The sequence below is a fragment of the Gymnodraco acuticeps genome, unplaced genomic scaffold (assembly GCF_902827175.1).
Source record: "Gymnodraco acuticeps unplaced genomic scaffold, fGymAcu1.1, whole genome shotgun sequence".
Classification (NCBI taxonomy): Eukaryota; Metazoa; Chordata; class Actinopteri; order Perciformes; family Bathydraconidae; genus Gymnodraco; species Gymnodraco acuticeps.
The window spans coordinates 2,027,525-2,099,613 of record NW_022992081.1 but is presented as its reverse complement, the minus strand read 5'-3'; positions in this window follow the sequence as shown (position 1 = coordinate 2,099,613).

Here is a 72,089-nt window from a genome sequence, read left to right as displayed (position 1 = left end):
AAACCAACCAGCTTTTTGAACCCCTTCAGTCTGGTTTTCGTCCCCACCACAGCACAGAAACGGCCCTCATCAAAGTCCTCAATGACCTCCTCACCTCTGCTGACACCGGTTCCCTCAACATCCTCATGCAGAGAGTGCAGCCTTCGATACCGTGAGCCACACCATCCTGCTTACCCGACTCCAGGACATCGGTATCGAAGGTACTGCACTCAGGTGGCTCCAGTCCTACCTCTCCGACAGATCCCACTTCATCTCCCTCAACAACCACTCCTCTGCCACAGCTTCAGTCACCCAAGGTGTTCCCCAAGGTTCAGTACTCGACAATACAATCCTGGATGCAACACAACTTCCTCAAACTCAACAGCAATAAAACTGAACTCCTCCTCATCGGCTCCAAATCCACCCTCAGCAAAACCCCCAACCTGACAGTCACCATTGATGGCACCCCTGATTCCCGCTCCGCCCCGGCACGCAACCTTGGCGTTATATTTGACCTCACCCTCTCCCTCGAGCCCCACATCCGTCAAGTTGTAAAAACCTCATTTTTCCACCTCCGCAATATTGCCAAACTCCGTCCCTCTCTCACCCGCCCTGCAGCTGAGCGACTCATTCACGCCTTCATCTCCTCCCGACTTGACTATTACAACTCACTCCTCTACGGCATCAGCACTACATCCCTCAATAGACTCCAGCGTGTCCAGAACGCAGCCGCCAGACTCCTCACCCACACCAAATCATGGCATCACATCACCCCGGTCCTCAAAGAACTCCACTGGCTCCCCGTTTCACACCGCATCCACTACAAACTCCTGGTCCTCACTTTCAAAGCCCTCCACCATCTGGCCCCCCCCCTACCTCACTGACCTCCTCATCCTCTACCAACCACCCCGGTCCCTCAGATCCACCTCAGCCGGTTTGCTTTCCATCCCCAAGGCCAAACTCTGGAGCTTCGGGGACAGAGCCTTCTCTGTGGCAGCCCCGAAGCTCTGGAACTCCCTCCCCAAATACCTCCGTGAGTCTGAGTCCCTCACCCTGTTCCAGTCCCGCCTCAAAACCCACCTTTTCAACTCTGTATCCATAAGCCCCCCCCCCCCCCTCTCAATCAACTTCCTCCTGACTGCTTTTCTGTTTTGTTTTGTTTCTTTTTGGCTTTGTCTTTGTTTTTGTTTTTGTTTTGTTGTCTACCCTCCCTCCCAAATGTAAAGCGTCTTTGGGTTCAAGAAAAGCGCTATAGAAATAAAATATATTATTATTAAGTAGGAAACAGAGGTGCAGAGGCACACACAGGGAAAAAGGTCCCCATTGGAACCTGAATTTGTCAGAGGTAGGAGTAGGTCTGTGTCTACGTTCCACACTCCCCGGCCGGGCTAGGCGTTCTCTGCAACCTGTTACCCTCTAATAAACCTCGAGAGGTCATAGAGGGGAAAGGTTTGGATAAAGTTTTAAATATAAGATCTAAGTTTTTAGGATTTAAGTGAAAGAGTAAGAACTAAAATGTATAGGTGAAGAGGCACAACGTATCTACGTCAATGCACTCTTATTAGATTATTTTATTTGATCACTATAAGCTTTATCAAAAAGGAAGGTCTTAAGCATACTCTTAAAAACGGATAGGCTGTCTGCCGCCCGAACACAAACTGGAAGCTGATTCCACAAATGTAGAGCTTGATAAGAAAAGGCTCTGGCTCCCATTGTACTTTTAGAGATTCTATGAACAACCAACAACCCTGCATTCTTGGAACGCAATGCCCTAGTAGGACAGTAGGGTATAATGAGTTATTTAAGGTAAGATGGCGCCTGCCCATTAAGGGCTTTGTAGGCGAGAAGAAGACTTTTAAATTCTATCCTGTGTTCTATAGGGAGCCAGTGTAAGGCAGCCAGAACAGGAGTAATGTGGTCCCTTTTCCTAACTCTGGTTAGTACACGAGCTGCAGCATTTTGAATCAGCTGAAGCGACTTGACTGACTTCTTGGTACTCCCTGATAATAAAGAGTTACAATAATCCAGCCTTGAAGTAACAAATGCATGGACTAGTTTCTCTACATCATTTTGAGGCAAGATATGCCTAATTTTGGCAATATTGCGTAGATGGAAGTAGGTGGTCCTTGAGATTGATTTTATGTGGGCGTTAAAGGATAAATCCTGATCAAATATAACACCAAGATTCCTTACAGTCTCACTGGAGGCCAAATTAATGCCATCGATAACTAGTATATCTTTACTGTAGATAGTTTGTTTTGTAGATTCTTTGAATTATCATGAAAATATAGTTAAAGTACCAAAAGTAAAAGTAGTCATTGTGCAGATTGGTCCATTTCAGAATAATATATATGATATGTTTTGTAATGATTGATCATTAAAGTGTTCTCAAAGCTGGTAAAGGTGCAGCTAATTTTACAAATTAGATTAAAGTCAAGTAAAGTACAAATATCTCAAAATTGTACTTAAGTACAGTACTTGAATAAGTGTACTTAGTAACTTCCCACATCTGAAATCAGATATGACTTCAAGTCATGCAATCATTTCTTAGTATTTGATCCTCAAACTTGGCCTCAGGAAATTCAAGGACTTCACAGTTTTTGCAACAAGTTTTGGAGAAAGCAAATCAGAGGCTTAAAAAGAGACAGGGAGGTGCATCTTCATCATCTAGCATGCAAGAAGTGTAATTGAGGACAGTGAAGGAGACACTGAGGAGGACCACGCTTCGTGTGGGGTGAGTACCAAACGCTGTCTCCTGCACTCATCTGAGTAACTCACTCAAAAAGTTATGTGCACCCCTGGATATAACGTCAAAAGTACTCAATGTACACAATTATATACACCCTAATTTATTGCACAATGATATATTAGCTTTGATGCTTTTTTGTTTTGTACTATAAATAAATACAATAGTACGGCGCCGGAGCCTCTCTGGTGGTTGACTAATCAGAACAGAGTGGCCGAGCTGACCAATCGGAGCACACTGGGCTACCAGGGAGAGGGAGGCAGGAGCTCCAACAAGCCGTTTAGGACAGAGTGAATACACATACTATACAGAGATGCTGTATGAGAAACCAATGTGAGTTTGGAAAATTGCACAATATAAATCTATTTTAATATACCTCAACAATGGAATTATGATCAGTAGAAATGGCCATGACATAGGACCTTTAACCTTGTTTGCCACTCTGTTCAAGGACAGTGTCTCTCTGTGTTCACTTGCCTTTTTTCTACACACATGTCAAAGCATTGATTCATTGTTCTTACAAACCTGTATCAGTAGGCCTATGTTGTTAGTTCGGTATCATTTTGAAACGTGTATTACAATTAAATCACAGTAAAATATGTCCATTTTGTTGTACATGGTATCTACCATAGTATATACATGGAGATAAGCCCCGCCCCCTTGCCAGTCCGTCTTGTTTGAATGAAGTGATTAAACCAACACATCCTTACTCCCAGGTCGGCCTATGTTGACGTTATGTCAAGTCCCCTGTGTCGGCTTTTTCCAACGCAAGGGGAATGTAAAGTATATTCATTACTCGTTATTCTCTACTAATAGTTAATTAAAGACTGTATATAATAACTATAATAACGATTTTCTAAGGTTTATTGACATGTCATATAGGCCCACACAACTATGGTGTAGTTATGCATTGAATGAAAAACTTGGGTCGCAGGTTCCTCAATAGTGCATTACAAGACATCTATCAATATTTGTGCATACCTCCAGCAATGTTAACTATGTTGAAGCACTTCTTTTAACTGATATTATACATAATGTATTATACTCTTATAAGATGTATGTAGATATTTCATCTCCGGCCTTGTCAGGTATTGAACAATCAATAAATAAAGAACACAGAATTGTTGAATATAAAACACAGAATTTGTGTGATTATACTAAATGACGCGGTGGACCCGTTCAAATCCAGTTTTGGACAGTCTGCCGTGGTTCCATCCCATTTCAAGTGCTGTTCGAGGCTCGGCGTAACCCTCGGAGCACTCTCCAATCACAGAGCTTGAGGACTATCACAGGGTTTGTCAAACAGAGCACATGGTGTAGTCCAAACGATAGCTGGGGATTCTGGGTAGTGTAGTGTCTTCTGCCATCCTTTACTCCGAAAAAATATTTGTTTCTCCGAATCGAAGGGGAAAAATACAAAAGTATTGCACACAATTTAAACCAATCAATGTTGTGTAATTAACAAGGATAATCTGGTGTTTTTTAGTCGATGAGTAGTGCAGATAACACTGTAAAATCAATCGACAGTAAGGGGAATACTTACTTCCGGGTGTACAATTCTCCGTTATCCAATGAGAATGGACGCTCACATTGCCTTTAAGGGCAGTCGACACAAACGAACGCCGTGCTTCCATGAGCGTCCATAGAAGCATATGGACATCCCGGAAAGCTGAAAATGGACGCTAAGGGCCCCCCCCTTGCGTTGGAAAAAGCCGACACAGGGGACTTGACATAACGTCAACATAGGCCGACCTGGGAGTGAGGATGTGTTGATTAAACACAACGGAGCCGCGGTGAGACTCGAGCGATTGGAGCGATGCGATGCGAAAAGTTTAATATTTGTCTGCTCAAAACAGCAACTGTATCTTAGCAACTGTTGCTAAACTAAGCTTGTCTTCGCAAACACAAACTGATTACACTGTATCTCTGTGGATCATTGATGTTTTAATGTCCTAGTTTGTTCTTTCATGTCTCTCCCTCAGGCGTGAAAGCTTATAGCATCGTTGCTTACTTCCGCACATGCATGGAGATTCATAATCTCTCACTGCAGCATCACATTTACTTTGTTCCACCTTAAATTGCAGTTAGCCTCACACTGGACGTCATTGCTACTATAACTTAGGTGCATTTCTTTTGTTTTCATGCTGCTGCTACATATTCATGGCACTGCAATGCTACTGAGTGGAAAGAGTAGCCTAAGTGTACCGCTCCCCACTCTGACCTTGTAATGACACCATCAATCTAATGCTGCACAACCACACTGGTCATTTCCCTTTGTTTTTCTCATATGCTGGGAAATGCTCCCATGCCAGATCAATATAATAGCCTACTGTTAAGTTATTGTATTGACTAGTTTTTTATTTTCATTGTGAGAGACATACACTTTGTTGTATTTCATTTTATTGAATTTGTATCCCCAGCAGTTTATTTGGTTTGTGGTATTTCTAATCTTTGAAACAAATCTATTTTATAGAATGAAATGTTCTATATATTTTTTCGGTTTCTCATTATTTTATATTCTATGTACTTTTATTTTAATACTAATTTCATTGTTTCTGATGGAATGATTATCCCTTATTGCTGTTAATTTACTGATTCGTAATCCTTATCTTAAAATGTAAAGTGTCTTAAGAAAGTGCTTTACATATAAAGTGCTCTTTAAAGTTCTATCCATCAAGTCCCGGTCAAAACGTTGTGCTGGCGTAGATACGCACTTTACTCAGTGCACTTTATTTCGAGGACTATGAGGGAATCTTGAATGTCAGAACATGCTGACAAATCAGAGGGAGCCTGAAAAGGTCTCAGACGGTGTCTGTCTGAGTTTAACCAGCCTTGACGTTTGAGGCTGATTATAATTGATTCTGCTATTTAGAAGTTTTCTTTTAAGCTAGCTTCTTTATGTTTCAGTTGCAGCCACTGACAGGACGTGATGTATTTGAGAGTTGGGTTTTAGTGTTTATCTTTGAGAATGAAAAGCAGGATGTGTGTGGTGTACAAAATAAATACACTCAGTTAGAAACTGCTTTTGGGATCAACATTGTGTCACACTGTTGTATACACAGCAGGCTAAAGTAGATCTGAGTGTTTTAATTCAGCTGAGAAGTGATATAGTCATCCTGTTAAGCCCCAAAGCCCCCCTCGGCGGGGGCTTTCTTTTTCTTTTTCACGACACTGTGTCTCAGGGCATCTTAATATTTAAGAACCTATTAATGTGTTATACCAGATTAACGGGAAGAATCTCAGCAAACTGACGATGCAAACCATTTTTACCAAAACAAAACACAAGTCTCATAAGAAGCATCTAAATGACCCCTGAGCGAAAAATGCTAACGCACATTGGCACAGAACTCAAGATAAAAGATACCCTTATTACTTATCGTAGCTGCACATACAAGATATCCGATTAAAGCTGAGGTTCCACAGATTATTTAGAACTCGCGACAGCGGAAGCAAACACAGACATCACAACACGTACCTTTACGTAGCTTTTACGGGAGATCGTCTCACCGTAGCTGTCAATCTGATCAAAAAACTTGTTCAATGGCATTAAAACGAGAAAAAACGCGGATGAATCGGTTAATCCATAGGTTGATAATGTTTCTGTGGAATAATATTTTTTAATTTATAATCCATAATTCCATTTTTATTTAAAAATCGGAGAGTAAAAGTTAGCTGCTAATGGTAGCCACCAGAGTTATTGCAGCTTCCGGTTTTGGCTATGCGTCAGTCTCACACACTCACATTACCAAATAAGGAGTATGTGGGAGTTCCCCTCGATTCCATTGGCTCTGACGGTTAGAAAGAGATGTCAATCAGCAAAATCGAGCAAGGGGGGCCAGAGGTAAAATCCACCCAAATGACCCCAGAAGTGTTTTTTTTGTTGCTAAATCTCTCTAAAAGGTCAAATTTCACTTGTTTTGCATCAATCTTGATACAAGGTACTTATTGTATGTTGTAGTTTGGATTCCTAAATCTTTTAGTCTACCATCCCATCATTTAGTCTACCATCCCATCAACATATCTTGGCTTTTGGTTGGACAGTAATCTGAACTTCAAATACCATATTGAAGTTCTATCAAATAAATTGAAATTCACTCGTGGCTTCCTTTACAGACTTAAATGTTGTTTTTCAACTTCATCCTGTAAAAGTTTGGTCTCTGGCTTATTCCTGTCCCAGCTGGACTACGGTGATACCATTTATAGATTTGCCTGTCCCACTGTTTTGGCCAAACTTGACCCACTCTACCATGCTGCACTGCGTTATATATCAAATGCATCCTTTTAAATCCAGGCTGAAGACTTTTCTTTTTGTCGCTGCTTTTAATTGAACTATTCATATCTTAGACTGCACTGTAACTTTTATCCATGTACTTTTTTCTTTTAATGTTTAATTGACTGCACTGTAACTTTTATCCATGTATTTTTTCTTTTAATGTTTATTTTATTAGCTTTTCTTTTTAATGACTGATTTTAAATGCCATTTTCTTAATGTCTTTCATTTTTTGTAAAGCACTTTGAATTGCCTTGTGTTGAAAAGTGCTATATAAATAAACTTGCCTTGCCTTGCCTTGCCTATAGGACTCATCATTGCAAACTGTATAGCCTAACTGGATGGTCCTCACTTAGTATGCGTATAGATGCAGGATTGTTTTTTATTAATGTATAAAGCCATTTTAGGTAAGCTTCCACTGTACATATGTGCCAGATTTGCTCCAGTTTGTGACTCTTACAACCTCAGATCCAGTGCCTGGATACGGTTCCAGGTACCTGCTGGAAAAGGAGTCTTTTTTATTATGGTCCTTGATCTTGGAATGACCTTCAATCACGCCTCAAACTGACGGCACTTGTCTCAATAGCATGTTTTAAATTGAAGTTGTCTGAGGTCCTTACCACCATGCTCTTGCAGTAATAAGTAGTGCACCTTTCTTACTGTCCTAATGTGCACAATGTAGTGACTGCTTTTTCGTCTTTTGTTTTCTTAGATATGTTCTCTGTATTTTATATGTTTGTGTTATGTGTAACGTTGCTGCCTTCTTGGCCAGGTCAGCATTGCAAATGAGATTTTATCTCAATGCTTTTTATCTGGTTAAATAAAGGTTAAAAAAAAAAAATTCAAGGGTGGTTTTCACTTTTTTTAATGTGTTCAATCTGAATTTACTTTAAAATAAAAACATCTATATTGATTCTGACACTTCTACATCCAACTCACAGGTGTAACCTTGCTTTGAGAAAAAAGATTATTGTAATTTAACCCTTTTTTAGAAGGGAAGATATGGTCATTTGTTCTGGGAATGTCATTTTCGAGCCTGAGACCTGAAAAACAGGCTCGGGGCTTAACAGGTTACAGAAATTGCAAAACATTTTAGGACTGACAAAATAGATCCCATGTGCAGCTTTTAAATGGAATCAGCTGCTGGGGAAATCTGTCATGTTGAGCTCATATCTCTGTTTGGGTTAAACATGCAGACTGACACATTGGCAGATTCAAACCTCATATCCCTAATAATAGTCCAGACCTAGAAATAGCTGCTTCTATTAAGTAAACGCTAGTTTTCAGGACAGACAGTACACTTACAATAGATTCATGGTTTATAACAGTGAATACATTGTTTTCAAAGCTCACTCAACATATTCCCAGTCAATGCATGATTTGAAAAGACGGATTTTCTCTCTACAGTTAATATCTTCCCTATTATCTTATGGATGAACCAATAGACTGATGGTGGAAATGTTACAAATGTTAATGCGAGGCAGGGAGAGGGCAGTGTTCATCTTTATGCTTCCTTATTAGCCTAATGGACACCTCCACATACAGTAAGCACACACGATTCAGCTCACGTTCTCTACTTGGGAATATCTTTTTATATAAAACGACAGGAGCGAGCGGCTCTAAAGGGTGTAATTAACAAGTGTTTAAACAGCACCGTACTTCCACTGCAGTGTGGTGTGCAGAACACAAGTGTGTACAAGCAGTATGCGTGGTTGAGTTTGCAGGTGGTGTTCTTGAGATATTCATTATCTGTTGGCTCTTTTGACAGATCTGAAATTCTAGTTTAACTTCCAACCCCACTGTAAAACTAGAAACGTGAAGTCTGCATTATTTTATTAAATATGCAAAATTGAAACCGTGACATGAATGCAAACTTGGGGTAACTCAGTCTTCATTTTTAGGATGGCCTCTCCCTGCTTGAGGAAACCAATAACTCATGTCCACAGAAATCTATTGTGGTTATGTTTTTAAGCTTAAAAAACATAACATTTCCCTTACAATACAAATATATTTGGTGTTACATCCAAAATGTGAAACTAGGGAAAAACGGACACTATCACAATAAAGTTGAGGGAGTCAGAGTTGAAGTGAGCAAATTAATTTAGCGCCAACAAATCTCTAAGTGAGGCGGAGCAAGGACAATAATACAAATATATATATATAACAAAACAAGGACTGGCTTATTTATCCTATTAAACAAAGCACACAAATCCCATAATACCTGAACTAAAGTTGCAAACAAAACACATATGCATGACAAAAATTACTAGATCTAGTGTGTCCAAACACAGGTTAACAATGTGCTGCAATGTAAAGGTTACCCAAAACTGACCCATAGGTCTTAACCTCCACTTCACAGATATTTGCTATATCACAAGAGGCAGCTGAAATGCTGAAGACTCTGGGTGTTGAGGGACTGTCATGGTTGACACGTCTCATCAACGTTGCGTGGAAGTCGGAAACAGTACCGAAGGAGTGGCAGACCGGGGTGGTGGTTCCCCTTTTTAAAAAGGGGGATCAGAGGGTGTGTGCCAATTACAGAGGCATCACACTACTCAGCCTCCCCGGGAAAGTTTACTCTAAGGTACTCGAAAGGATTCCGTCCTGGTCGTGGAACGACGGATCAGCTTTTTACTCTCGCAAGGATCCTGGAGGGGGCCTGGGAGTACGCTTATCCGGTCTACATGTGTTTTGTAGACTTGGAGAAGGCGTATGACCGAGTTCCCAGGGAGTTACTGTGGGAGGTGCTGCGGGAGTATGGGGTGAGGGGGTCTCTACTCAGGGCCATCCAATCTCTGTACTCCCAAAGCGAGAGCTGTGTCCGGGTCCTCGGCAGTAAGTCGGACCCATTTCCGGTGAGGGTTGGCCTCCGCCAGGGCTGTGCTTTGTCACCAATCCTGTTTGTAATATACATGGATCGGATTTCGAGGCGTAGTCATGGGGGAGGGGGTCTGCAGTTCGGTGGACTAAGGATTGCACCACTGCTTTTTGCAGATGATGTGGTTCTAATGGCTTCATCGGTCTGCGACCTTCAGCACTCACTGGATCGGTTCGCAACCGAGTGTGAAGCGGCTGGGATGAGGATCAGCACCTCCAAATCTGAGGCCATGGTTCTCAGCAGGAAACCGATGGACTGTCCACTCCAAGTAGGGAATGAGTCCTTACCCCAAGTGAAGGAGTTCAAGTATCTCGGGGTCTTGTTCTCGAGTGAGGGAACAATGGAGCGTGAGATGGGCTGGAGAATCGGAGCAGCGGGAGCGGTACTGCAGTCGCTTTACCGCACCGTTGTGACGAAAAGGGAGCTGAGCCAGAAGGCAAAGCTCTCTGTCTTCCGGGCCATTTTCGTTCCTACCCTCACATATGGTCATGAAGGATGGGTCATGACCGAAAGAACGAGATCGCGGATACAAGCGGCCGAGATGGGTTTTCTCCGCAGGGTGGCTGGTGTCTCCCTTAGGGATAAGGTGAGAAGTTCGGTCATCAGGGAGGGACTCGGAGTTGAGCCGCTCCTCCTTCGCGTCGAAAGGAGCCAGTTGAGGTGGTTCGGGCACCTAGTTAGGATGCCACCTGGGCGCCTCCCTAGGGAGGTGTTCCAGGCACGTCTAGCTGGGAAGAGACCAAGGGGTTGACCTAGGACCAGGTGGAGGGATTATATCTCTTCGCTGGCCTGGGAGCGCCTTGGGATCCCCCAGTCAGAGCTGGTTGATGTCGCCAGGGAAAAGAAAGTTTGGCGCTCTCTGCTGGAACTGCTACCCCCGCGACCCGACCACGGATAAGCGGGAGAAGATGGATGGATGGATGGACAAGAGGCAGCAGCAAACCATGATCTAAGAACCGAGAGAGAGGAATATTTTTTAAGTTCCTCCTTCGTAGTTGGCTCAGGCAGCTGATTGGCTGCTGATTGGATTCCTTCACCCCCAGCTGGCCTGTCTGTTCTGCACAGACATCAACTTATCAGCAGGTAATCACCTGGAGCTAAGAAAGGTGGAGGAAAGAAAAGAGCAGGAGGAGGGAAAAACAAAAACACAGCAAGAAGCCTGCCTGCCATGTAACAATTGGCAACAAAGGAAAAAAACATGGATAAAAAACACACACAGTCATTGAGGTATTCGAAGACATTACAATATTAATATTATACACAAAATACAGAATTCCATGGACCATTTGTTTGAGATTAATCAAATGGAAGGAACAAATAAAATGTCTCCGAGTATTATTGTTTGTGTAGCCAAAGCCTGATCTCATTCCTTTGTGCAATAGGGTTCCAAAACGATTCAGAATTGCATTAATAATCCACGCTGTTACAGTGACTGACAGGAAGGAGGAAGGAGTTATTTAGGGTTAATCCGACATACACCATCCTACTGCCATAAATGACTAAATAGACTGCCAATTCCAAGGCTGAAATGATCTCTAACACATTTCTAACACGGTCTTGTGACACATTTTAAAGATTTATAACTATTCAGGAGCGATAGATTGAGTGCCTGGAAAATTCAAAAAAGGACTGAGAGTTTTACTATGTATTTCCTCTTTTAACTCCAAAAGAGTCAAGACTTACCCTATTTACTGACTGAAGAACAATCCTCTCTTCGTCTTGCAAAGTGCTCCCTGAGCCCTGCCAAATGATCACTGTTAACTCCTCCAAGAAGACAGGGGGGGTCAAACAGTGGATTGGCTTTAATGTAATAGCTTCTAATAACCCAGCAGGGAACACACTTGAGACAAGATGAAGAGGAGTGAAAGGAAAAAGCACAAGTGGTATTGCTCAGTGTTTCCCTCCTTTTGTCTATAGCGGAAGGGTTGAGTATGTCTGCCGAAAGTTAATCAGTCTCGCATCGAGCAGCAGCAACGGCAACAGGTATCGGCCACACAGAGATTGCATGTCTCCTTGGGTGCCCTACTTACTGGGTTGTGTGTGTGTGTGTGTGTGTGTGTGTGTGTGTGTGTGTGTGTGTGTGTGTGTGTGTGTGTGTGTGTGTGTGTGTGTGTGTGTGTGTGTGTGTGTGTGTGTGTGTGTGTTGTGTGTGTGTGTTGTGTGTGTGTGTGTGTGTGTGTGTGTGTGTGTGTGTGTGTGTGTGTGTGTGTGTGTGTGTGTGTGTGTGTGTGTGTGTGTGTGTGGGCAAATGCAGTTCCTCTGTCCTTGCAACGGGGTTTTCTGAGTTCACTGGTGAATGATTACATTAAAGAGCAAAAGAGGAAAGGAAACGATGCCAACCAGAAGGAGACAGAGACGGGTTGGGGGGGAAGGGAAATCAGAGAATTGTCAACCATCCTTCTTATGAATATCACCTTAGGGAATATGTGACAGCAAGATGCACTCCACGCACACACAAGGCTCAACTTGAACAATGTTTTGATATTTAGTCCAGTCACATAATACAATAACAATTTCTGTAACCTGTCAGACCCTTGAGAGAAATTGTCCCACGTAGCCTTCCTTTTGTGTCGACTCTCACACAAAAGGCTACATAAAGGTTACCCTCCTGGCGACAGCTGCAACTGCTACAGTATCATCACATCCCTCTGCTGTTTGCCCTGGATGTTGTTGTGTTAGATGTCCACCTCATGTCGATATGACCCGATGATAAACTTTCATCTGTCAATTCAATTGTTCTTGTTGAGAAAATTATCTATATGTTATCCCAGCACATATTTTTTTTTGCAGTGAATTTTTTTACAAGGCTGTGCCTGCAGCCAAAATGAAACCTGAAAGCCAGACATGAAATGTGGTTTTGGCCAACCCTGATAATATCGATGAATATGTTTTTACACATCTTTCTTACTAAACTTTAACATGAGAACTATAGTATTATGGTTACGTACAGACTGTTAAAGCAATGCCAATGTCATGGTTAAAGACCAGATAGGAATTTCGGTAACACTACGATACATGAGAGAATTCATAGGAGTATGAATGTGTGGAAAAGATTTGTTGGGATATTTTAGTAAAAAATGTAAATCTCATGATGGCTTAAGAGGTAAAATCAAGGGGTTACTAAAATAAGTAATCCATTTAATAGTTTAATATTTTAGTTTGGCCCAAACGTATTGGCAATAACTGACCCAAATTCCTATCATTAAAGCCAAAAAGAAAAAGGATTGATTTGAACACCGCAGTTTGGTCAAAATTACAGGCTTTGTTAACAACTTAATGCAGCCAAAACCTTTTCAGGCTATCATAAAGACATGTTGTTTTAGACATTTGATCGATCAGCAATGTTGTAATTTCAAACTCTGGCCATCAATCTAGCTTTTTGTTGTTGTTATCTTAACTTCGGTTTCCAAACGGCAAAAGCATTTAAACGCAAAGCCCCATTATTCCAGGCAGAACATTTTCCTCAGGAATTTCAACACATTTCTCTACTGGTAAGACCATGTCATTATTTTATGAACGAAACCTTGCTTTTGTGTTTTCTTTAATATTTAGAGGTATTGTTGCATGTTCCAATAATAATCCTCTTAAGCAATATCTGTTTAGTTTTTCTTTAATTTATCTGTGTCTCTACCAGTGCCGGTGCCTCTGTTAGTGTCCCTGGCGCTGAATGCTTGTGAGAGCTGTGGATTCCTTGGATGTCTAAATCAGGTTCTGACCTGTGTGTGTTGTTTCTCAGCAGACCTTTGATTTGAAAAGATGGCCCTCCATGTGGGTGAATCAAATGTTTAGGGTTAATGACATCCACAGGATGTACCCTTGCACTCTCAGAGTAGACTTATCCATCAGCTCTTCCAGAATAAACCCCACTCACCTTGAGGAGTATACCATTGCAGATAATTCGGTTAGTATGCATTGTCCTGTATGTTCTTAGGTGTGTCCTCGAAGTCTCCTTCAGTGTGGGCAGATCAGGTCTGGAAAGATATTTGATGGCGTTACCAACCCCTCTGCGACAGCAGTGACAAAGCTGGACAGCTCGAGGACAATGAGCTTATAGGGCGTCTTTGCACACATAGGAACACAACACAAAATGAAGAACACACCACTCTGTGTTGACAGGGTTGTGACTGTTGTGTTGTGTTGAAGGTCAGCGTCATGCTGAGCAGTGCCATGTACAGGGGCGGACTGGGACACAAATTCAGCCCGGGACGTACAGACGCACCGGGACACACTGGGCCGCCGGCCACACATGCAGGCCACCCTTGTAGCCTACAGATAAATTATACATCTACTATGCTCATATACTGTATACTGTTATGGCTAGATTCCCCAGAGTCAAGCCATAACATAAAAGAGATGGACAACAGGAGTAAGGTGCAAAATGAAACCTTCCTTTAGTTAATGTTTCTTAAAAATGTCCATGTCATGTGTGAAGTGTGTCAAAGTGGCTGACTGTAGGAGTCAGTAACGTGAATGTACAATTGGGATTAAGGACAAAGTAGGCCTAATGGGTATAGTCAAAAATGGTTGCCTGTGCCTGGCTGTAAACAAAAAGAAGTGCCAATGCCCATGCAGCTCAGACATTCAATCAATGCCATGTGGTCTAACCAACAAATGATTCTAATAGTCATTATGAGAGCACTTGTCCAGTATTAAATAACCAACTTCAAGGAATACAATATCATGCACAGTAATGTCAATCACTAAAATGAATGCAATAGTGAATTGGCCACACATCTCTGTGTCCTTATTATTCAATATTAATATTATTGAATATTAATATTATTTCATATAATTATTTAAAATTATAATATTATATAATTTAACTTGGAATATCATGAGCATATGACTCTCCTAATGCAATATAATAGTCTGGCCAGCCCTGCAGCCCGTTCTAGGTTCTGATTGGCTCTCTAGGTTGGCATTCGAGCTTCTGACTGGCTGTCCAGGTTGTCAATCACAGCCGTGGACATATTAGCTTATCTGACATATAATTGGTAAAAAATGGTACATTATTCGTTAGCCTACGAGCTCCCCGTTTGAGCGAAGAACTATTCCTTCTCACTGTAGCATGACATTGGATATGCGCTGAAGTTGTCCTGGATTGGAATTTTTCCGATCATTCCCCTATGAGGAGTTTGCAGAAATGTCCTTAAAATGCATGAGAAACGCACATTTTTAAAAATGGCCGACTTTCTGGGGGGCGGGGCTAATGGAAGACAATTTGAAATATGTGTGCAATCATAATAGCAATATATATACAGCGTTTTGTGAATATTGGAAAAAGTATACGCGAGTAGTTTGGAGTCATTTGGAGTAATTTGTGACATGTAAATCGTAGAAAATGGTGTATTCGCTGTTAGCTTACGACCTCCACGATTGAGCTATCAAAAATGTTCTTTTCAATTTAGCATCATACTGGATGGGGGCTGAACTTGTGCTGGATTTTAATTTTTCCGATCATTCCCCTAGGAGGAGTTTGCAAGAATGTGCTTAAAATGCATGAAAAATGCACATTTTTCAAAATGGCCGACTTCCTGGGGAGCGGGGCTAATGGAAGGCAATTTGAAATATGTGTGCAATCATAATAGTAATGTGTATACAGCGTTTCGTGAATATCGGAAAAACTTTATGCGAGCAGTTTGGAGCCATTTGCGCCATGTAAATCATCAAAAATGGTGTATTCGCTGTTAGCTTACAACCTCCACGAGTGATTTGTCAAAAATGTGCTCCGCAATTAAGTATCATATTGGATAGGGGCTAAACCTGTCCTGCATTGGAATTTTTCCGATCATTCCCCTAGGAGGAGTGCGCAAGAACGTGCTTAAAATGGCTGAAAAACGCACATATTTCAAAATGGCCGACTTTTTGGGGGGCGGGGCTAATGGAAGGCAATTTGAAATATGTGTGCAATCATAATATCAATGTGTATACAGTGTTTCGTGAATATCGGAATAACTATATCCGAGTAGTTTGGACTAATTTGCGACATGTAAATCGTCAAAAATGGTGTATTCGCTGTTAGCTCTAGGGTAATGTGTCTGACCCTCCAACGATTCCGGGATACGAAGTTTGGTGTTGAAAAACTGAAAATTGAAATTTAAGTGAATATGTAACTGTTTTGAACATTATGCAAATTTAAATTTAAAAAAATGTAGGCGGAGCTTAGGGTTCCAAGAGGATTATTTGTAGAGCAGGTCCACCCGGATATGTGTGCGAAATTTCAGGTCATTCGGAGTTACGTTGCGACTTTATAAATGTATTCCAAAATGGGATTTTGATAGGTGGCGAGCAAGTTGGAATATATTAACCCATTGACTCCAGAATGTTGCAATTTTTACCGGTTCTGGCGTCCGTGCAAAATTATACAACTTTTGATGTATCCTAAAGGCCTCAAAAACAGGAAAGATGGCGACTAAAAATAATAATACCACCAATAACAATAGGTGCCTCGCACTTCGTGCTAGGACGCCGTCGGGTCCTAGCGCTCCGTGCTCGGGCCCTAATTAATTCGAGTAACTGTGATATTAATTTGGATGCCAATATTGGCAGTAAAACAAGAAATATAGGGCCTTTTTTCCCTAAACATCAAACAATAATACTTTACATCCTTTAGAGACAAGTCCTGCTGGAAATTAGAAACAATGCAGGTTTAAGGCACTTTATCATTGGCTTCCCTTCAGGTTGCCTTATGAGCTCTATTGAGCGTTTTAGAGTCTTTCAACTCATTATTTTGGTTTTATGGCCAACAACTTCAATGTTTCGATTCCTTCTCAAAGCATTGATTACCATAATTTACAGCTGCAGCAGACAGCTGTTATACAACTTTTTGTATGTACGATATGATGTGAATGGATGGGGCTGATCTGTTTGTGTGTGTATGTGTGCCAGCATCACTTAAAGCTTAGCTATGCAAAACAGGTTAATTGTTTTGTTAGTCAAGATAAAGGCTTCGCTTCAGAGCTTTTTAATCAACGGTTTCTAATTTCCTGTACTTCTTTCTCGCTGAACATGCACCTTGCCAATAACCTACAAACATGCACACACCCACACAATTTGATATGTGATCATAGTGTTATTTGCATACTTATTCATAAAACACACTTAGAAATGCTCCACACATATTAAGGGCTTTAATGAAATTGTGTCAAACACGTGCCTGTGGAAGTTTGTGTGTGTTTACATGGCTCCCTCCTGGGATATTTCAGATCGCTTCGATGCATTCGCTATTCTGAATGTATAAGTGTAATTCCATTAAAGCAAGATACAGAAGTGAACGAAAGGCCTGTAGTTTAATTGGTGTCAGCCGAACTAGCCTGCAGTGAAGCAGAGTGATACAGACCTAATGGAACTAATGACTTTTTAAAGTTACTTAAAGCAGAAACACCACTGTCGCTGTTAATTCAATGGCCATTTAAACAGCATTTTTTAAGAGCGGAACATAAAGAAAGGAATTAAAGTTTCTTAAGAGGATTTATAAGCAATAAAATGTGCTGTAGTGAGGTACAATGACACTTATCTTTCCATTGGTTAAGTGCTATTTACCCAGTGTCAGTTATTGCTGATTTTAATGACAGGAAAATAAAATGTAAATATTTCATAATTACTTTTATTCTCTTCTCCTACAAATTCCATAAAACACAACACAGTGCAGTAAAAACAGCTCAGTGAACAAGCTCATTACATTCTGCCAGTCAATAAGACGTGGGTGTCATTTCCTTTTTTTAGCTGGGTAATATTTCCGTTTGTGATGAAGCACTGTGAAACCTGAGTTGAAAGAGTTCGGCTGTTGGCAGGAGGGTGGCTCAGTGCTAATAACCAAGAGACATTCTAACTTTGGACCCAGAGTGCTATTGATCTAATCACTTGTAGAGCTGAAGAGGGAGGAAGGACACGTTACCTCTCCTCAACAAGAAAGTAATTGGCTGAACTGACCTTGCAGGACAGAAAGGGAGCCAGCAAGAGATTCACTCAGAAAGAGAGGTTAAGGAGCGTGGAAATATCTTAAGACAGAAAAGGAAAGGTTGATGCACAACTTCCCCTGTCATAATGAAATCAATATTCTCTAAAGCAGCAGTTTTCAAAGTGTGAGGCACGCCTCCCTGGGGGGGCACCAGAGAGCTTCAGGGGAGGCGCAGCGGGGGGAAAAAATAACGAGAAAAAGATGAGTAAAGTGTCACTTGCACACTTTTGGCTGTCTGGAGACCGAGTTCCCCCACCTCGCCATAAAGGCTGTAAAAGTGCTCATTCCCTTCACCTCCACCTGTGTGAGTGCGGGTTTTCCGCATTGACTTTGATCAAAAGCAAGTACCGGTCAAGGCTGCAGCCAGAGGATGATCTGCGTTTATTCCCGTCTACATTGCATCCCCGCCAGAGTCCTGCACGGTCTGATTTTCAAGACCCACTCCCGCCCCGTACCCGCGACGTGCAATACCGAACCCGCCCCGCCACCCGCACATAATCCCAATTAGTTCCGCAAACCGACCCGAATAGCATATCGGAGCTGAAAACATGCAATTACTAACACACGCAGTTGCGTATTTGGCTCAAAAAGCGTGGGATGTTGGTTATTTTCTCCATCTAGGATGACACCAAAAGCCTCCCAGACGTTGGATTTCGCTCTTGAGGAAGAGTTATTTGCAATGCTGTATTCTCCGTTAGAGAGCTTCACCTCAGCCATTTCGAATGTGGCGCGCTCAGCAGCAGATTGATGCGGTGCAGAGGTTATGATTATGCGCGGTCCCGCGGGGGAGAGGTCCACCTGATCTCACCAGAATGCGTGACTCCACCACGACTCCTTAACACCGCAGTGCGTGGTGGAGTCACGAACTCTGCTACATTTACGTGTCTACACCACGCAAACAACGCCAATGCAAAGTGAATGAGGCTCCTTTGTCGCGGTGCACACACACATTTCTACAACGTCCAGCAGTGAGCTTTTATTCTATAAAACGTTTTTAAAATCTACTTTATAGCTTGTATAACTTTTATATACTCATCAACTCACGGGAGGCTTCTTTTATTTTATTTGTATTCATAATCATTTTTATTTTTCGTCAGAATTTATAATTTATGGTAATTTAGTTATGAATTGTTCTTCTCAAAAAACAGTGCATTGTGTGTAATACAACTGTGATTTTTATTAAATTAGTTTTTAAGGAAGGCCAGAGTTTCAGCTGTGTCAAATAGATTGTTCCCTTTAGTTAACGTTATTTAAAAGATAATTATATTCCTATTTGATCATGTCCCCTTTATTGTATTACGGAGAGCAATGTGAGCGTCCATTCCCATTGGATAACGGAGGATTTTACACCTGGAAGTAAGTATTCTCTTTACTGTCGATTGATTTTATCGATTGATCTGCACTACTCATCAACTCAAAAACACCAGATTATCCTTGTTAATTACACAACATTGATTGGTTTAAATTGTGTGCAATGCTTTTGTATTTTCCCCCTTCGATTCGGAGACACAAATATTTGTTCAGAGTTTAGGATGGCAGAAGACACTACACTACCCAGAATCCTCAGCTATCATTTGGGATTACACCATGTGCTTTGCTTGACAAACCCCGTGATTTGTCCTCAAGCTCTGTGATTGGATGTTGGAGTGGCTGTGCGTGAAGTTTACGCCGAGCGTCAAACAGCATTTTGAAATGGAATGAAACCCATCGACGGCACACTATTCAAAACAGGAATCAAACGTGTCCTACCCCCCCACCCCACCCTCCCCCTTAGGTCACAGGCTCCTCCAACAGTGCAACACAATAAAACAGATAAACAGAACAAATAGTGCAAGTAAATACAAAAAGAAAAATAGTAAAAAGTGAAATAGTGCAATAAGAGTCAATACGTGATTGGAATATGATATATTAGATACATAATTTCTAAGTAGCAGCCAGATGAATGTCATGGATGTTGTTTCAAAGTTCAGGTGTTTCATAGTCTTATGGCCTGTGGGATGAAACTGTCCCTGAGTCTGGTGGTTTTAGTCCGGATGCTGCGGTAAGATAAGATGGTACTTTATTGATCCCAATTTGGGAAATAGTTTTTGTTGCAGCAGCATAACAGACAAGGCATTTTACAATAAAACAAAACTACAAATAAACAAGAATAGAAATAAAAGAAAATAGAAAATATACATGTTGAAATAGAAAATATACATGTAGATATTATGCAAATATTAAAAAATATATGACATATGGAATATGGAATATTAAATATTGAACAGATTATATATGTGTAAAATGTACAGCGAGGTTTTATTCCAAGATAAACTATGGAGCAGAGAGTTCTCTTCCAGCCAGAGGTGATTTATTGTACAGTATTATTGCAGTGAGCAGGAATGTGTTCCTGTATCGGTCCTTGAGACAGCGGAGCTGCAGCAGTCTGTTGGAGAAGGAGCTCCGTTGACTGTCCAGCTGCAGGTGGAGAGGATGGGTGGGGTTATCCATAATGGACAACAGCCTGTTCAGTGTCCTCCTCTCCACCACAGCTTCAAAGGGGTCCAGCTTGATGCCGATGACAGACCTAGCTTTCCTGATCAGTTTATTGATCCTGCTGGTGTCACCGGCTCTTATGCTGCCCCCCCAGCAGACCGCAGCAAATAATAATAATAATTCCTTACATTTATTATAGCGCTTTTCCAGATGCTCAAAGCGCTTTACAAATACACATTACACATATTTTGTATACATGCAATGGTCACTGTGGACAATACCCACAGGAGCAAGTTCAGGTGAAGTGTCCTGCCCAAGGACACAACGGCTTTACAGACGCAGCAGCGGCGGGTTTCACCCCTTGATCTGATGATCATTGCACAGCACACTGCGCCACACCGTCCATCTTCACGCCTCGAAGTCATCGACAAGTACACATTGATATTATACATGTACTGTGGACATTACCCACAGGAGCAAATCCGGGTGAAGTGTCTTGCCCAAGGACACAACGGCCTGATGCAGTGGCGGCAGGAGCGGGTTTCGAACTGGAGTTCCCCAGCACCCCCCTTGATCTGATGATCAGATGCACAGACCACTGCGCCACCCGTCCCTCAAAGAAGAGTGCACTGGCCACAACAGACCGGTAGAAGATCTCCAGCATCTTGCTGCACACGTGGAAGGATCTCAGCTTCCTCAGAAAATAGAGTCGGCTCATCCCCTTCTTGTACACAGCGTCAGTGTTGATCCTCCAGTTCAGCCCATTGTCTAAGTGCACTCCCAGGTACTTTTAGTCCTCCACAACAGCCACATCCTCTCCCAGAATGAGGCTGTTGTGCCAGACGGCAGCAGACAGAACAGTTTGTGGCTGGGGTGATGGGGGTCTTTTATAATCCTGAGGGCTTTCTTTAAGGTTAACCTGGTATTTTTAATCCACTACATTGATTTGAGTTACTTTACAGATTCTGATTAATGATGTGAAATATAAACAACCTTTAAATCAGACTTTAGTTACACCTGAGTAAAATTCAGGGAAGGTGATTGTCAAGTGCCAACAATCAGGAGAGATATTTGATAGTTGGTGCTTGAGAAGACTAAACATATATCTGCAGATCTCTATAAAGTATATTCATTACTCGTTATTCTCTACTAGTAGTTAATTAAATACTGTATATCATGGCTATTTTTGCACATCCCTTTCAAGATTTCAAGATTTTCAAAGGTTTATTGACATATCATATACACAACTACAGTGTAGTTATGCAATGAATGAAAAACTTGGGTCACAGGTTCCTCAACAGTGCATTACAAGACATCTATCAATATGTGTGTATACCTCCACCATTAAACATATTCTGCACATTTCTTATTCTATCTACATACATCTTATAAGAGTATATTTAATATGTATAATATTAAGTTAAAAATAAGTGCTTCAACATAGTTAACATTGCAGGAAAGTTGATTGTCAAGTTCCAAAACAAACCATGCAATATATTAGACATTTAGTACTTTGTCAAGCTTAATATTTATCTGTAGATACCCCCAAAGTTTTGTTCTTATTTAAGAGAAGACCTTAACCCAGGGGTACTCAAATACAAATCTTAAAGGTCCAAAATAAATGTTTCAATAAGACAAAGGTCCGTTTATTACGGTCATTCAAACTTTTAAACAATTGCAACAAGATTCTTAACACGAGGTTGCAAAAACAAAAATAATCTGTATGCAGCAGTTTTCATTGTTATTGTTTCTGTGCTTGACCCCTCAGAGTCGCAGTGTAAGAGCTGCACAGTTATGAATAAAGGCAGCTGCACCCTCTTTCATTCAGCATTCCCATTATTGCTTTATAAATGTATTCCCCCTTGTGTGTCCACTGAGGTTCGTCAGGCTCAACACATCTTCAACAAACTCCCCCTTTGCCTCATCATAAAAACTCACAAACACCAGCAACTGAGCATTGTCAGTGGTGTCAGTGGACTCACCCACAGCTAAGGAAATGCACTGTGCATTTTCTATTCCATCACAAAGCTGATTAATCAAATCACCAGCCAGTATTTATGTTCTTCTGGTTGCTGTGGAATCTGAGAGGGGGATTTGCTTGATTTGACCTGTTATTTCCTCTTTTTGTTTGCCTTCAACATGGTCTCCATCACTTCAGTCATGCATTCTTTTATACTGCAGTTATTATCCAGTGGAAAGTCCTTACCTACTGGCCTAGTTAAATCAAAGTGGTTACTTTTTTTTGGCTGGGCAGTGTAGTTTTACACACCGTCTTATTTGACTTTCTCAGGACTTAAAACAGTTTTTTGGGGGCAGACCCCCTCAAAGAAAACAATATATTTACACACGTAAGGTCATCATCTTAATAGTTGTGTATGCTCATCCGTGAGCAGAGCATCAAGTTGACATGTCTATTACAGCTGAATGCGGCGATTACCATCTTGTTCATCAAAACGCCTCACAAACGTATTAAGATCAACAGCTTTAGTGCGTTTTGATTCAATGCTGAGTACAGCCAAACTGACAGTCTCTTCTCTGTCAGTGTAGACCGCAAATACCTCATTCCTTCAGTGCTTGGGTCCGAATGCTTCTCGTTTTGCGCCGTCCAGTTCAAAATGAAATCGCCGCAAATCGTATGTCCACGCTCGCGCCAGGACCGGGGGAGGGGTTACATGACGTGCATCTTGTGCTGCATTCACTTGCACTCGGACATTAGAGACTTTCTCTCATAAATGTCCGATGAGCCACAACTTTTCTTTCAAAACAAAGCTGCCAACTGGGGTGGCAGCTGGGGTGGCAAGGCCTATTTTTAGGGTGGCAGTTGCCACCCTGGTAGGTGAAACTAGGCTACTAGCTACAGTACAGATGGAACTAGATGAGCTGTTAACTCTCGCTCTGAATTTTTTTTTTTTAATTCTCGCTCTGACTTAGACAGGTTGAAAGAGACACACACATTTTTCCCACCCGCATTCCGCGAAGACCCGCCCTACTGTGCCTCTGATTCGCAGATTGTTTGGGGGAAAAAAACGCTGACTGGATGCTGAATGTGATTGGACCAAAGCGTTGACACACACAGGTGGAACACAGTGGAACAGTCAGACATGCAGAGCGCTGTTTGCAGTGGACATAGCGGAGAATTTTGACTCGTTGCGAATGCGTTGTGGCGATGTCTCACATATAATACAGAGAGATCATACATATGAAAAGTATAATTTGCTCAGAGTCCGGAGACAGTGGTGGTTCGGTCCGGATCCGGACCGGAGTCCGTAGTTTGAGGATGCCTGCCTTAACCTAAAGTATTCTTTAATGTATAGATAAAGCCTTATTAGTTTGTCTGTTTTGCACATCCTCCTATCAGGCACTAAACTGTTTTGTTGTAGAGATCACTTACAGTGTCTTCTTGATATTTTCTATTCTATATTTATATCATTGACCTTCTACTTTCCCACTATTAGTACTCTTAATATTTAAATGTTTTCATCAAATATAACACATTCAAAAGTGCTTTACAAAAATGAAAGACATTAAGAAAAAGGCATTTTAAAACAGTCATTAAAAAGCAACACAATCTACCTGCATTGTAATTACTCTAAACGTGTAATAACGTGTTTTAACCAGTAGGAGGTGCAGGTTAAAAATATGTCAAGTTTACAGTGTTAACAAAATAAAATATACTGCTGTTTCTGGTTTAGTTTACGACGGATATATTCTGTTATCGTTTTGATATTTGTAACACAAAAGCGATGGAAAAAACCCACAGGAACACAGAAAAGATGGTCTTAACATGACCCAGCGGTCTAGTAGTTAATAAAAACCAATAATATCAAAACAAATGATTACTACTAACTTTATTGTGAAATTAAAACAGAACGGTAAAAGAATAATGTCCGGTCTATTCTGAGGCCCGATCTCTGTAGATAAATAAAGAACTACGATAGATGTGTAATATTTAATGCAGCCAAACCATTTATTACAATGCATTCATGTGATGACTTTCAAAGAGTAAAGCAAGCACTGCTGAATACAGTATGATTTTATCTTTTACGAAACGTTTTTTTTATATATGGAATGCAGTTGGAGGTCAACCAATCACAGAGCTTGAGGCAAAGCGGAACAATCGCTGAGGATTCGGGGTAGTGTAGTGTCTTCAGCCATCCTAAACTCTGAACAAATATTTGTTTCTCCGAATCAAAGAGGAAAGTTACAAAAGCATTGTACACAATTTAAACCAATCAATGTTGTGTAATTAACAAGGATAATCTGGTTTTTTTGAGTTGATGAGCAGTACAGATATCACTGTAAAATCAATCGACAGTAACGGCCAAACGGAGGGGCGTATGCAACATTCCATATTGGCTAAATACTGTATATGCCTGCTAGCTGTCCATTCAAACGAAGTACACTGGATATAAACTCCCCAAACAGGCGAAAACCTACCAGTTTCACCCACTGTCTCTGCCACCTCCCTCCATGCCTGGCTCCTCCGGTTTGTATCCCGGTAGGTAAACAGGGACTGATCATAAAGCACCGGGTGATACCGCAACGATTATTTTCTCCTCCATTTTTTGGCATATGAGGAAATGAACTGCGGTCTTGCTCTCCCAGCATACACGCGGTTTGATTGGCTAGCGCTTGTACTGGCAGATTTGCATAAACGGGATTTGATTGGCTGACGCCTCCGTCAAGGCTTCAAAAGTAGAACATTGCTCTACCTTTGCCGCGAGCACCGCAAGAAAAGCTACGCTTCGCTCCCACAATGCAGTTCGGCGAAACGTGACGTCACCCCATTCAAAGTGAAGGGGCAGAAGCGTTGAAGAGTGAACGCACGCCGCCGTGTGTAGGGGCCGTAAGGAGAATACTTACTTCCGGGTGTAAAATCCTCCGTTATCCAATGGGAATGGACGCTCACATTGCTCTCCGTAATACATTAAAGGGGACATGATCAAATAGGAATATAATTATAACTGCGGTCGCAGATGTGCGTGCAGTGATGAGCGGGCCCTCACGTCCGTGCGCCTGTCGGGGAGGGCAGCCGGTCGTCCCAGCGTCAAGCGAGTCCTGGGAAATGAGCCGTTTCTCATTTCTATAATTTTCGCGTCCTAGACTCCCAGGTCCTCCGGCAGCGATCCGGAAACGGATGTCGGCGCGCCGTCTCAAAGGAAAACAAATTTCTCGAAAGGGTCATCGAGGATCGATTATCTATATACACTGATTTAGAGGAGATCTTTGGAAAACGCACATATTTGAAAATTGCCGAGTTTTTGGGGGGCGGGGCTAATGGAAGGCAATTTGAAATATGTCCAGATTCATAAGAGCAATGCCTATACCGCATTTTGTGAATATTGGAAAACCTATATGCGAGTAGTTTGGAGTAATTTGGAGTAATTTGTGGCATGTAAATGGTCAAAAATTGTGTATTCGCTGTTAGCTTACGACCTCCACGATTGAGCTTTCAAAAATGTTCTTCGCAATTTAGCATCATATGGGATAGGGGCTGAACTTGTCCTGGATTGGAATTTTTCTGATCATTCCCCTAGGAGGAGTTTGCAAAAATGTGCTTAAAATGCATGAAAAACGCACATTGTTGAATATGGCCAACTTCCTGGGGGGCGGGGCTAATAAAAGCAAATTTGAAATATGTCCGCAATCACAAGAGAAATTTGTATACAGCGTTTCGTGAACATCGGAAAAACTTTATGCGAGTAGTTTGGAGTAATTTGGAGTAATTTGTGACGTGTAAATCGTCAAAAATGGAAAATTCTCTGTTCGCTCACGAGCTCATCGTTGGAACGATCAACTATTCCTTCGCAATTTAGCATCATATTGGATATGGGCTGAACTTCTCCTGGATTGGAATTTTTCCGATCATTCCCCTAGGAGGAGTTTGCAGAAATGTTCTTAAAATGCATGAAAAACGCACATTTTTCCAAAATGGCCGACTTTCTGGAGGGCGGGGCTAATAAAAGAACATTTGAAATATGTCCGCAATCATAATAGCAATGTGTATACAGCGTTTCGTGAATATCGGAAAAACTATATGCGAGTAGTTTGGAGTAATTTGCGACATGTAAATTGTCAAAAATGGTGTATTCGCTGTTAGCTTACGACCTCCACGATTGAGCTATCAAAAAATGTCTTCACAATTTAGCATCATATTGGATAGGGGCTGAACTTGCGCTGGATTAGAATTTTTCCGATCATTCCCCTAGGAGGAGTTCGCAAGAATGTGCTTAAAATGCATGAAAAACACAAATTTTTCAAAATGGCCGACTTCCTGGGAGACGGGGCTAATGAAAGCTATTTACAAATATTTCCGCAACTCCATGAGGAATGTCTGTGCCAAAATTCTTGAACTTCTGAGAAACTATATGTGACTACCACACAATAGGGGGCGCTACTGAGCTGTTTTAACAAAAAAAACAACATTTTTTTTACATTCTCGAAAAGATTACATTACATTACATTACATTGCATTTAGCTGACGCTTTTATCCAAAGCGACTTACAATAAGTACATTCGACCAGGAAGACACAACCTTGAAGAAAACAGAATCATATAAGTACATCAGGTTTCATAGAGCCAAACATTTCAAGTGCTACTCCACTGGCTTTAGGTAAGCCAGTCCTTTATTAGTATAAAAGTGCTTCGTTAATAGTTCTAACGCTCGAAGTGGAGTCGAAAGAGATGAGTTTTCAGTTTGCGCCGGAAGATGTGCAAGCTATCTGCCGTCCTGATGTCAATGGGGAGCTCATTCCACCATCTTGGAGCCAGGACAGCAAACCCACGTGTTTTCGCTGATGGGAACTTGGGTCCCCCTCGCAGCGAGGGCGCAACGAGTCGTTTGGCTGATGCAGAGCGTAGTGCACGCGCTGGGGTGTACGGTTTAACCATGTCCTGGATGTAGGAAGGGCCAGATCCATTCGCAGCATGGTAAGCAAGTACCAGTGTCTTGAAGTGGATTCTAGCAGTTACCGGAAGCCAGTGAAGGGAGCGGAGGAGCGGAGTGGTGTGGGAGAATTTAGGAAGGTTGAAGACCAGACGAGCCGCTGCATTCTGGATGAGCTGCAGAGGTCGGATGGCACATGCAGGTAGACCAGCCAGGAGGGAGTTGCAGTAGTCTAGGCGTGAGATGACGAGAGCCTGGACCAGAACCTGAGTCGCTTTCTGAGTCAGCTGGGGACGTATCTTCCTGATGTTGTAAAGCGTGTATCTGCAGCAACGGGTTGTAGCAGCGATGTTTGCAGTGAAGGACAGGTTGTTATCTAGGGTCACACCCAGATTCCTTGCAGTCTGAGTCGGGGAAACAACTGAGGTGCCGATGTTGATTGTTAGGTCAAGAGTGGGACAATCTTTTCCCGGGAGGAAGAGCAGCTCAGTCTTGTCAAGGTTGAGCTTGAGGTGGTGAGCAGACATCCACTGAGAGATGTCAGCTAGACAAGCAGAGATCGTAGGCTTTGACGTGTGTCCCAAGTTTTGCGTTCAGAAGCACATTTTAGCACATCGTCAAAAAAAAGTACAGGCCACGCCCACATTTTACATTCGTTGTGACACTTTAAATATAAGTTCATACTCATCCCCAGAGTATGTCTAAAAAAAAAAAAAAAGTATTTCGTCCATCAGTTCTTGAGTTATACATTTGTCATTTGTCATGTTTTTGGCTCCCCCTATAGTCCAAAATGAAAATTATTTTGTGTGCCTATTCCCCAATACAGATTGAACCTTACCACCAAAATGTGTGTTTTTTGGATACATTATTGATGAGTTATGAGCATTTCTATCTAAGCCCCGCCTTTTTGCGAACACGTTTAGAGTAATGACGGACATATTTATCGAATGAACACGCTCATTTCCTACGGTAATGTGTCTGACCCTCCACCGATGCTGTATACATACATGCAAATTAGTCGCCTCACGCTTTTTTAACGCTGATTTGGGTGACTTGGGTAATTCGTGGAGAACCGAAGAGTTTTTGTTTGGGGGGGGGACTTTTAGCCTATTAACGGCCGCCAAAGTATATTTTTGTATCCATCTGCGAACATGACTAGTGGACAAATGATCCCTCGCTCTACGCCTCCTGTACCTGTTCGCTCTGCTATCGCGTGAAGGGTCTGCTTGCTAACAAGCAACCAACAGAAGACAAACAGGAGTCACATGTTGTTGCACATCAGTCATGCGCAAATGCGGCGCACTTCTGCACCAGTCAGTTGCGCAACCACCGCATGTAAGTACATTTTTTGTACAATTGTATTGCATCAGCTAATTGTATTGCGTCAGCTAAATGAAATGTAATGTATTGTAGGCTATATAAGCTTTATTTGTACCTAAGGGTGATCGGCCCTCCGATTAAATTGGCCATTTCACTCCAAATGACTCCATTAATTATTAAGGTAAAATTCTAAACGTGTACACCCTTTTAATTTTAATTTGGCAAATACTCCGTTAGCTCAATGCTAACATATAAGAGCGATCGACGCGCTAAAATAAATTACCATTACGCACGCGGTAATTTTATACTTGAACTATATTTCTGTCAACCTGATCAACATAAACGACATGAGCTTAATACTTAGTCATATTTTTCCTGTGTTCTGTGGAAATGAACACATGACTGCTGTATAGTTTACTAGTTTGGTATTGAAGTAGCCTTTATATCTGATATTGAATACGATTTAGAGGCCTAGCCATGAGTCTAATGAGTGTTTAATAATGGGGAAACTTAACCTTAGTGACAACTCTAATTTGCATTCATTTTCAGAATGAAAGATTTTGAGGAAAGTGATGCACTTGTTGTGAAAGAGCTGGATGCAGGTTGCAAATCCAGCTGGAAGTGGTCATGGCTAAAGCTAGATGTCACAATTGAGGTGAAGTCAGTCAAACACACATTCCCACTGTCAGACTTTTTCAAAAAAGTTGACAAAAAAGGATGTGCTAGATGCACACTTTGCACAAAAGAAATTAATTATGGCAGCATGGCATGTTGGCACACTGTCAGACAGAAATTCACAAACATAAAGTGACCACAATCACAGAAACACAAAGTGTTGCACAGCTCCTCAGAAAGAGCCCATTCCCAGCAACCCCCAAAGCAGCAGCTTACAAGATCAGGGAAAGGATAGCGCCTAAACTACCAGTACCTATGTGTGATCGCATATCCAATGCAGAGGTGGGTACCTGTGTGTGTGTGTGTGTGTGTGTGTGTGTGTGTGTGTGTGTGTGTGTGTGTGTGTGTGTGTGTGTGTGTGTGTGTGTGTGTGTGTGTGTGTGTGTGTGTGTGTGTGTGTGTGTGTGTGTGTGTGTGTGTGTGTGTGTGTGTGTGTTAGGCTATGCTGTATGTGTAGCAAAGAGTAGCCAACACAACTGTCCTAATGCTTTTGTGCAATGTTGAGGGAGCTTTTTCAGAGCAAATGCTAAGTTAAAGGTGCTGTCAGTAGGAAGGTTCGTTGTAGCTAAATTAGATTTGTTTTCCTGAAATGAGTAACCTCATATATTTTAATCTGTTTTCTAGGCAATGGTCCTGGCTGTTATTGCTGAACATTCCCTACCTCTCTCAACTGCACATGTCCTAGTTGAATGTCTACAACTGGCTACAGACAAAATAGCACTTAGTAGGATGAAACTGTCACGAACCGCTGCCTCTTACAAGATGGTGCATGGGGCCACACATTCTCTGAGAGAACGCTCTCCAACTTAAGGAAGTATCCCTTTTCTCTTAATGTAGATGAGAGTACATCTAGCAGTAATAAAAAGGTGCTTGCAATGCTGTGAGCTACTTTGACCAAGAGCTGAAGGATGTTGTGGTGGAACATTTGGGTTCTCTGGAAGTTGTTACAGTCAATGCTGCCAGCTTGGAGGAGCTCATCTGCAACTTATTAAGGAAAAATATATTCCCTGGTCAAACCTGGTCAGCATAATGTTAGACTCATGCAATGTGATGCGAGGCAGCAAGTCAGGACTGGAGACAAGAATTAGATAGAACCATTGTAAAACGCTTCTTGATGTTGATGGTGATTCATGTCACCATGTGCACAATGCTGCAAAGAAGTTTGCAGAGCCCTTTGAGAACTACTTGGAGCAGCTGTTTACAGATCTCCATACTGACCACCTGTGGGCATCAGATCAGGTAACAGAATGTCAATTTTGATTTTAGCTTAAGTGATAGATTGAGTTTGTCTTCGTGTTTTCTCTAATGTGTTGAGTGGTGTGACACTTATGGCGCGTTTCCACTGCAGCGGGTAGCCCCGTTTAAGCGTCCTTAACCGTCCTCAAGCGGCCAGGCCGGTTTTTGGTGGCGTTTCCATATAGCCTAGTACCGGCCAGAGGGTACTTTTTCCCTCTTTTTCCGGCCTCATAAAATCGTGGTTCCCTCAGACCAGGGCCAGGGCTGAACTAGTGACGTCAACACTCTCGACTGCTGATTGGTCATAGAGAATCGTCACAAGATCGCGCGCGAGTTCATCCCTAGCGTCGCATATATATTTAGAAGCAAGCTTGCAGCATTTTTATAAACAGCATTTTGTAAACGGATGAGCTACAAAAATGGCTACGTCTAATAAGAAAAGCACACCGTGGTCGACCGAGGAGGTGACGACGTTCCTACATCTCATTGGGGATGATCAAATCCAGCGGGAGCTCGACGGAACAACTCGAAATGTGAACAAAGACAAAGCCGATCGCCCCGCCTACACTGCGTTGCTACCCCAGGTCCTAAACTGTAATGGAAATGCGCCACGGCCTGGGCCGGCCAGCGAGGCAGCCCGAGGCCAGAGCGAGGACGCTTAGGGACGCTTAAACGGGGCTACCCCGCTGCAGTGGAAACGCGCCATAAGTCATGTAAAATGACTTATGTCTTTATTTGCAGATCATGTACCTGAAAGAAATCGCTGAATACATACCTGCTACAAATCCCAAGAGGTTTGTCTCCCACAGTTGGTTGTCTGCGTATGACGTTGGGATGCAAACAAAAAGATTGCTGCCTGTGTACAAGGTCCTGTACTATGGTTTGATGGGGAAAGAGGACAAAGCTCTCTACCAGGATCCATTGCAGCAGCTATATGAAGACTACCATGTCAGCGAGAAAGCACAGCGAAGGATCACATTTGTGCACCAAGACCTCAGTAAGAAAGGTATGTATATTAGTTTAAACAAGGAACTCAAATTGTGAATGTCCTGTTTCTGATAAAGTTATTAATACTATAATAAAATGTGTTATCTTTGTTTTTCTTTTGGTAGGTATGACTGAATTGGGGAAGAAGAGGAAGAGCCGAGTGGTAAAGAAGATCTGGTTTGAGAACCAAAAAGTCGACCTGTATCTCAGTGTGTACCTCAGTGTACTGCCAATACTAAAAGAGTATGTGATGGTTTTCCAGGTGAGTGTTTTTTTTATATATACAGTGTATACACACCATATAGAAATAACATGCATATTGCAATTTTATAAACAAAAGATGGTTCAGTATTTACTGAAACGTGCCCTTTCTGTGCATTTAAGGAAAGTCAAACCTTGGTCGACAAGCTGCATGACAAGCAGCTTCAAGTGTTTGTCAACTTCCTGGCTTGCTTTATCAAACCAGAGCATCTGAAGATTTTGCCCAAAGCATTGTCAGAATTGGACTTGGCCAACCGGACATTCCCAGCTCTATATTGGTAAAGTGGCAGAAAACCTGGAAGCAGCCCGTCGAAAACACCCGGTTAGCAGTGGCGGCCGGCCCATAGGGGCGCCGCCCCCCCTCTTCCCGCATGTTTGATTGTCATTAAAAATGTAAAATAAATAAAACTATATATTTAAAAAAAATATTTATATTTTTATTTTTAATGAACAAGGTAAATATTATATAATTGGTATCAGTAAAATGTATAATACAATAAAATCTCGTTTGAAATTGTTTTACGATGTCTAAAGTTACTGATAAGTCACATGTTTCCTGCCTGGCCGCAGCGTGTATCATTACCCTCTCTTGTCCGGGCGGTAGAAAGGAGCCCTCAGCCAGAGCAGCAGCAGCCAACAAGCTGACTGTTGCTATCTGTAAACTATGCCGTCGAAACATAATTTCAGCCAATCAGCGTCGTCAGATCTGATGCTCAAAGGGCGCCGTGTCAGCGCCCTGGCCTGTGTGTCTGTGAGTTGTTTAGACTCGTATCCAAGGTGACGCTACAGTAGTTGTCTGCAGGTGGAGACTCCGGTGCTAGGATCGCCGGAGCTGTAGATTAACATTTACATGCTTATTGTAGTTGTAAGGGCAATGCCTGTGGCACCATGGAGCAAATGTGTGGGCTGGACCTGTATTTTACAGGAAAGGAGTGAGTAGAGGGTGGAGTTGTCGATTATTGTTCAGTTTTCATCTTCCTCACCCTCTCAGACTTTGAATTGCGCGCGCTGCTAAAGAGACGTGCTACCATGGAAACCAAACAAAGGTAGCTGTATTAAAGTCCGAGTGGAAACAGTCGTGAGTAAATCTGATTTTGTCAGAAATCGGGAGAAATGCGGGAGTTTCCCGCGAAAATCGGGAGGGTTGGCAAGTATCACACACACACACACACACACACACACACACACACACACACACACACAATGTTCGTATTTAGTCTCCTGATTTTAAATGGGAATTAAATAATTTGAGTGTTCCCAAAGCCATAGTCCCACCAAAAATATTTTCCACCAGCCGCCACTGCCGGTGTCAGTACCAGATATGTTCGGGCTACCAGATATGTTCGGGTGTATTTCCGTCGCATCCGTTATATTCGTCATATTTTACGGCAACTCAAGAGGGCCATCACGGGCAAATTCCGAACATTTAAACATAGCCGACACTTCATTCTTTACTTTGTCCGTTATTATATGTAGAAGATATTAATTTGTTCTCCGTCATGTTGTTTCCATAGCAACAACTTCAAACAATAACAACTAACCGCTAGCCGCAAAGCTAGCATCACAGCCACTGCTCCGTTTTCGGAGACTTTGAACACGTTTTTCACACACATTTTCACACGCTAGGAGTACTTCCACTAGCTTCGTCTTGATCTGTAGATGTGATTTGATGTGTCGTGTGTCCCCCAACTCCTCTCCAAAGTTCAGATATTTAATAAAATACTCAGGGGAGTTTCCTGAATTTTCATGCCCAAAGCCTGGGTAAATTAAGAGGCTGATCTCGGGCACTTTTGTCCACTTTCCCTGGTGGTCGAAACTCAAGCCAGACATCCCTGGAATCGTCTCAGACAGTAGATGATCAGTGGGGCCTTGTTTTTACTGAATGATGTGTTTTTTTATGGGGAATTCAAATATGAGCTTATTTTTAGGATTTTCGGAGACTTTGCACACGTTTTCACAAACATTCTCACGCTAGGAGTATGGGAGTACTTCCGTTTGCTTCGCCTTGATATGTAGATGTGATTTGATGTGTCGTGTGTCTCCCAACTCCTCTCCAAAGTTCAGATACTATATAAAAATACTAAAAGGTAAATAAAACATTAAACATAATGACAAAATAACAACCTGAAATATATGTATTCTATCTACACATTTCGTAATTATCTAATCTAGTGGCCTTATAAAAGTGTTGGCTAAAGTAACGCAGAATATATATATTTTTTCATTGTAAATAATTAGAAACATTATTTATGTGCACAAGTACATGGGACCCCACCATAGCACCCCACACATAACAAGCTGTCCCGAGTTCCTCCGGCTGCAGTTCCGCAGACGGCCGGTGTGTGGCAGCAGAGCGCTGGGAGCATAGGGAGGTGAGTATATGACGGATATGACGGATGACGGATGCGACGGAAATACACACGAACATATCTGGTAGCCCGAACATATCTGGTACTGACACCGGTTAGTGTGTGAAATAGGCTAGATTAGTTAGTATTTAGGTAATATTATATTAAAGTAAAAAAGAGTGCCATCTACTGGTGGAAAGAGGCCAGGTTAACCCAAAGGCAGCACACCTCTTACTATTTCACATACATTTGAATATTATTCTTACACCAAATCTCGGGTTTTACCATAGTCATTTTTGTATGAATAATTGTTGCATGCCTTATTTAAACATTGTTTTGCTTGATGTTGACTAGTACAGGCCATAATTTCACTGATAGCTTTAGTATTGAGAAACGTAGCACTGTGCTGTATGAAACGTAGGATATTCATCAAAGTGTTTCTTGTTTTTGTTTTGTATTTGTGTTAGGATTTCTTTGAGAAGGTGACCAAGGCATATGTGACTTGTGGCAAGTACATGCAGGTCAAATTGCCACTTAAAAGTAAGACCCTACAAGCCTTGTCCTCTATTGATCCTGTTGTGAGGGGCCATTCAGAAGCAGGGACTCAACTGATGAAGCTGGCAGGAATCTTGCAACACCTAGTTCCTCCAGAGAGTGACATCACCCAGGAAATAATCAGATACAACGTTGACTTAACACTGGCACAGTATTACGAGGGAGACAACATGGTCATGTGGTGGGCTCATGTTATGAGCACAGGGAAATATCCAGCTCTCAGTGGGGTTATCAGAGGTGCTCTTTCTATCTTCCATGGGCCCATGGTGGAGTCCTCATTTAACTTAATGGGAGATATTCTTGACCCTAAAAGCTCAAGAATGAACATTGCCACTCTCGATGCAATTCAGACAGTCTGAATGAAGTCTAGGGACATGACTGCCACCATGATGTTTAAGAGAGAAGACGAAAAGTTTGGACCAGTTGACAGAACACTGTGCCGCAACATGAGGTCTGCTGCAAGAAGGGATAAAGCACAGAGAGAGGAGAGGCTTATGGAGAAAGGGAGGAGACAGGTGGAGTAAAAAAACATGTGCAAGTGCCCAAGAGAGCAAGAGGACAGCACAGCAAGAGGAGAAAGAAGCAAGGTTGAGACATGCAGCTAAGCAATGGAATGCGGCTAGACGTAAAGCAGTAGAAACTCTTGTGCAAGCAAAGAAGAAGAAGAAAAACCCTTAAAGTCAAAAGTGTATAATATCCACCTGTAAATAATAGGGATGGGTATCGTTAAGGTTTTAACGGTACTACTACTTGTATCCAGTGGCGGCCGGCCCATAGGGGCGCCACCCACCCTCTTCCCATATGTTTGATTGTCATTAAAAATAAATAACAAAATATATTAAAAAAAATATTTTTTTTTTTTATTTTTTATTTGTAATGAACAAGGTAAATATTATATAATTGGTATCAGTAAAATGTATAATCTACAATAAAATCTCGTTTAAAATTGTTTTACGATATCTAAAGTTACTGATAAGTCACATGTTTCCTGCCTGGCCGCAGCGTGTATCATTACCCTCTCTCTTGTCCGGGCGGTAGAAAGGAGCCCTCAGCCAGAGCAGCAGCAGCCAACAAGCTGACTGTTGCTATCTGTATACTATTACATTACATTACATTGCATTTAGCTGACGCTTTTATCCAAAGCGACTTACAATAAGTGCGTTCGTCCAACAAAATACAACTTGAAGAAAATAGAATCATATAAGTACATCAGGTTTCATAGAGCAAAAACATTTCAAGTGCTACTCAACTGGCTTTAGATAAGCCAGTCCTTTATTAGTATAAAAGTGCTTCGTTAATAATTCTATCGCTCGAAGTGGAGTCGAAAGAGATGAGTTTTCAGTTTGCGCCGGAAGATGTGCAAGCTATCTGCCGTCCTGATGTCAATGGGGAGCTCATTCCACCATCCTGGAGCCAGGACAGCAAAGCCACGTGTTTTCGCCGTTGGGAACTTGGGTCCCCCTCGCAGCGAGGGCGCAGCGAGTCGTTTGGCTGATGCAGAGCGTAGTGCACGCGCTGGGGTGTACGGTTTAACCATGTCCTGGATGTACGAAGGGCCAGATCCATTCGCAGCATGGTAAGCAAGTCCCAGTGTCTTGAAGTGGATTCTAGCAGTTACCGGAAGCCAGTGAAGCGAGCGTAGGAGCGGAGTAGTGTGGGAAAATGTAGGAAGGTTGAAGACCAGACGAGCCGCTGCATTCTGGATGAGCTGCAGAGGTCGGATGGCACATGCAGGTAGACCAGCCAGGAGGGAGTTGCAGTAGTCTAGGCGTGAGATGACGAGAGCCTGGACCAGAACCTGAGTCGCTTTCTGTGTCAGCTGGGGACGTATCTTCCTGATGTTGTAAAGCGTGTATCTGCAGCAACGGGGTGTAGCAGCGATGTTTGCAGTGAAGGACAGGTTGTTATCTAGGGTCACACCCAGATTCCTTGCAGTCTGAGTCGGGGAAACAACTGAGGTGCCGATGTTGATTGTTAGGTCAAGAGTGGGACAATCTTTTCCCGGAAGGAAGAGCAGCTCAGTCTTGTCAAGGTTGAGTTTGAGGTGATGAGCAGACATCCACTGAGAGATGTCATTTAGACAAGCAGAGATGCGTGCGACGACCTGGGTCTCTGAGCGGGGAAAGGACAGAATTAATTGGGTGTCATCAGCGTAGCAGTGGTAAGAAAAACCATGCGGGCTAATGACTGATCCGAGCGAGTTTGTGTACAGGGAGAAGAGGAGGGGACCAAGAACAGAGCCCTGAGGGACCCCCGTAGTTAATTGACAAGGGTCGGACTCAGACCCTCTCCAAGTCACCCTGTAGGTACGGTCTTTCAGGTATGAGGTGAGGAGGGAAAGTGCAGAGCCTGAAACTCCAAGTTTTTGGAGAGTGCGAAGGAGGATCTGATGATTCACCGTGTCGAATGCAGCAGACAGGTCCAACAGGATGATGACAGAGGAGAGGGATGCAGTTTTGGCAGTGTGCAGTTCCTCCGTGACAGCAATGAGAGCAGTTTCTGTGGAGTGACCTGCCCTATGCCGCCGAAACATAATTTCAGCCAATCAGCGTTGTCAGATCTGATGCTCAAAGGGCGCCGTGTCAGCGCCCTGGCCTGTGTGTCTGTGAGTTGTTTGGACTCGTTACACGCTACAGTAGTTGTCGAGGATGGCTGCGTCTCGGTGCTAGTGGATCGCCGGAGCTGTAGATTAACAGGCTACATGCTTATTGTAGTTGTAAGCGCAATGCCTGTAGCACCATGGAGCAAATGTGTGGGCTGGACCTGTATTTTACAGGAAAGGAGTGAGCAGAGGGTGGAGTTGTCGATTCTTGTTTAGTTTTCATCTTCCTCACCCTCTCAAACTTTGAGTTGCGCGCGCTGCTAAAGAGACGCGCTACCATGGAAACCAAACAATGGTGTAGCTGTATTAAAGTCCGAGTGGAAACAGTCGTGAGTAAATCTGATTTTGTCAGAAATCGGGAGAAATATGACCCCGGGAGGAAACCGGGGAGAGGGCAATGAAATCGGGAGTCTCCCGCGAAAATCGGGAGGGTTGGCAAGTATGACGCACACACACACACACACACACACACACACACACACACACACACACACACACACACACACACACACACACACACACACACAGTGTTCGTATTTAGTCTCCTGATTTTAAATGGGAATTAAATCATTGAATGTTCGCAAAGCACCAGTGTTCTGCAGTTTGTGTGGGCCCGGCCTACTGTACTGCTGCACAGTTTTGGAAGATTCATAGCTAACCACACTGAAGATTATGGATTATCTCATATTTTTAAGCCTCAATTTGTCCTCCCCCACCCTCTAACATCACCAGATAATTTAAGGGGTCATTTCCAGAGATGGGGTCGTTACTAAAAAAATGTAATATATTACATATTACTTTTTTAAAAAAAAGTAATATATTACACTACTTCGTTACTCTCTACATAAAGTAACTCGTTACTTTACTCGTTACTTTACTCGACGAGCACGTACGAACTGCGCATTCGTGAGTGGCAATAACTCTCCTTACCAGCAGGCGGCGGTAGTGTGTATTCGTCATTCAAAACAGGCAACAACCGGAAGACAGAGAAGAAGAACAGACTACGTGATATAAACAAACAACAAATAGCGTGTGCGTTAGCTTCACCTTAGCATGTGTTCTTTGCAGGTGTTTGTTGAGGTTTGATTATGACTGATTTTAGTAAGTAACGAAGTAACGCGTGTCGGGGCAATGTTAGTAACTGAAGTGTGATTACTGAATTATAAAAGTAGCGCGTTACACTACTCCGTTACCGACAAAAGTAATATTGGTGTAATATTGGTGACATTTACTGCTACTTTGTAACGCGTTACACCCAACTCTGGTCATTTCTCAAAAATGTCTTCCGGGGGAGGATCCCCCCGGACCGCCTTAGTATGGTTTGGTCCCTATTTCCATAGCCCCACCAAAAATATTTTCCATCAGCCGCCACTGCTTGTATCGATACCGCTTATCGGTCCGGTCTTTTAACGGTACTCTTATCAGTTCTTTTGGAGAAAAAAATAAGGTAAACTAACTAAACAAATTGTGAACAAAACTAACATTGCTTTTTATTTAAATGAAATACATAATATTTCACATCAAAAGAAACAACAACGTTTTAACAAATCGTATTAAATAATCTGATGACAGAACTGTAAACAGAATAGCTGAAACTTTAACAAAATAAATAAATAACTCAGTTACCTCTAATCATTAACCCATGTTTGTATAATTGAGTTAACTCTCTGTGTTGCTGCTAGCATACATAATACCTGACGTGGAAACGTTACTCGTGGATGGGGCTACAGAGCTACTAGAAAGACAGTCGAAAACGGCTAATTTCTCCGTCTGAATGTGGTGCACTTTTGCAAGATGTTTAGACAAATTGCTCGTGTTACCGCCCTTACATGCTAAACTCTTATTGCACTTTAGGCAACGAGCATCGAGACGGGTAAAGTTTAACCACACCTCGGAGCGCGTTCTCTCCGCCATCTCCTCCGTGTGCGTGTGTGTGTGTGTGTGTGTGTGTGTGTGTGTGTGTGTGTGTGTGTGTGTGTGTGTGTGTGTGTGTGTGTGTGTGTGTGTGTGTGTGTGTGTGTGTGTGTGTGTGTGTGTGTGTGTGTGTGTGTGTGTGTGTGTGTGTGTGTGTGTGTGTGTGTGTGTGTGTGTGTGTGTGTGTGTGTGTGTGTGTGTGTGTGTGTGTGTGTGTTGCTGCATGTAGCAGCTGCCTGTGTGTAAACTGCCCAGCCCCCTCGCACACAGACGGGAGAGAGATCGAAAATACTAAAAATAATCATAGACGCATTTTGCAGTCTTTTTTGCATATTAGAAACAGAGTTGGCGACACTAAAACTGCAATATAATGTTTGTGTAGCAATAATACACATGACATATATTTTAGTACCGATAAAAAGACAGCTAACGTCGGAGCTTAACGGTACCATGGTCTTTAATAATTCAGCCCCGGGGCCCGTTTAATACCGGGGCTCGGTACCCATCCCTAGTAAATAATAATAAAAACCCTTGATTTATAACTTAACATCTATGTCTCCTCTTGATCTGAGTATATTAGAAAGAATAGCCAGTTAATTGAAGCATTATACAGTTCTGTTTTATATGAGTGTTGCAGTGACGTGCAGTCAGGGGAGGCAGAGCCTCACCTGTCATTCTCCAATGTAACGGAAAAACAACTAAAGAAAAACTAAATAGTAATAATAATAAAATGTCTCCAGTGATCTGTGTTGTAAATGTGATTAATGTATGATTCCAATCAGGGGCGCCGCCAGAGATTTTGGGGCCCATGAAAATATATCACATTGGGCCCCACCACCAGGCCCAGGCCACGCCAACCAAGCACAATGATGTAACCACACCTCCAGAACCCAACCAACTCATTTATGCTTTAAATAACTCTACCTGTACAGGCTTGCATCTATCTTGTAGTCCAATACTAACCGCACAATATTTACTGACACTGAGCGGTGAACATATAACACTGTGTAGACGTGCAACATTCTGCAGTAGAATTCACTATTTTATATATCACTAATATTCCTGACAATAGACCTCAATAGTCATCTTTTATGGTGTACATGCCTTTTTAATAACATTTTTTAATGGAACATTCAAAAAATCAAAATAAATATAACTTAAATATACATGACCTCTTTCTGTGCATACTCTAATGAGGGTTATTATTCTCAAACGCTTCAAGGCCACAGAGCTGATTTGGCAGACTATGTTGAAACTACTCCTCTTCACACAAAGTTTGAACTTCCATATTCTGATAACCGTTATACTTTCTACAGCTCAAGGACACAGGTGTCTAATAATATGAGACATCCGTGTGAAAGCAGATTTCTGAGGCGTTCCGCCTAGCTACACAAAACTCTGTCTGCCCGCCCTATCTTGTATATAAGCTTTGCTATTCTGTGACTATTGCGCACACTCCTGCAGACTATCCTATACTCTGTGAGACCTGTTCCTTCGAGGCGCCTCGAATAAAGAACCAGAAAGACAACTCTGTTTGTTTCACCAGTTTATTGATTGATCATTCTAATTGTATATCTCCACAGTATTGACTAGGTCTAAGATTTCCATAACACCTCTTAAATTAAAATAAAGTGAACATTAAGACCAATATTATCATTTATAAAATGCTATAACAAAAAAAAATAACATAACAGCAGATGTTTTAATTAAATATACATACCAACTACAAAATAAGCAGGTATTAAAGTGTAAATGGACAACAAAATGGAAGTGAAAAGGCCTGATGGTGGTGCTAAATCAGAGCCTATTACCTGTTCTCAGTCTTTTTCTCATCATGCATCTTGTGTGTAGTGATCCAATATCGTTACCATAGCCTTGCCCTTTAACAGTTATTACGAGCCCTTGCTCAGCCTTACTCACCAAGAGCCCAGCGCCCAGCCTTCTTACAGGCAAAGTCACTGATCAAGTCCTTGAAGTCCAGCTTTCTAGCCAACTGGCTTTTAATGGACAGCATGGCAAGACTGCAAAGCCTTGTGGGGGGGCAGGGCTGCGGAGCCTAAAGATGGATCTGAAGGTCCTGGAACCAGGGGAGGGACAACTGATTTAGTATGAATAGCTGCTAAAAATGTACCTGCATTTATTAAATGTCAGCTAATAGAGGAGTGAAATGAAAAACCTCTGAATTTTCTGTGAAGATATTAACAGTACTTAAAGGTGGGGTAGGTCATTTTGAAATGTTTGAATTTGAAAATACACAACAGGAACAAATCTGCCACTTCCTTACAGAGCCCCTCCTCCAACACACACAAACGCGCACATGACCAATGAGGGCATGAGATAAGTTTGTGCACAGATGGAAGGCTGACAGGCAGGTAGGCCATCCAGTTATTTTAGCTGGGCCGGCTAAAATGATTGGTCGTGGTTTTTACAGTGCCACGGCTTCCACAGATGACATTTGTTATGGATTTTTTGTCAAAGCACTTAAGATATTCATTGCTATCGGGATGTTAAGAGCATTCCATGGAATATAACAAGTGTATCTCGAGCCGGTTTCTCAAACTTACCTACCCCACCTTTAATGTCAGCAAAACATTACAATTATTATTTACAATGGACTACGCTTAGCTAACAGACTAATTTCCACCACTCATGGACCACACCCACCTTTTCTTTTGAAAAACTGGGTGACATACTGTCGCCCTTTAGTCCCTCTCTCTTGTCTTTCTCTCCTTTCTTTTCTTTCTTGAAAGCCTGACTTTTTAGTCGTTGAGACATCGTACACACGTAAGTGTACTAGCATCCCTGCTCACATGCTCTCAATCTCTGCTAAAAAAGGCCGGTGCCGCACAGCGTTTGGAGGCAGGACCAAACCATTACATGTAAATAGAGGGGGGTGTTCGATGCTTTGGATAATTAACTTTTGGAAGAAAATAAGTTAAATGAATCGTAAGTTTAGTGAGTACATTATCAATATGACGTTATATTAATGTTAATTATTGATGATTGATGAAAGGTTACTTAAACATGTTTTTCTTAATGTTATAAAAATGTTTGGGGCCCCTGTCAGTCACGGGCCCTTAGAATCGTCCTAACTTTTCACCCCCTTACGGCGCCCCTGATCGCTTTTTATAGTCAAAATCAGCAAATTTGCCGAGCTCCGCTACAACTTAAATTTGGCGGCTTTCCAAACCCTCCAGCTACTTATTTTTGTCAAAAGCGACTAACGACTAATCTAACGACTTGTAATGGTGTTATTAGGGACTTTTCTTGTGTTTGGAGACTCACGTATTGTTCTGCAGTTAACGTGCTGCCGTGAGCCCCTCAACCCTCCCATAGTACTCACAGGCGCGCAGACTCACAGTTGCCTCCCGCAGCAGCTCAGCTGCAGTCAGAGCAGAGAGGAGACAGCCACACTCCCGCGTTGAGACAGCTTCAGTCACTTAATTACCTCGTCCACTGTGTGTGTGCCTCTCTGTGACAAGCTAAACATCCACGTAGGTCATCATGTCACAGTCTAAACTGTATTCACAAAAGTACAGAAAGGAGTGGGAATCAACCCCTGAGTTTAAAGGATGGTTGAAGCCATTTATTGGAGATGACACACGGGCATACTATACTGCCTTTATTGTAAGGGAGATTTCTATTAAAAACTACTAAAACTATTTCTACTTTTTCTAATAGAGACATTTCTGATCTACTGTCCTCTAGATTTACTCTGGTGGTTTCAAGTTTTGATCCTTGAAGGGGGTGGAAGAACGTTTTTTTACCGCGATAACATGATATGCAAATTAGGCGATGATGTCATTTAGGGACTTCTGGCGACTTTTCGGACAGCCAATTGCTACTTTCCTTACTATGGAGTTGGCAACACTGCAACTACGGGTAGCGATGAGAAGTGATGCAGGGACGAGCTCTGCCTCTCGTAAGCCCACAGTAACTTGCTGAAGCGGGCACTAATTTAACGCGGGCACTTATTTTGTGAGCGCGCTCAAGCCAGTTAATGTGGGGTAAGGTGAGGCACAGATGGGATCTGCCTCAACTCAGAATGCGTCACCCCACAGAAACTGGCTCCTATTGATCTGAGTATATTATAAAGAATAGCCAGTTAATTTAAGCATTATAGCACAGGCCTTTGTCAGATGGTATATTACGCAGTTTTTTTTCTGCTTTGAATAGTTCTCTCTTTTTTCACCATACCTGTGTTTGCATCCCTGTGTATACTAAGTTTGGTGTTGAAAAACAAACATTTGAAATGTAGGTGAATATTTAACTGTTTTTAAAATTATGCTAATTAAAAAAAAGCTTAGCCAATAGCTACTTTCCTTAAGGGTTCAAGGAGATTATATGTAGAGCAGGTCCACCCGAATAAGTGTGCAAAATGTCAGGTCATTCTGAGTTACGGTGTGACTTTGTACATCTTTCCAAAAATGGAAATAGCCATAGGTGGGGCTAGAGAGCATGTTGGACAATTTGGACAACACACATTGACTCCAGAAGGGTGGCAGTGAAAGCAGAGGGTCTCGACGGACCAGACCCGGGCGACAGAAGCTGGCTTTGGGGACGTGGAACGTCACCTCTCCAGGGGGGAAGGAGCCGGAGCTTGTGCGGGAGGTGGAGCGTTACCAGTTGGATCGGGTTGGGCTCACCTCTATGCACAGCGTCGGCTCTGGAACCTTACTTCTGGATAGGGGTTGGACTCTATTCTTCTCCGGAGTTGCTCAAGGTGTGAGGCGCCGGGTGGGTGTGGGGATACTCATAAGTCCCCGGTTGGGTGCTTTGTTGTTGGAGTTTACCCCAGTGGACGAGAGGGTCGCCATACGCCTGCGGGTTATGGGGGGGGGAAACTCTGACTGTTGTGTGTGCTTATGCACCAAACAGCAGTTTTTTTTTGTTTTTTTAGTCAGTTTATTGAACATGTCAGAAACAAAAACATACAACAATAATATATATATATATTCTCTTTTTTTTTCTCACTCAAATTAATAATTATAACAAAGTACAACAAAAAAAATAATGCCAAAAAAAAATAAAAATAATTCTCAGATAGTCTCTGTTATGTTCAACAGGGGCAAGAAGAAGCTTAAAAACACTTTTCTGGTCCTACCCCCTCTAACATATATTTTTCTTATAAATAAAACATTAGGTCATCGTCATCAGCAACATGTTTGTCTTGTTAATATGTTTTTTTACAAAACAATCACAAAGAAATTACTTTTACAATTACAAGAAATAACAACAAATGGGTTTTTACAGGTCCTGTTCATAACCATTAATGATTTGGCTCCTAAATAATACTTTCAGTTTAGATAGACTTGTACAATATTTCAGTGCATCATTACAGTTATTCCACAGACTAACACCTTTTGAGGAGATGCAATGAAGTTTGGCATTTGTTCGTACGGGTGGTTTTTTGAAAATGCAATTTCCTCTCAACATGTGCATGCTTTCTCTCTGTGTGAAAAGTCCCTGGATATTATGAGGTAATTGTTGATTTGCGGCTTTGAACATAATTTGAATAGTTTTATAGTCAACCAGGTCTTGTAGTTTTAGTGTTTTTAGTTTGATGAACAATTTATTTGTTGGTTCTCTGTAGGTAGTTGTATGTATAACTCGTATGGCTCTTTTTTGCAGGATGAAAATAGGATGTGTATTAGTTCGGAGTATACAGCCTTCTTGGAGACCATGGAAAGAGTCCTGTATGGGGCTCCTGAAGGGGACTCTTTAATCTTGCTGAGAGACTTCAACGCACATGTGGGCAATGATGGAGACACTTGGAGGGGCGTGATTGTGAGGAACGGCCCCCTGATCTGAACCGGAGTGGTGGTTTGTTACTGGACTTCTGTGCTAGTCATGGATTGGCCATAACAAACACCATGTTCGAACATAAGGATGCTCATAAGTGTACGTGGTACCAGAGCACCCTAGGCAGAAGGTCCATGATCGATTTCGTTATCGTATCATCGGACCTGAGGCCGTAGGTTTTAGACACTCGGGTAAAGAGAGGAGCGGAGTTGTCAACTGATCACCATCTGGTGGTGAGTTGGGTCGAGTGACGGGGGAAGCCTCTGGATAGACCTGGTAAGCCCAAACGTGTAGTTCGGGTGAACTGGGAACGTCTGGAGGAGGCCCAAGTTCAGGAGGCCTTCAACTCACACCTCCGGCGGAGCTTTTCAGGCATTCCTGTGGAGGTTGGGGACATTGAACCAGAGTGGTCGGTGTTCAAAGCCTCTATTGCCGAAGCCAGAGGGTCAGAGGGTGTGTGTCAATTACAGAGGCATCACACTACTCAGCCTCCATGTAGGGAATGAGTCCTTACCCCAAGTGAAGGAGTTCAAGAATCTCTGGGTCTTGTTCTCAAGTGAGGGAACAATGGAGCGTGAGATGGGCCGGAGAATCGGAGCAGCGGGAGCGGTACTGCAGTCGCTTTACCGCACCGTTGTGACGAAAAGGGAGCTGAGCCAGAAGGCAAAGCTCTCTGTCTACCGGGACATTTTCATTCCTACCCTCACCTACAGATGTAGCACTTCATTTCAGACAGTTTGAAACGCGAGGGCCGTGGCCGGCACGGGGTCTGCCCTCGCTCAAGGGAAAACCTCCAGCGTGACTTGATAAATAAATGTAATTATAATGAAGCCAGCTGCAATGGATCATTGATCCACCAGGGGGTGCAGTGGGGTTCCACACTGGAGCTCATGTGAAATAAACTCTGAGACAGTACGGTAGATTTATGTCTGGTAGGCTACTACTGTATAGCGGATCTTTGTTAAGATCCATATGTCACGGATAGGATCATACTCTGTGCTAAATAAGAGACATGTAATCATTTAGGCTACAAAGCATCACCATGTTTTTATTTAACAAAATAATGTTGGTTAGTCCACAACTACTGTACACAAAACATCAGGAAGCCCGCCGGCTCCAAAAACGAACGGGAGGAAATGCTCTCAATTTTTTATTCTAATTTAATCATCATCTTCACCACGATCATTTATGTTTATGTTCACCGAATTTACATGAAAGCAGTGACAAATATGAATATACTGTCGTCAACTTCATTAAAACGTTATTAACGTGCCTAAACTCAGTAATTCACTAAAAATATTTATATATGCCTCGTCAGGCAGATCAGGGTCCCGACGCGGAGGGATCTTGATCTGGATGAAGGGTGTTATTTCCCCCATAATGACCAAGTCGCTGCACATTATCCCGCTTATTACATAGCCACATTCTCAACAAAGTAACGACATGACTCCCAATATTAATTGAAATGCTTTTATGGATTTAGAAAATGTTTTTATTGATTTAAAAAATAGTTGTATGCAGAGGCGGATTTAGGATTGTAGGAGATCCGGGGCTTAGCCCAGGAGTCGTTGGGTTGGGGGGGGGGGGTGGTGCAGGGGTACAGTGCTATTTTTTATAAGTGGGGGGTGGACCGAACATCCTTTAGGGGCCCGTCGCCTCCTCTTGGGGGGTCCGGGGGCATGCTCCCCCGGGAAGTTTTTTTTTAAATATTGAAGTTGAAAGCATCAATCTGGTGCACTTTGAGAGCAACATTAACCCTACCTTAATAACACCTTAAAGCGGACAAAAGGCACTGGAGAACACTCATTAACACCCTTTAATGAAGCAAACCAATGCCTTAACTCACTCAAATAGTCGTTTACTTATTAAGGTGAAACGAATGTGCGTAGAGTTTTAAAGGATGCGGATAGTCTCACCACCTTGATTCTGGCGCATTGCTTATCGTTTTATAGATCTATTCTCATCCACCATCTTTGTTTGTGACGTAAAGAGTTTAAGAGTCACGTTTCTGAATCGGACACTCTGAGTGGATGCAGTCACAGCCAATCGGAGTCTGATTCAGAGGGTTGCCTGTCAGTTCTGTTGTTATGTGTACTGAAACGAGAGCCGGTATAATTCCACGCGTGAAAACAAAATAAAAATTGGAATACGTTATTTTAGTGTCTTAAAAGTAGACTGAGTTATGAAGGGTTAACGTTACATCTTAGGATAATTTTTAGTCATGTTCTGTATACATACTAACATATAAGGGTATACTTAGTGTGGTTACTCCATGTTTACTAGCTATAACATTAACGTTACATCACTCTTTTTCACTTCTTACCCAGTCAGCCAGAGTGCAGATATCACCATTAGATTCACAAACCTGAAACATCATCCATTTCTTGACTGCTGGTGATGACATTGTTGTCAGCTGCTGATACTGCTGCTGCTGCAGCTTGTGGCGCCGGCTGCTTCAATGACAATAACTTTCTAATATCCATAACTGTATAGGCTATTAGCTTAAAACTCGTCAGGCACTAGGAAGGATCACTTCTTCTTCAGGGCAGGCTACGCAGTACGCAGGCTAATGTCCCACAGTGGCTGCCTCTCTGGTGGACTCCGGTACTGCACATTACTCCCGAGACGTTTTCAAAAAATTAAAATTACATTTTTTAAATTTTTTTTTTAAGTGAAACATCCGGGGCTTTTCAGAAAACATCCGGGGCTTGAGCCCAAGTAGCCACCCCCTAGCGCCGCCACTGGTTGTATGTATTGATTTAAATTGACATGCATCCGCTAAGAAAAATAGTCCGTTGTTACCGTTTTTTAAACTGTCTGAATGAAACGGCAGCTCTCAGCTGGGTGTCATGTCTAGGAAACTAATAGTGAAAGTTTATTCTTTATGTTAGTTTTGTCATGTCCCTTTGCCCTGTGCTTTATGTTTATTCCCTTAATTAATCATCCCTCTCATTTCAGGCCTCCACGCTCCCCGCCCCCTTCTGTCTCCTGCGTCCTTGATTGTTTTCCCCGCCCTGATTGTTTCCACCTGTGTCCCCTTTACCTGTGTATATATTGTGGTAGCTTCCTCCTGTTAATTGTCAGTTCGTTGTCTTACTATGACCCACGTTCCTGATTACCTCACGGACTTCCCACGGATCTACCTCATTGATCACTTGCTAGTTTTCCTCGAAAGAGTATATTTGTTTTCCTTGTTTTGATTACTGTGCTAAATTCCAGTAAAGTCTTTATTTTTTGAGAACACTATCTGAGTCGTGCAATTGAGTTCATGCCTCAGAGTCTCTCCTTGACAGTACGAACTGACCATTAAAATGAACTCAGCCGACTCAGACCAGCTAAAGAACGCCATCCGCTCTCAGGGCCAACGTCTTGGGCAACAAGAAGAGCAGATGGCCGCCATACATCACGGAGTGCAGCACCTATCCAACAGCCACGGGGAACTACAATCATCGGTGACAACCCAGGTGAATCTGCTGGCAGCTGAGGTCCAGCGTGTGCTCACTCACCTGCAGGCTGCTTCTCCTCCCACGACTCCCCCGGTTCCGGCGGCGACCGGTTCCGATCCCAACCGGTCTACTGAGCCGCACAGTAGTAAGCGAGTGCTCTCGATGGGCGGCTGTTGTTTAAAGTGACTCACCAAACAGAGCCTTTAGAAATAAGATGTGGTGATAACCATCACGAGACAATGTCATTTCACTTGTTTAATTCAGTCCAACATCCACTCATTTTGGGGTTTCCCTGGTTGAAACTTCATAACCCTCACATTGATTGGCAATCTGGGAGGGTGGAGGGGTGGGGAAAGAATTGCAGAGATCACTGTGTTAAGCAGGTAGCGGAGATTGACAGAAGAGGTAACACTGGGAGGGTTAGGCAGGGAACTATCCCAGAAATATATTTTCCTGATGTTCTTTCAGTCCCTTCCTGCTACCACGATTTAAGTGAAGTATTCAGTAAATCCAAGGCTCTGACTCTTCCGCCTCACCGCCCCTATGACTGTGCTATCGACCTGATTGCGGGGTCTACAATTCCTAAGGGTCGACTATATGCTATTTCAGGACCTGAGAAAGAGGCCATGAAGGACTATATTGATGCCTCCCTCAAAACAGGCCTTATTCGCCCTTCCTCATCACCAGCAGGAGCGGGGGTTTTTTTTGTTGGGAAAAAGGATGGGTCTCTTAGGCCCTGTATTGACTACTCGCATCTCAATGACATTACGGTTAAAAACCGGTACCCCCTTCCTCTCATCTCGTCAGCCTTCGAGCAGCTTCAGGGATCCAAGGTTTTCACCAAGTTAGACCTGCGTAACGCTTATCATTTAGTCAGGATCAGGGAGGGTGATGAATGGAAGACGGGTTTCAACACCCCTTCAGGCCACTATGAATACCGTGTAATGCCATTTGGATTATCAAACGCTCCTGCTGTGTTCCAGGCTATGATCAACGACGTGTTGAGGGAGTTTCTGAACCGTTTCGTTTTTGTATATCTGGACGACATTCTGATCTACTCCCCTGACCTTGACACCCATAAACAACATGTCCGCCAGGTTCTACAAGAGCTGCTCAAGAATAGGTTGTTTGTTAAAGCAGAAAAATGCGAATTCCATGCAGAGACAGTCACTTTCTTGGGCTTCATCATTTCGTCAGGTTAGGATGGACCCAGAGAAGGTTAGCGCAGTAGCTTGATGGCCTACCCCTGACTCTCGTAAGAAAGTGCAGCAGTTTTTAGGCTTTGCAAATTTTTACAGACGTTTTGTGCGGAGGTTCAGTGCTATTGCAGCCCCTCTTCATGTCCTCACGTCCCCTCAAGTGCCTTTTTTGTGGTCTCCTCAGGCTGAGGAGGCTTTTTCTCGGCTTAAAGGAATGTTCACCTCTGCTCCCATACTCACCTTGCCGGACACCACTCGTCAGTTTGTGGTAGAAGTGGATGCCTCCAACGAAGGGGTGGGAGCGGTCCTCTCCCAGCGACTACAGAAGGACAACAAACTTCACCCCTGCGCTTTCCTGTCCAGGAAGCTCTCCCCAGCAGAGAGAAATTACGACGTGGGAAACCGTGAGTTGCTGGCCGTGAAGCTGGCACTGGAAGAGTGGAGGCATTGGTTGGAGGGAGCCGAGCATCCTTTCGTGGTTTGGACCGATCACAAAAACTTGGAATATATAAGAAAGGCCAAAAGACTGAACTCCCGCCAGGCTAGGTGGACCTTGTTTTTCAACCGTTTTGACTTTGTTCTTTCCTTCAGGCCGGGGTCTCAGAATGTCAAGCCTGACGCTCTGTCCCGTCTGTTTGACCCTGTGCCTGCAGTCAAGGAGCCGGAACCCATCATCCCATTAAACCGGGTGGTAGGAGCGCTGACTTGGTCAGTAGAGAAGGAGGTAATACGAGCCAATGCTGGAGCTCCTGCACCAAGGGGTTGCCCGCCTAACCGGCTTTTCGTTCAGGAGGCCGAGCGACCACAGGTGATCCACTGGGCTCACACTTCGCTGCTCACCTGTCACCCTGGAGTCAAGAGAACTATGTTCATCATAAAACAACGTTTCTGGTGGACATCCATGGAGAAGGAGGTGAAGGAGTATGTGGAGGCGTGCCCTGTCTGCGCTCGAAACAAGACCTCTTCCAGGGCGCGAATAGGACTATTACAACCACTCCCTATTCCCAACAGACCCTGGTCAGAGATCTCCATGGACTTCGTCACTGGCCTGCCCCTCTCTAGAGGTAAAACCACAGTTCTTACGGTAGTGGACCGTTTTTCTAAAATGACACATTTCATTGCTTTGCCCAAGATGCCCTCAGCGAAGGAAACGGCTGAGGTCATGATGCATAATGTGTTTCGGCTTCATGGTTTCCCAAAGGATATTGTCTCCGACCGGGGCCCCCAGTTTGGGTCACGCTTCTGGAAGGAGTTCTGCCGCCTCATCGGTGCCACGGTCAGTCTCTCGTCAGGATACCATCCGGACAGAGCGCCTAAATCAAGAACTGGAGACCTGTTTGCGCTGCTTGGTGTCCCAGAATCCATCCTCCTGGAGCGAGCACCTCACCTGGGTTGAGTATGCGCACAATATCCTCCCTACTTCTGCCACGGGCCTGTCCCCATTTCACTGTGTTTATGGCTACCAGCCGCCACTGTTCCCAGCCACGGAGAGGGAGGTCACGGTCCCGTCTGCCCACGCGCTGGTCAGGCGTTGTCGGCGCGTGTGGGCTGCGGCTAGGAAGATCCTCTGCAGGAATTCACAACTGGTGAAAAGAGCAGCAGACCAAAAACGCCGACCAGCTCCTGTATACCAGCCAGGCCAAGAAGTCTGGCTTTCTACACGAGACCTTCCCCTCCACGTACTCTCCCGTAAATTGGCTCCCCGGTTTGTGGGTCCTTTTCCCGTCACCAAGGTCATCAACCCGGTTTCAGTGAGACTACGGCTTCCCAGGTCCATGAAGGTACATCCCACCTTCCATGTAGGGAAACTAAAACCCTTGAAGGAGAGCGCTATGGTTCCCACCGCCAAAGCCCCCCCGCCCCCCCGGATGATTGATGGAGGTCCGGTTTACACCGTCAAGAAGATATTGGCTAGTCGGAAAAGGGGTAGAGGGCGACAGCTACTGGTTGACTGGAAGGGTTATGGTCCTGAGGAGCGGATATGGATTCCTTCCCGCTTCGTCATAGACAAAAGCCTCATTGAGGATTTTGACCGCCTCAACTCAGAGGAGCCTGGGCCGTCAGGAGCCGTCCCTAGAAGGGGGGGTACTGTCATGTCTAGGAAACTAATAGTGAAAGTTTATTCTTTATGTTAGTTTTGTCATGTCCCTTTGCCCTGTGCTTTATGTTTATTCCCTTAATTAATCATCCCTCTCATTTCAGGCCTCCACGCTCCCCGCCCCCTTCTGTCTCCTGCGTCCTTGATGTTTTCCCCGCCCTGATTGTTTCCACCTGTGTCCCCTTTACCTGTGTATATATTGTGGTAGCTTCCTCCTGTTCATTGTCAGTTCGTTGTCTTACTATGACCCACGTTCCTGATTACCTCACGGACTTCCCACGGATCTACCTCATTGATCACTTGCTAGTTTTCCTCGAAAGAGTATATTTGTTTTCCTTGTTTTGATTACTGTGCTAAATTCCAGTAAAGTCTTTATTTTTTGAGAACACTATCTGAGTCGTGCAATTGAGTTCATGCCTCAGAGTCTCTCCTTGACACTGGGTGTTTACACCAAGCGGCAAACTCTGGGGAAGTATTGGACGCCAATACGGAAGTGCCACACACTGCAGTTCATCTAGTAGCCAGTAGGAGCAGTCTGCAGAAGGGAGCAATTTCCATAGACCCCCATGTTAAAATGCCCAACTTTACAGCAGAAATAAACATGTTTACATCGTGGTTCAAAAAACCATATTCTCTGTATAGTTAGATTCCCCCTTCATGACTACTGTGTGGGGGGTGCATTTTTTTCTCAACTCATCTGTTTAATTAATATTAAGCCTTAAAGTTATGCATATATTAGGGCGTGGTCACATTGAGTGACAGCTCTGTCAAGTGACTGCTGCTGCTATCTTCTTGTCTCTCTGCTACCTGCTCCGTGAAGCTAGCTACAGGGACTCTGCCTGCTCAGTTCATCCAGGGAACACAACTTGAAGCCGGCCGTGGTTGTTTGTTCTTCATGCTTATATATCGGACTATTGTGACTCGCTCTGCAGTTGAAACAGACGATGCATGAATGCGGTTTTTGCGGTAAGTGAAATTCGAGTACTTATTGATGTGTTTATGATTTGAATCAGCTACGTAATGAATGTTAAGGCTTGGGTTAGCGTGTAAGTGAGTGGTAGCTACATCGGTGCTAACGATGCTAATCGTAGTCTCCAAGTTAAAACCATAGACTGTATAAAGGTTAAAACGAAATAGACAAGTGTTAAGTGGGATAATACTATAGAACAAACGGCTTCTGTTTGAGGTTATAAAATAAGGTCATCCTTGTAACTTAGAGAGATATATTATTATGTAGGTAGGAACTGTATGCATCGCTAAGGTTAATTTAAATTGGCTATGCTCAAGTATGTAGACAAGCTCATCTCGAAGTAGTGTATGTGAAATCAACCTCACAATAAGATGTGTATATTACAAATAATAATGTCATATTTCAAGATGATTAGGTTAGATATTACAATATGGTTGGTTGAGCTGGAGTTCATTATTGAGCTTACACATTAACGTCACAGTCATCTGAAAACAAACCCAAACCTTGTTGTTTTTATTAATTGCATTACCAAATTGGTATCAAATAAACAGTAAGCATTGGTAACACAACTTCCAAAGTTACAGTAAAATAAAAAGGACCCTGACTCGGACAATACACAATCCAACATGTTCAACAGAAGAGAATCAGTTATATTGTTTGTACACATGGTACTTTACATATATATATCTGTTTGTTTAAGGTGTCCAGGTGATGCAGACAGGCTGGACCAGAGAGTGAGAGACAGAACTGGACTCCTCACAGCAGTGAACTTCAGCACAGGTACAAAGACTCTATTTTGCATACTGTACAAAGAATCAAGAAAGATATTTGTTTAAATAAATGAAGTATTGACTTGAATACACTGATATACATTCCATTAAACAATACTACATACTAGATCACCTATACATCAGTTAAGTTGAGGGGTTTTTCCATGCAAAAGGTTACATTTAGAAAATGAGACCTTGTGTCTCAATGAGATCTACACCTTTATAAGTAAAGGCTAAAGAAATATGATTTTGTCAGCTTTCTAATTTAATGTATTGAAGGCAAAGATATTTAACGCATAGTCAGAACTGCTACTATTTATCTCTCAATATTGTCTGAAAAAGACGTGGTAAAAGTTATTCTTTCAGTGAGACAACAGAGCAAGCTTCTACAGTTGCACTACGTTTTGATAACAGTTAAATATTATTTTGATAATAACATATATTTCAATGTTGATGAGCTTCATACTGTTCATTCATAATCTGATCGTCTTTGTAGCTCACTGTTGAAATAAAAAAAAATCATTACAATTACAAAATAATTATATCTACAGCCCCTAAACCAGGGGTGCCCAACCCACGGGGATCACGGGGAGATTCCCAGTCGATCGCGAGATGTGTCTAAAAATAGAACAACAATATTCTGTTTTATCGTTAATGTCCTATGACATAATCTTCCTGTGCCAGAATAATGCACTTGAACGCATCAAAGCTTTGTGATTGGCCGGCGTGACCCCATGTGTCGGGGCGTGGATAGTGCACTAATTCGCTAACGTTGTCCGTGTCGACAGGAGTGACAGTCCGCACACAAACAAGACCACAATTATGGCAGAAGCAAAACAAATATAATTTTAACTCCGAGTGGGAGGATGATTATTTTTGTATTTATTCCAATTCAAAGTCCATCTGTCTTATCTGCAATGCGAGCTTTATCAAAGAAGGGTAATTTAGGAGCGGCATTTCAAAACAGTGCACAAACGCTACGAGACGGAATTCCCTCCTAATTCTGCCCTACGCTCCCAAAAGAGGAGGGGCCTGAAAGGACAGCTAAATGCAAAGCAGTCCATTTTCACCAGGCCCAACAACAAGAGCAAGGCTGCTACCATAGCATCTTATCGTGTCAGTCACGTTCTTGCGAAACACATGAAGTCTTTCGAAGACGGCGAAGTTGTGAAAGAAGCTTTCCTGGAGGCTGCCGATGCGCTTTTGGGGCCAGTAAAAAACAGTAGCATTTCAACAGGTTTTTGATATAATAAAAACTCAACTCAAGGCAAGGCAAGGCAAGTTTATTTATATAGCACTTTTCAACACAAGGCAATTCAAAGTGCTTTACAAAAAATGAAAGAGATTAAGAAAATGGCATTTAAAATCAGTCATTAAAAAGAAAAGCTAATAAAATAAACATTAAAAGAAAAAATACATGGATAAAAGTTACAGTGCAGTCAATTAAACATTAAAAGAAAAAAAGTACATGGATAAAAGTTACAGTGCAGTCTAAGATATGAATAGTTCAATTAAAAGCAGCGACAAAAAGAAAAGTCTTCAGCCTGGATTTAAAAGTAGTCAGAGTTGCAGCGGACCTGCAGGTTTCTGGGAGTTTGTTCCAGATATTTGGAGCATAATAACTGAACAAGTTGGATACCGTTATTAATCAGCTGTACGTTTTAGTTTGTTTGAACTTATTCATTATAATTATTGTACAAATGGTATAAGAATGCAAACTTAAATTGATTATAGTCTATTATCAATTCAGGTTAAGAAACTAGTGTTGCTTGCATCCTATTTTAAAGGCATTTCTTTTTATAATCTACTAAAATGCAACAAAAAAAGGGTTTGATTATATTAATTTTGTCTTTTGTATTGCACTTTGGCAGCAGATTCCTGTGTAGCTTCAGATCTGAATTGTCTTATTAGTAAGCCTAATTTATACTTTTGTAGCAACACTATTTTTATATAATGGCAAAGAAAGGGTTCAGAGTCTTTTCTTTTTTTCCTGTGTCATATGTGGCAGCACTGTTCAATGCTTCTTGAAAACATGACCCACTGTAGTATGTGACGTGTGAATAAACTCCAACTCTGTATCAACAACACTGTTGTGTAACTTCAGTTAAATACTTGTATGTGTGTAGATTAGAAAGAGGTAAGATAAAGGATCTGCATTATTTTATGAAGTATTAATCGTACGAAGGTCAGTTTTATACAAGTAGAAGTGTGTATTTACCTGGTAGTAGGCTGTCAGTAATGGCTACGCCTCTCTATTTGACCTGGTAGATCTCGGCAGACTGGCAACTTTAAAAGTAGCTCTCGGTTAAAAAAACACACCACTTTCATAAATAACACACTTGTTCTGCAATAATATGTTTTATGTTTCCTGTCATTTTTGTTAGGAAAGGACATGCCTGAAAGACACAACATTTTCTCCTTCTCTGAGGGTCAAGAAGAACATCCAAGAGGAACATTATAAATAAAGCTGATGTTATGAGATTTTAAGACCAGTACAGGACATTCACTAAGAAACTACGTGAATGTGTAATCTAACATTTTCAGTAAGAATAATGGACAAAAGGAGTGCAAATACAAATACAATTTATTGAAATGTGAACCAAAACTTAATCAAACATGTTTTAAATAAAAAGCACATATGGACAGAAGGTGTAAACCTATTAAATGTATAAGTAAACACATTTAGTCAAATAAAGTGACAGACTAGGCCTGTGCAGTTGGTATCAGCTATGCCCAGCATGGGCTCCTCCATCAGGCCTGGTCCTCCTCGCAGAGGAAAGACCCTCAGTCCTCTCCAAACCAACAGACAGGACGTCCATCACACGGCGGTTTCTCCCTGAAGTCTCTGCAGCTCTCTGGACACCACGCTGTCTCAATCCGTCCACACTGAATATGAGAGGGGGAAAATGAAAATAATAAATGCTTTGGACAATAAGAAATATAAAGTTGACTGTTGAGTTGCTCAGTTTTTTTAGATTGTCAATACTATTACTGTATAACTAATATCTCAGGTTAAGAGGCACATTCAAATAAAGATTGGTCTTTAAATACATTTTGTCTTTTGAATTGTTTGTCTAAAGTCAAGGATCTAGAACTGGTACTTAGTTTTAATGATACAGTTTGGTTATTATGCTGTTTGGAGGAGGCCTCACAGGTAAGAGCACTAACTAGCTACCATCACATGTACCTTAGCTTGACTTAAATGTATTAAACGTGTAATTAAGTGATATCAAAATATAAATAACTAATGTCATGCAAACATATTAATATTTGCTTGATTCCAGTGTTGAATTTAGCACAATTGCATACAAACGTTAAGGGGTTTTAAGATCTGGGTCTGTGGTCAAACATTTAATAAAAGTGAAAAACAATGAACAAGACTTAACATATTAATAATAATTAATTATATTTATTCAGTTTGGATGTACGATTTTTTACTTTGTTTAGAGCAGTGATCTTCTCTTCCTCTCTGCAGCAGTGAGCTAAGCGCTGTCAGACCGGACCTAACCCTAACCCTGAAAAGTATTATCATCTGAAAGTAAAATTAATCATTATGTTATTAGTATTAAATACATATAAGTATTTTTACAACTTGTATTTCGAAATACGCCGTTGTAATTATTGATGCATAAAGTGTTCATCCATTCAATGTGGCATCTGCTATAATTGGGTTAATGTATGATATTACCTAATAATACAATACATTATAATATAATATATGATATGATAATTACACTTTAGTTTTATTAATTTCTTATTTCATAGAAACGTATCAAACATGTAATTAAAGAATGGTGATATACACAGTGATAGATGTTAAGGACTAACGTTTATAATAAATAGCCTAGCATTTATCCATATTCATAATAATATTTATATATTCAACAACAATTTTTAATGTAAAAGGTTCATAAAATAAAAACACAACACTGTCATTGCAAGTCACACTCAGTTGACTTTTATATTCAACTGCTAAATTCGTTACTGATCAAAAAGGGCTTCTACCTAGTTACCTTAAATAAACTCACTAATCACGTAAAATGATAAAATACGGCGAAGATATTAAAATATATGTGCTTCCATTTTTCATACTTTTGAAATATATTTGTATTAATTTTATATCATCGTATCTCCGTGTTTACTGGGTCTTTTTGCATGAAACAAAGACTGGCATATAGTTTCAAGCCAGTACTTGTCCGGACTGTTGTTTTTATGCGGCACCGGCTTGAACAGGTCATGTGATCTGATCACGCCGGCATTATTCTTATCATTCTTTATGAGCGCAGTAGCCTAATGGTAAGGTAGTCTATCTAATTACTTATTTATAAAGTGGAGACAAGGCAGAAATCCTACAATGAAGCGGGACAGTGTTCTCCGTGAGATCCAGAAACTAAAACTAAATTCTATTCAAATTCCAATTCTTGACGGGAAGAGCGGTGTAAATGGGTGGCATATGCATTTCAAAATATATAGTAATCACACCAACATCATACAATAGGCTTAAACAAATATAGCTCTACAGTACACCCCTGGCCGAAATGTCCTTAAAATGAAGTCTGAGTTCGACATTTTAATTCATGTCCTGCCAACACTGGCAGGACAGAAGGCGACACGCCCGTTCTAAGCCGTGTCCCTCATTCCTCACATCCCAAGCTGCATCCCCAAAAAGTGTATTATGTTGTTACATCGTTTCAGATGTTATGTTTCAGTTTTGCTCTTGATAAGCCATTAAAACAGTATAAACACGTTCAGTTTCCTTTTTGTGTCTCCTGTACACCAAAACATACTGTGATGGGTATGTTTTGGTGTACAGGAGACAAGAGTTTTACTGTATTCAGTAATCAGTAACTGATTACATTTACAAAGTAACCCTCCCAACCCTACACTACAAATTTTTCTTGGATTTTTTAACACCATAGTCCCTAATATATTTGTAGAAAGGCAGGAAATTGAATTAAATCGGAAACATTTTTAATTGTCTAATGGTTAAATCCTGAAATTGAAAATCTGGCAACGCCCTCTTGGAAAATAGTGGGAGGGCTTAACATTCCCAGCCGCTGGGATCCGTTGGGTCTTTGGCAGGAAGCTGTTGGCTGGAGTCTGTTCTAGAGTGCTACATCTGTATGGTCATGAACGATGGGTCATGACCAAAAGAACGAGATCGCGGATACAAGCGGCCGAGATGGGTTTTCTCCACAGGGTGGCTGGTGTCTCCCTTAGGGATAAGGTGAGAAGTTCAGTCATCCGGGAGGGACTCTGAGTTGAACCGCTCCTCCTTTGCGTCAAAAGGTGCCAGTTGAGGTGGTTCGGGCACCTAGTTAGGATGCCACCTGGGCGCCTCCCTAGGGAGGTGTTCCAGGCACGTCCAGCTGGGAAGAGACCAAGGGGTAGACCTAGGACCAGGTGGAGGGATTATATCTCTTCGCTGGCCTGGGAGCGCCTTGGGATCCCCCAGTCAGAGCTGGTTGATGTCGCCAGGGAAAGGAAAGTTTGGGGCTCTCTGCTGGAACTGCTACCCCCGCGACCCGACCACGGATAAGCGGGAGAAGATGGATGGATGGACTCCAGAATATTGAATTGTTCACCGATCCTGGAATCCGTGCAAAATTATATAACTTTTGAAGCATCCTAAAGCCCTCAAAAACAGGATACCGAAATGGAATAATAAGAATAATACCACCAATAACAATAGGTTCCTCGCACTTTGTGCTAGGACGCCGTTGGGTCCTAGCACTCCGTGCTCGGGCCCTAATTATCTTTTAAAAAACGTTAACGAAAGGGAACAATCTATTTGACACAGCTGAAGCTCTGGCCTTCCTTAAAAACTAATTTAATAAAAATCACAGTTGTATTACACACAATGCACTGTTTTTTGAGAACAAAAATTCGTAACTAATGCACCATAATACATTCTGATGAAAAATAAAAATTATTATGAATACAAATAAAATAAAAGAAGCCTCCCGTGAGTTACTACAAGCTATAAAGTAGATTTAAAAAACGTGTTATAGAATAAAAGCTCACTGCTGGACATTGTAGAAATGCCTGTGTGCACCACGACAAAGGAGCCTCATTCACTTTACATTCTGAACCCGGAAAAAGATGTTTGAAAAAATACCAACCGCGAATCACTTTTTTTGCGGGTCACCCGTCGGGTACCGACCCAATGCAGGACTCTGATCCCCGCATCATCCGCCTATGCGCATCAAAGACGCAGATCCATCGTTCCCACTAAAGTAGGGGTGAGTGTAATAAGGAGGCAAAGTTGACGTTCAGTGTGTTGCCGGGAGCATGTAAGGATTTATCCACAAAGTTGAAAAGGTTTTACAAAAAGGTTTAAAACATAAAGATAAAAAGGTTTGAAAAAATTATTGTTTAATGTTTTTAGGAGGTGACGCTACTCAGCCAATCAAATCGGTGCAGTCAGTGAGTGATTTCAAATGGCGTGCTCAAAAAAGAGAAAGGTAGACAGCGAAAACAGAGCATTTAATGACATTTTCTCTGACTGGACCTCTTTGAAATGCAATTGAATACCCCTGCATTATAGCAACAACAACAATAATAATAGCAATAATAATTGGGAGGGGGGCGCGGCTGTTCTTATGTTCTTTGAGGGGAGGCTCACCTTCCCACACTTTGAAAACTCATGCTCTAAAGTATCTCTCTTTGAGCATAATGGGCCTTATACATGGCAGATATCATCAGCACCAGCCCTGTATTCACCTCGTGTGACGCAAATGTGAAGAGGGTTTAAATGAGTGCCTTATTGGGAATTCGCAATGCTTCATAACATCTTAATGTGATGCTATCTGGTCGATTCATTACCTTTTCATATTTTTGTCTGAATGTGTTGTTCAAATGAACTAATGTTGTAAATTAGATAATGTGATTTTTGCAAATTGGATGTTTAAAAATACATTTGAATCCAATTTCTAAAGATGCATCAGTACGGACACTCCCGTAATTTAAATTCAAACGGTTTCACTGCATAATCTGCGTAGTCACTGATGTATATATCTATATTAATCACCACAACCATTCAGGCGTGTAAAGTCTAAACCTAAAATCTGATCTTGCAAGAACAGTGTGCCTTAAAGATCTAATTTGAGAAATAAATGGGATTATACCACATTATACATTATACACATTATACCAAAGATTTTTGGAAAAATAAGGTTGATGAAAACTGTAAATGTACAAGGCATAAGACCAAAACACTGAGCAGAAAGAAGCTAAAATGCTGAGCTGAGGGACTGCATGATATGCTGAACGTTTCCATAGCATAGCAACCATTAATATTGTATTTGTGATAAAAAGTGTTGTGTTTTCATTTCAATATATTTTGGTTTTCTTTTCTTTTGCAATAAAAAAATATGAATAGAAACGACTCATTGATACTGTTAACGTATAGGCAGAGGCACAGGTATTGCTGTATGTAGTTGCATTAAATATGATCATACCTCAACTTGAACATGTGCTATGTTATTGCATTTGGATTCTATTTTTTGTCCGACTGATTAGTTTCTGTTTCCAAGGTAACTGTTGTTCCCTGGTGTGAATAGAGGAATCTTCCCTCTATGGATTTGCATTCATAGTTTTCTTTTCCAGTAATGTTGAATAAACAAGCAACAAAAAGAAAGCAAGTTACTGTGAAATATCTCTTATCCATAGAGAATAAAGCAATAACCAGAGCAGCTCTTTTTATTTATGATTGTCTCTACACAAACAGAAACCTGAGAGACACAACGAAATACACATAAATGTTCACTTTGGTCTAAGCTCATCAAGCATTTCAAAGTATTTGCAGACTGGAGCCAATGTTCCGAGTGGCTGGTCTGTGGTCAGATTGAGTTTTTAAGTTTGAAGAATGTTTTCCTTGCTTATGTGTTCCCTCTTAAATTCTTCCAGTTGGAAAAAAAATGAAAAAAATCACATGAACAGATTAATATAGTTTATCATCCTGAATATATACACTACTGTACACTCTAGTGGAAAAAAGGAACAGTTCACTGTTTTTTATCTAGTTTGAATTGCTGTCAGTCACAACACGTGTTAGTGGTCATCCCTGAAGTTGAAATGCTGAATCCGGTGAATCTCTTTAAGACTCCAAGGCTTGAGGCAACACTTATAACTGTATCTCTCTTCCTTTACCTTCAAAGCCCTTTTTTGTTTCTTTTATCTTAAGCTTCAGTACTTCCACCTTCAGTGTTCATGCTTTTTTCCTCACTTTATCAGGCTTTCCTCGCTACAAAACCCCTTTCACTTTCCTGTTCCCTATTAACCAGTGGTGTAGTGTGTATTTTTTTACTGGGGGGACGCTATTTTAATTAGGTAATCCCAAACAATGCCACACAAGTGCGCACGCGCGCAGTGCACTCACAAAACGGGCAGACAGGTTTTTGCAGTACAGAAACTACCGGTATGCTTAAATCCTACTTTAGTTACTGTACTGCAAAAAGCAGACGGCGCTGCGCTCAACACACACAGACTCAAAACCATGGACACACTGGCACATAAGTTACATAAACAATTTATAGGCCTAAATTGCATAAGCTACAGTATTGCAACTACTGTAAGCAGCTCTCTATCTCAAACTCATAACAAACAAACAAAATTCCCAAAGTTGTCCTGAAATTAACTTATTAAATAAACAAAACGAAAAATACAGCCTACTTATGCAAACAACATTGAATCTGGACTTGAAATTATTCTGATTAGGCCTAGCCTACATTGCAAATAAGCAGACAGCGCTGCTTTTCACACACACACACACACACACACACACACACACACACACACACACACACACACACACACACACACACACACACACACACACACACACACACACACACACACACACACACACACACACACACACACACACACACACACACACACACACACACACACACCCCTTGCGTTTTGAAGACTGATAAATCCGAAATGGATGAACAAACTTTGCAGCCCAGTTTCCCAGCTTTGCAGTCTATCCACGGGTATGCCTCTTGTTTCCTCCGCCACATCTCCTCCGTCCATGCATCTGGGAAAGGTGAGCTTGAGCTAGCCAGGGGAACGTTGCTAGCGCAGCTAACGTTAACGTTCGTGCTACCATTATCCACATCTTTAGGCGGCTCTTGATGATGTAGTGCTAGTAGCAGCTTCACTTGTAGCTTCGGTGCTGCTAGCCTCTTTCTTCTTGTGAATTATATTATTTTTAGGAAAGGAGTCAAGTAAAAAATGTTTGCCTGCCATTATAGAGCTTTTTCGTTAGCGTTCTTGAGGGAAAGAGCTGCCGCAAAATCGGCGGGCGGGTGTGTCACTGACACACCCCCCAGCTCGCCGCGGGGTCACGAGCCTGATGACGAATCATAATTTTTTAAGAAAATCGTTTTTATTTTTATTATAATTACTGTGAAATGTATTATGTTGTTGTCATTTTACATTGAGTGACGGCTCTGTCAAGTGCCTGCCGCTGTTAGCTTCTTGTCTCTCTGCTAGCTGCTCCGTGAAGCTAGCTACAGGGACTCTGCCTGCTCAGCTCATCCAGGAAACACAACTTGTAGCCGGCCGTGGTTGTTTGTTCTTCATGCTTATATATCGGACTATTGTGACTCGCTCTGCGGTTAAAACAGACGGTGCATGCATGCGGTTTTGCGGTAAGTTACATTCTAGTGCTTTATTTATGTGTTAATGATTTTAATCAGCTACGTAATGAATGGTAAGGCTTGGGTTAGCATGTAAGCTAGTGGTAGCTACATCGGTGCTAACGATTGTAATCGTAGCCTCCAAGTTAAAATCATAGACTGTATATATAAAGGTTACAACGAAATAGACAAGTGTTAAGTGGGATAATACTGTTGAACAAACGGCTTCTGTTTGAGGTTGATACAATAAGGTTACATCCTTGTAACTTAGAGATATTTTATTATGTAGGTAGAACTGTATGCATCTAAGATTAATTTAAATTGGCTATGCTCAAGTATGTAGACAAGCTAATGTCGAAGTAGTGTATGTGAAATCAACCTCACAATAAGATGTGTGTATATTACAATTATTAATGTCATATTTCAAGATGATTACTTAGATATTACAATATGGTTGGTTGAGCTGGAGTTCATTATTGAGCTTACACGTTAACGTCACAGTCATCTGAAGAACGAACCCAAACCTTGTTGTTTTTATTAATTGTATTACCAAATGGGTATCAAATAAACAGTAATCATTGGTAACACAACTTCCAAAGTTACAGTAAAAATAAAAAGGCCCCTGACTCGGACAATACACAATCCAACATGTTCAACAGAAGAGAATCAGTTATATTGTTTGTACACATGGTACTTTACATATATATATATATATATGTTTGTTTAAGGTGTCCAGGTGATGCAGACAGGCTGGACCAGAGAGTGAGAGACAGAACTGGACTCCTCACAGCAGTGAACTTCAGCACAGGTACAAAGACTCTTTTTTCATACTGTACAAAGAATCAAGAAATATATTGGTTTAAATGAATGAATTATTGACTTGAATACACTGATATACATTCCATTAAACAATACTAAATACTAGATCACCTACACATCAGTTAAGTTGAGGGTTTTTTCCATACAAAAAGTTACATTTAGATGATAACAAGCAATATGACTTTGTCAGCTTTCTAATTTAATGTATTGAAGGCAAAGATATTTAACACATAGTGAGAACTGCTACTATTTATCTCTCAATATTGTCTGTAAAAAACGTGGTAAAAAGTTATTCTTTCAGTGAGACAACAGAGCAAGCTTCTACAGTTGCACTACGTTTTGATAACAGTTAAATATTATTTTGATAAATATTATTTTGATAATAACATATATTTCAATGTTGATGAACTTCATACTGTTAATTCATAATCTGATTGTCTTTGTAGCTCATTGTTGAAATAAAAAAAAAACCATTACAATTACAAAATAATTATATCTACAGCCCCTAAACACACTGCTTTCATAAATAACACACTTGTTCTGCAATAATATGTTTTATGTTTCCTGTCATTTTTGTTAGGAAAGGACATGCCTGAAAGACACGACATGTTCTGCTTCTCTGTCTCGTCAAGAAGAACATCCAAGAGGAACATTAAAAGCTGATGTTATGAGATTTTAAGACCAGTAAAGTAAACTACTTTTATTGTAAAAACAGTCAGCTGATCGAATGCAGCTATTTCCACATCTACACTCCATCAGCTGATTATTTCTATTTGCCTCACTTTATGAGCTTCACAACATGTACCTTGTTTTGCAACGTCACAAATAAATGGGGCCAATCTTCAGTCAGATGTGAATGTGTAATTTAACATTTTCAGTAAGAATAATGGACAAAAGGAGTGCAAATACAAATACAATTTATTGAAATGTGAACCAAAAGTTAATCAAATGTTTTAAATAAAAAGCACATATGGACAGAAGGTGTAAACCTATTAAATGTATTAAACACATTTAGTCAAATAAAGTGACCGACTAGGCCTGTGCAGTTGGTATCAGCTTTGCCCAGCATGGGCTCCTTCATCAGCCCTGGTCCTCCTCGCAGAGGAAAGACCCTCAGTCCTCTCCAAACCAACAAGACAGGACGTCCATCACACGGAGGTTTCTCCCTGAAGTCTCTGCTGCTCTCTGGACACCATGCTGTCTCAATCCGTCCACACTGAATATGAGATTGGGAAAATGAAAATAATAAATGCTTTAGTTTAGACAATAAGAAACATAAAGTTGACTGTTGAGTTGCTCAGTTTTGTTAGATTGTCAATACTATTACTGTATAACTAATATCTCAGGTTAAGAGGCACATTCAAATAAAGATTGGTCTTTAAATACATTTTGTCTTTTGAATTGTTTGTCTAAAGTCAAGGATCTATAACTGGTACTTAGTTTTAATGAGAGTCTGGTTATTATGCTGTTTGGAGGAGGCCTCACAGGTAAGAGCGCTAACTAGCTACCATCACATGTACCTTAGCTTGACTTAAATGTATTAAACGTATAGTTAAGTGATATCAAAATATAAATAACTAATGTCATGCAAACATATTAATATTTGCTTGATTCCAGTGTTGAATTTAGCACAATTGCATACAAACGTTAAGGGGTTTTAAGATTCTGAAGTATTATGCTAAAAGCTCAATAACTTAGATTATTATTTATAGTTTTGCTGAATAGTTTCATGTCCGCTTACCTTAGAAACGTAAAATGCCACGGCAGTGTGCAGATGTGCATGTTAGCTTAGCTTGGTAGCTTCAGCTAGCTCTGGAACTTTCAGCTCGGTGGCAGCAGGTCCCGCCTCTTTGCCCGTATTTGGAGCAGGCTGGAGAAGGCGGGAGTTGAACTCTGGCGTCACTGTCGAGCCGTTAGTGGCCGACTCCGCCTACTAAGGGCTTCACGGCAACTCTGCAGAATCCTATGGGTGACGTCACGGACCCTACGTCCATTTATATATACAGTCTATGGTTCGGCCATAAGGTGACACCTGAGCCATCTGAGTTCCACCTAAGACACGAGCTGTTCACGGACAAGGCCTGAAGCTCGCTTACACGCTTTGCTGAGGTGATGGCAAGAAGGAAAGCAGTCTTAGCTGAGAGCCACTCCAGTTCTGCCTGTAATAAAGGTTCAACAGGAGGCGAGCATAGGGCATCCAGCACCAAGGGCAGGTCCCATGTAGGGGCCCTTGGGATATTCGGGGGGGCGAAGCCTCAGAGCTCCCCCTTAAAAAGAGGGATACCAACCTATGGCTCCCACTGTGCTGTTGTCAGCCCTTGTGTGTTGAGCTGATATAGCAGCCACATACACCCTGACGGTAGCGGAACACCGGCCATCGTCCAGGAGGGACTGCAGGAACTCAAGGGTCGTAGGCATATACTGGGTCCTCATTTCGCCCTTGGCACCAGTCAAAAAAACAAAACAGTTTCCACCTGTTTTCATACTGCCTACGAGTAGATGGTGCCCTGGCATTTGAGAATAGTCTTCCTGACAGACTCTATGCAGTCGCTCAGCAGTGGGTCGGGCCCTCCATTGGCCAGACCCACAGCTGGAGGCGGCAGGGGTCGGGGTGCCACATCCGACCCTCCAACTTAGACAAGAGGTCCTTCCTGTTGGGGAGACGCCAAGGCGTCCCACAGCAGAGTCTGTGCAGCAGATGGACAGGCCCGCACCTAGCTGGGTTAAACAAGGAAGTTTAACAGGACAGCCTAGCCAGGCAGCTCCTGCTAGAATCAAGCAACAAGCCTACCAGGAGCGGGTGGCGAGAACACTGCCTTCACTGGTTGAGTTGATAACGAATTCCAGATGCAGCGTAACCGGGAGCGGGTGCAAGAACACAGCCTCCACTAGCTACCTGCTGAACGTAAAGAGTAGAGCAATGCTCCTACACGCTGAACACAGAGAGGGATGTAAATGTCCTACACCACGTTACCAGCAGAGAGAGCGGGAGCGAGCACTGCATTCACCTAGGTGGATTAGATAAGGAAATTTAACAGGGCAGTTTAGCCAGGCAGCTGCTGCTAGAATGAAGCAGCGCGTCTACCAGGAGCGGGGGAGAGAACACCGCGCTCACTGGTTGAGTTAATAACGAATGCCAGATGCAGCGTAGGCGGGAGCGGGGTGCGAGAACACAGCCTTCACCAGCTACCTGCTGAACGGAAAGAGTAGAGCAACGCTCCTACTCGCCGAACACAAAAGGGATGTAACTACACCCATGTTACCAGCAGAGGGAGCGGGAGCGAGAGCACTGCCTTCACCTAGCTGGGAAAAAAAAGAAGTTTCAGCAGGACAGCCTATCCAGTCGGCTGCTGCTAGAATAAAGCATCACGCCTACCAGGAGTGGGGGCGAGAACACTGCTTTCGCTGGTTGAGTGCCTGTGTCCAGAGCCACCCCAATGAAGGTTAGGCTCTGAGAGGGGTTCAGACAACTCTTCTCCATGTTCACCATGAGGTCTAGCCGGGCGACAAGAGAGAGAAGGAGAGCCGTGTCCTGGATCGTCTGTAACCGGGATGGTGCACAGATGAACCAGTCATCTAAGGAGAGGGAGAGTCCGAATGGAACACCCTGAACTGGAAATGACGGCCTCTGAAGGCAAAGCGAAGAAACTGCCTGTGATGAGGCACAATAGGCACATGAAAATAAGCGCCCTTCAAGTCGACGGACATGAACCATTCCCCCTGGCCACGGTACGAAGAACGTCCGCTGTGCTCAGCACATGGAAAGGTAAAATCTTTAGGAACTTGTTGAGTCCCCTCAGATCGAGGATTGGGCGAAGTCCACCGCCTTTCTTCCTTACCAGGAAGTAGGTCGAGTAGAAGCTGTGAGATGGGGTCCACAGGCTCGATTGCACCCTTGGCAAGGAGGACTGACAGCTCCTGGTTTAGGGCGATTTATTTTGCCAGGTCGCTTATGGTGGTAATCTTGACCCGGCTGAAGACTGGGGCCAGCGTCGGAACTGAAGCTTGTACCCTTTGGTTAGGTGGAAACCACCCAGGGGTCTGAAGCTTGAGCTACCCGGTAGTTGAGCTGCTGCTGGGAGAGATAACCAACAGCCGGCCCCAGACACTCAGTACCTTGCCCCCCGGCCTCTGGCTCTGGGGGGGCGACGGTTAGGCACCGGATACCGAGGCTGCCTTGGGGGCGAGTTAACAGGACCGTAGCGGGCCAGCCCCCTCGTGGGGCGCTGAGGCCCATGGCAGGCACCGGGGTGAGCCGGTGGACGGAGAGTCCTACATGTCTCTGATAAGGGTGACTGTGTCAGCCAAACCTGGTGACGAGTCTGGACGAGAGTGGACATCAGGCGCCCAAGCTCTCTAGACATCAGAACGAACGCCTGTAATGAGGCGTCACTGAGGCTGGTAAGGGGAAGCACTAAGAGCATCCTGCTGCGGGGAAGCTGAGAGGGCGAGCATGAGGTGAGAGAGGGAATTGGATTGCCGCCTTAGTGAGCTGGTCATCAGTGACCCGACATTGGAGTCGAGGGCACCTGGCCTCCGACCTCAGAGCATCGTCAGGGGAAACTATGAGGGAAGCAATGGTAGGCTCAACAGCCGGCGTGTGGTCAAGGCCAACTCTTGCCGCATCCTGCATGGCTGCCAGGGCTCGGCCATCGGACATAAGACTGTAAAGAGCCTTAGTGCGCCTAAAGAACACACTGGCAGGCGCTGTTTTGGGCTGCTGCGCATCCAGCTGCTGGTGAGCCAGTGCCATGCGAATGACGGTACCTATGGAGCCGTCATCTGCCTCCTCCGAGGGAACATGAGCTGAGGTACAGGAGCCAGGCCCAGAAGCATGGGATGGGCTCTCCCCGTCATACTCATCAAATTGAGTGGCTGAAGCTGCCATCGAGAACACATCGTCATCTAGAACCAGCTCAGCCACAGGTGGGCAGCGGCGTGCTCTGCACGGGCACCAGAATGGAGAGCCAAGAGGAGTGACTTAATCTGGGCTAGCTCAGTAGTGAGTAGGTCCACCCTGGGAGGACAGCCTATCAGGCTTAGTCCTCTTCTTGGGCGGTGCACCCGCAGCCTCTGCGGCCCAACGCCTAGGATGGGTAGGTTGGGCTGTGCAGAGTCGACTGTGCAGGGGGAAGGCCACCCTCAGTCAGTAGTTCAACCTCGGCTAGTCTAGCAGCTCCTACCGCACGAGGCATGATGGTGCAATTCATGCACGGGTCCTCCGAAAGGCCCTCCCTCAGATGCTCGAGGCCAAGACAAGAGGGGCAAAGGTCATGGCCATCCTCTGGTTAAAGAGGAGCCATACAGGTGTGAGAGCCGTTAGACCTAGCGATAGCTAGAGCAGTGGTTCCCAACCGGTGTGCCGCGGCACACTGGGGTGCCGCGAGCACTGTCCAAGTGTGCCGCAAAAAAACGTATTTTTATGTTCCAAATGTTTTTCTCACTTAATAAACTTCACTTCATATACACTTTATTTTATTACATGTACAATGGAGTTCATAAGCTAATAAAACATATATTGTTCAGATTTAGATATATTAAACTGCTTAAATTCTCATGATTTACGTCAGCCGTCATTGTTTACGGTGTGCAGAGCAGCTTTTTATCCTCGCGCCAAATAATTACAAGATGGATCGTTACGTAATGACAATAAATAAAGAAGCACCCCAGCCCTCAACAACACAGGCAGGGATGACAGAACATGATGGAACAGAGGGTGAAAGGCTTTGTAAATAAAGTGAGACAGGTACATCCCGATGTACAGATTACCCACTGCATGTTACACCGAGAAGCCCTTGTCGCCATGGGCTATGCCACCAGACCTCACTGCAGTATTAGAACAAGCTGTGAAAATAGTGAACTACATCAAGTCCCGTCCCCTGAAGTCGCGGTTGTTCAGCACATTGTGCAATGGGATGGGGGCTGAGCACCATGGCCTTTTACTGCACACGGAGGTCCGTTGGCTGTCACGGGGCAAGTTGCTGTCCCGTGTCTACGAGCTCCGCGACAAACTTGTTGCATTTGCAAATGAGCACGACTTACCCTACAAAGAACACATGGATGATGAATCGTGGTGGGTTAAGCTTGCATATCTGGCAGATATATTTAGCCACCTCAATGACCTCAACATCAGAATGCAAGGGAAGAATGAGAATATCCTGACAGCCACAGACAAACTCAATGGTTTCCGATCCAAGTTAAGACTGTGGCAAAATAAAGTCGCCAAGAAAAACATTGAAATGTTTCTGCTGACATCCAGTGACCCAGCGCCAGAGTTGGGTGTAACGCGTTACTGTAATAATATTACTTTTGTCGGTAACGGAGTAGTGTAACGCGCTACTTTTATAATTCAGTAATCACACTACAGTTACTAACATTGCCCCGACACGCGTTACTTCGTTACTTATTAAAATCAGTCATAATCACACTGACAGACAAGAGGGGTTTCTGCCGCAGGTTTATATGTACGTAATCTACGCGACTTGCGCATCCACATCTCCACATGCAGTGATGCATAAACATGGCTGAGTCAGCGATAACTTTCGAGGGGTGGAGGTATGCCCATTATTTTGAGTTCGTCCGAAGAATAGACAGGAATGTGACGGTGAGGTGCAAACTGTGTCCAGGCCAAAAGCTGTTATCCACTGCTGTAAACACCACGTCAAACCTCAACAAACACCTGCAAAGAACACATGCTAAGGTGAAGCTAACGCACACGCTATTTGTTGTTTGTTTATATCACGTAGTCTGTTCTTCTTCTCTATCTTCCGGATTTTGCCTGTTTTGAATGACAAATACACACTACCGCCGCCTGCTGGTAAGGAGAGTTATTGCCACTCACGAATGCGCAGTTCGTACGTGCTCGTCGAGTAAAGTAACGAGTAAAGTAACGAGTTACTTTATGTAGAGAGTAACGAAGTAGTGTAATATATTACTTTTTTTTTTTAAAGTAATATGTAATATATTACATTTTTTTAGTAACGACCCCATCTCTGGAAATGACCCCTTAAATTATCTGGTGATGTTAGAGGGTGGGGGAGGACAAATTGAGGCTTAAAAATATGAGATAATCCATAATCTTCAGTGTGGTTAGCTATGAATCTTCCAAAACTGTGCAGCAGTACAGTAGGCCGGGCCGGTAAGGAGAGTTATTGCCACTCACGCATGCGCAGTTCGTACATGCTCGGCGAGTAAAGTAACGAGTTACTTTATGTAGATAGTAACGAAGTAGTGTAATATATTACTTTCTTTAAAAGTAATATGTAATATATTACATTTGTTTAGTAACGACCCCATCTCTGCCCAGCGCACAAGACAGCATTTTTCTACAAGTTGTAGCTGCTCACCTGAGAGTGCTGGAGGAGAGGTTTGAGTCATATTTCCCTCCTATGAATGAAGACTTCGATTGGCTCCGGGATCCGTTTAATCCTCTGTCATTAATATCAGCCACAAGTTTAAACAGCAGAGCTCAGAATGAACTCGCAGAGCTATCTATGGACCGCTCCCTGAAACTGAAGCACGGGAACTACGTCTGGATATATGTTGGCTGCTTGTGGGACACGAGTATCCATCCCTCTCAGAGAGTGCCATCAAAGTGCTTTTACAGTTTCCAACCTCCTACTTGTGCGAGCTGGCATTTTCCTCACTCGCATATGTCAAAAACAAGACCCGCACCCGGCTGTCAGTGGAGCAGGACCTCCGCGTTGCGCTGTCCACTATCCCCCCACGCATCAAGAGACTCTGCTCACAAAAGCAGGCACAAGTGTCGCACTAGCACCGTGTAACGGTCTGAGAAATTTTTATGTTTGGATGTTAATTTGTGTGCCTTTCTTATAAATGTATGATTTATGACTTTGTCAATCAGTATTATCTGGATAGCGAAATGCAGAATGTTTCATATTTGGGATGTGGTTGATGAGTCACATGACCACAGTCAGGTCAGAGGGCATTGTTTCATCCCTCCAATTCTATTAAGTTATTATTTAATCTAAGTGATCATAGGCCTGCCTCTTTTGAAATCCAAATGTAAAATAATAACTGTATTGATATGTAGTCGGGTTTTTACACAGGTAGGCCTACTATTTTCAGCCAAAACAAAAGAGCCTACTTAGTAGGCCTGTTTATAATATTGAATTCATCATAGAAATGGTGTTGACATTTTTAGTCTGGTTCTTGTTATTATGTGTGAATACATTATTTGTTCTATAAAATGTTCTATTCAATTAAATACACATTTGAAAACCAAT